This window comes from Etheostoma cragini, chromosome 1 (genome assembly GCF_013103735.1).
Source record: "Etheostoma cragini isolate CJK2018 chromosome 1, CSU_Ecrag_1.0, whole genome shotgun sequence".
Lineage (NCBI taxonomy): Eukaryota > Metazoa > Chordata > Actinopteri > Perciformes > Percidae > Etheostoma > Etheostoma cragini.
In genome coordinates, this window is record NC_048407.1 from 29,657,559 (window position 1) to 29,723,893 (window position 66,335).

At 40.1% G+C, this 66,335-nt stretch overlaps 1 protein-coding gene and 2 long non-coding RNA genes across 3 annotated transcripts; 2 read left to right on the forward strand and 1 right to left on the reverse strand.

Moving 5' to 3' along the window:
• Positions 1 to 8,423: 8,423 nt before the first annotated feature.
• On the forward strand, positions 8,424 to 16,653 carry LOC117947023. The gene is made up of 3 exons (XR_004657139.1): positions 8,424 to 8,538; positions 14,270 to 14,299; positions 16,551 to 16,653. It is a non-coding gene; the product is annotated as an uncharacterized LOC117947023 (long non-coding RNA).
• Positions 14,497 to 50,779, reverse strand: LOC117947016 (collagen and calcium-binding EGF domain-containing protein 1-like). Its single transcript, XM_034875564.1, has 11 exons — positions 50,403 to 50,779; positions 49,201 to 49,281; positions 25,031 to 25,083; positions 21,450 to 21,584; positions 21,078 to 21,215; positions 20,671 to 20,804; positions 20,410 to 20,524; positions 18,946 to 19,085; positions 17,792 to 17,827; positions 17,331 to 17,366; positions 14,497 to 16,707 (listed from the first exon to the last, which is right to left on the reverse strand). Exons 1-11 carry the CDS (start codon positions 50,513 to 50,515, stop codon positions 16,519 to 16,521), a joined length of 1,170 nt encoding a protein of 389 aa, XP_034731455.1. The 5' UTR covers positions 50,516 to 50,779; the 3' UTR covers positions 14,497 to 16,518.
• On the forward strand, positions 18,263 to 22,103 carry LOC117947028. Its single transcript, XR_004657140.1, has 2 exons — positions 18,263 to 18,578; positions 22,053 to 22,103. It is a non-coding gene; the product is annotated as an uncharacterized LOC117947028 (long non-coding RNA).
• Positions 50,780 to 66,335: the final 15,556 nt, after the last annotated feature.

Here is a 66,335-nt window from a genome sequence, read left to right on the forward strand (position 1 = left end):
CTACAAAGAGTGCGCGGCCACATCCTTTTTTTGCATCTACACAAGGCAGCTGGGTTTTTTCCCCTTTGAATCAACAAAATACATTTCTATTGGTGCTCCCTGATTAGGTCCATAATACTCACATGAATATTATGTATGATGCAGTGTTATTATTGCTTTAACTACTTTTTTGGCATATCATGTAACATAACTGCACCTCTCCTTGATTTTTCATACCGTCATTGAATTCGAAGGTATCAAACAATCACACAGAAACACTCAAACACGTAAATTCCTAACAGATCGTTGCACCTTGTGTGACAGAGCGCATGGGGAACATTTGAGGGAGTAGGGCGTAAGTCTGTTGGATGTCCTCAGTAATGACTTGTCCATAGGTCAATAGGAAACAGTGTATGGTTTTTTATAATGTGATCTTTTTGACTCTCACGTCAATTTCTTTTATTTTATGAAAGTGTTTTGTTTTGTTTGCCTCGATTCAGTTCATTTCTGGATTACTATTTTGCCTCATCGGCCTTCCTTGGGGTTAACAATAAATTTCCCATCTTATCAATGTCATCTCGGACTCATCTTGAGTTTTATTCCACTTGCTCACGACTACTAGCTACATCTTCCCACAACAACGTATCAAGAATATTGGAGTGGAGGGTGTTAGAATCCAAACAGAATGATTGGCAGACATGAATAATTCCCTTGCGTGAGGAAGCTCCAGTTATGCATGTACACGTGTAGCACGGAGGCTATTGTGTGCCAAGCTTTATCTCCTTAATCAGTTCTCTTTGCCACCGGTTAATCATTTGTGCATGCCAGAGCTCAGACACATTGGATTCATTACACGCAGTGGGAGAACAGGGGCAGGATGACGACACCCTGGCTGATAGTGCTGACTGGCTGATAGTGCCATTGGACAGCAGTGTAAATTACACAGCCACCGGCCCTCCTTTTGTACCAGCGACAATAGATTTAATCCTGTACAATGTGTAGCACTACAAATCTGATCCCTCTGTGTCTCAACATGTTCTTTTATGCAACACAGTGAGTGACAAGGAGGCAGATAAGAAGTGTAGGGCTGCCACATCTGGCCACTGGTGTTGTGCATGTACGTGGGTGTGTATGTTGTATGCATATGCATGTGGGTAATTGTAGATGACAGGGCCGATATTGATGTGGATTTGTGCAGTTTCACATCTTCTTTTAATATGTATGCATAAATGCATGTATTTATTATGCAAGCCAAGCAGATAAAAAGTGGGATAAGAGATGAGTCAGCAGCGCAGGCTGCTGTGTGCCGTGCTGGCAAGTGTGATAAGTAAAGGCAGTAATCCAACAGCTTGTTGGCTCGCAGGCGCTCACACAGCAGGAGATTAAAGATGGTGATCATGATACGGAAATATTAAAGCGACACAACAGAAAAGCTAAAGGAACCGCCACACCTGGCATGCTATATGTCGCAATACCTGTGTGCGTGTTCGCTGCTGTAGGTATGTGTAACAGCTGTAGACAACAGTGTGTGGGAATGACAGAGGAATCGAGTTGTTTGTTGCCAATGGGTGTAACCTGGCTTAAATAAATGTTGATCGCTACAGGGCAGCACTGCTTGTCATCCACCCATCCCTGGGATGTTAGCATCTCGTAAACACTACAACCAATATGTGGCTCTCCTTCCATTCCCATCTCATTTTCCACGCTTTCTCCTTCACAAAACTCTGTTCCTCTGTTCTGTCCACACTCCCGGGCCTTCTGCATCCAAACAAGCACGTTTAATAAAAACTGACGAGTGATATCAAATCCCTTTTGATTATGTAGTTTGGATTGTGAAAAAATAAGACTATCTCACTAGGGAATGCTACTGATGTTATGTCACATGGTGGTGACAGGACACAATGTTCACACACTCTGCCCTCCATTGCCACAAGTTAAGTTACAAGTTACAAATAGATCCAACAGCCCATTGCCCTGCCTGTCAAGTGAGACCTTTTTTCTAATTTGATCCCAAGCAAGTTCTCACCTTCTAAATTTTATTTGTGAACAATCTTTATTGTAGCAAATCAACAACAAAAAACAGCCTAAAGCATTACTGCTTGGCCTTGAGTGGCTCTATTGTAGCTTTTTATTGTCAAACTGAGTATCTTTGATGTTTATGAGTTATGCACAGTGATCCTTTAAGATCATTCTTGATACGTGTAGCATGTTAAGTGGCCTTAACACAATAATAATTAATAATTTATTCAATAAAATTTCTTAAAGTTTTTTATTGTCTGGACCTGACAGAAATATGCTTAATTGCTTTCTTGCCAAGGGTTAGAGGTGAAGATCGATACCGCTTTCATGTCCTAAGCTGAAAGAAGACATAAAGTGTTAATCAGTGAGCTTTAGAGGTGCTTTTAGGAGGATTTACAAAGCCAACTGTTTCCAGTTTGTATGCTAATGTTGAGCTAAGCTAACCAGCTGCTGGTGGCAACTTCATATTTCTCATACAGGCATAAGAGTAGTATCAATCTCAAGAAAGCAAATAAGTGTATTTCCTAAAATGTCAAGCTATTCCTTCAAAGAATAATTGGGGTTCTCCCATTTTCTATTTTGGTGAAAACATTGTTATAACTGATGGCCAAATGACAGCCATAACTAGAAAAATAGGACCCAAATTTTAATAAACTGGAATGTTTGTATCTTGATTACAAATGACAATATCATATTATGCTTGAGAGATATCTATACTAGGGTGAAACATCTGTAAAAAAGAACTTTAGATAAAATATACGTAATTACAATACAAACAATAAATGTTGTATGCAAGAGTGTACTAAGCGGGCAGTAAATGAAAAGACTAAAGAGGTTGATGCATGGGTGGGGCCCCAAACAATGTCCTCGCTAAGTATACTCCTCCGTTTTTTTGTTTGTGCACAAAGGCAAGTAAATGTGCAGGTAGCCACTTTGCATTACAGTTCCCACAGTGTGACTCATACGCTATGCTTTCCAGGAATCAGCATAAATGCAGACTTGAAAATAATGCTGCAATGTAACAGATATTCTTTTTTTTGTGAAGGGATGTGGAAGTGGCTGCAACAATTAAGACAAAATCCGTTGAATACAGTATTCATCGGCTGATCTGCTTGCTACTCCCTCACTCATCTCTGTGTGTCATCTTATAGGTGTCACCATGCATTCTCTGCTCTATGTTATTAGTCAGTGTGTTTGTTTTCATGTTTGCACCATAGCAGTAGCATTTTTTATTTAGTACGTATGTACTTACAATGATGATGAAGTCAATTTTGATTCAAGTATGATGAATAATAAAGAACACACTGAACAGAAGGATCCACATGTTAACCAAGCTTTGCCAATATCCTTGTTCTGCTTTTGGCAAATCAGTCATTAAAGGAACACACCGACTTATTGGGACTTTAACTTATTCACCATGACCCCCCAGAGTTAGACAAGTCAATACATACCCTTCTCATCTCCGTGAGGGCTGGTACTCTGTCTTAGACTAGCAAAGATCCTGCAGGTATCTGGTTCCAACTAGCTACTGCTCCCAAGTGACAAAATAAAGCCAACATGTTACTATTTACATGTTGTGATTTGTATAGTCGCAGTGTGTACAAATAACAATGTCACATGAGACACAGCCATATTCTAACTGCATACTAACTGGGAACTATATTCTCAGAAAGGCGAAGCACTGATACTTCCGTCAACAAAACCAATGTGAATAGCTAGCTAGTAGCGAACAACACTGGTGATCCTGGCTGACTTTGAGGAATTGAGGAATTGGTTCGAAAATGGCTGTGTCTCCTGTGTGTGACCTTGCTATTTGCACAGCCTGTGAATATACAAATCACATGTAAATGGGAACATGTTGCAGTTTTTGACGATTATTTGGAGCAGTAGGCTAGTTGGAACCAGTTAGCTTGCAGGATCTTTGCTAGGCTAAGCTAATGCTGGGGGCATCAGACAGAGCCACAGCGCGTATGGAGATGAGAAGGGTATGTATCGACTTGTCTAACTCTGGGGGATACGATGAAGAAGCTAAAGCCCCAATACGTTGGCGTGTTCCTTTAAGCTCCGGGCTCCACAGTGAGGACATAAACAATCTTGGAGACACTCCCAAGCACAGTTGAATGAAACATTTTTGTGAATGACAACAGCTGCTTGACAAAGTGTTCTCTCCTGTCTGTCATTCAAGGCCTTTCATACCGAGGACAAGCTGTTTTCTTAGCGACTTGCAAATTGTAGGGCAGGTACAGGCCTGGTATCTGTTTACAATTAGTTTATATTTTAGTTTTGTCAAATATGATCACAATGTGTCTTCCCGTAAAAAGTCTTCTGTCACTAAGGACAGAACTATTTAATGTGGTACAACCGTTATCACAACCTGCTATGGCTGTAATTATGGGTGAGCAGCTGAGGTACCAGCCATTTTACATAACCATAACACAATTTTGGTGTGAATATTAGAAGGCAACTCTATAACCTGCAAATTAAAGCTATGTTATGCCAGGTAAATTTTCATTTCAGGGTTCAGATCCAGGAAACACTGATGGAAAGTTGACTGAGCCTGACAGATATGTGTCTGGAAACCCCCGAACACAAAGTATAAAAAATCAGAGGTAAATACCCGTGACAGTTCATAGAATGGTGTAAAGGAGAGAAGTGAATGTTTTGTATAGCCGCATTAAAATCTGTCTGTCCCAAGCAAGCAACGTCCTTGTCAGACCACAGTGAGCAAAGCCAAAATTGTAGATTGGTGTTGCGCTAAAGGACTCCAATGAGCTAAGTTTAATGATAATGGGAGATTTAACACCCTTGTCAACATGCATGACTTCACGCCATAAATTGAAATATAGCTCTCCAACTTCCAGCAAATCTGCATAAACCAGTACATACCAGAAAACAGGTAACCATAAGTGTTTTACCAAATGATAAAATACATGCACACCAAATTAGGATATTCAGATGATTTGACAGTTATCTGGGACAAAGCAGGTCCACTGTTGTGCACTAGGGAAACTTGTTCCTCCTTAATGTAATTTCCAAAAATCAGTAGCCTGGACTTTCTTACATTTTGGCACAAGATATCAGCAATTGAAGCTACCTAGCAGAATTTTTGGAGCAGGGTCCAACCACGCCTTAACCTACCTTCTCCTCTGATTCACCTTCGCATTCTGTTGCCCTCCCTTCCATCCTGTTTCTTTCTTCCTCTCCTTTAGGTCCTAAAAGGGTCGGTTGTGCCCATATGCTACATTTGATTCCCTCCTGAAGCATCCTTACAACGCAGTCTGTCGGATGACCACAAGCGACTTCAAATGTATCTTGTTGATGGTTCGTGTTCGTGAATTGGCTGCTTCTTTCCCAAAAAATAAATAAAATATCAGCATAACTATTACCCTTCAATGAGCTGTAGGACTCAGTGGCGGGGGTATAAGTGTGTATGAGTCACACTTATGCAATAGATGAAAACTCACTGAAAGATAAATGCTCACACAATATTTAATGTAACCTAAATTACAGTTACCGAGGATTGAGTAATCGATTGAGTGTTTTGATTGCCAGGGTTAATTAGATGCTCTTGTTTTATTAACAACCTTTCATGACCCAGCAGGCTGCTGTGCCATTACCTTAACTATTATCAACAGGGCCATGCTGTCTCAAAGAAAGAAAGACATAAAGAAAAAGAAAATACCAGTCTTGAAACAACCTCTTTAGTGTTGCTGTAGCAAAACCATTAACATCTAACAGACTGGCAGCACGGATGTCCTTACATTTATTCCATTTCATGTCCCAAGTCAAGAATGTTATAGATCTAAGTGGTGGAAATGCCACTGTGCCCTCAGGCTGAATCCATCAAAGAGACACGATGAAACGCCACCACAGCCTGTTGATGTTCCTGATTCTTATGATGAACTGTAAATCAAAATTCTGTTTTGAACTGTCTGTCAAACATTTGTATAACTCCTCTACACACCTGGTGACGCACACACGTAATATTACCCATGTACCCATACCAGCACATATACTGTACACGTTATGCATTAACATGAAGAATATTTTTACCACTACACCTTCATCAGCTGATCATGTTTTTGTTTTTAACATGAAACCACTGAGGCTTTCATGTTGCCTGATTAAGTGGAGATCTCCCAGTTGTGTTGTGTACTAAGTAAGTAAGTGTTGTTAGTCTTTTCTTCAGATCAGAAAGTGTTTTGGTCCTTTAATCAGTGGAACAGTTGTTTTTAACCTGGGGAGGTTTTTCTTACTGTAGATGATACATGTTATGATGTGTGATATGTATTTATTTAAATTGACAGAAGTATAATTATAAAAAAGCTTTACTGTTCCTGTCTTTTAAGTTTCCCCAGCAGAGGTCTAATGGTGTTGAACATTTTTAGGTTTGCTCCTTATGCCTTAAATAACTCAGGCTAGTTTAACTTCAAGTGGCCCCTGTGCACTGATCTTTTTCTTTACACAGGAAATAAAAACATAACACAAAAGATGTACAGGTGCGAATGCTCATCCTGCACCTGTAAATTCCTATCAAAGCCACATATGTTTAGACCACTGCTGAACCAAATCTAAACATCCCGTTTTTTTTCTTCTTTTTTTAAGAAGACGGGGGCATTTGTTGGCCTTTTTTACAGTACAGCTGAAGAAATGGAAGTGGAGAATGAGGGGGGAATGACACACAGCAAAGCTAGTACAGTGGGGTTTGAAAGTTTGGTCACCCAAGGTAAAAATTTGTATTAATGTGCATAAAGTAGCCAAGAAAAGATGGAACAATCTCCAAAAAGCATCAAATGATGGGTTAGACAGTCGTATTATATGTCACTTTAAACCTCTATATGTGGGATACCAACTGAGCTATCCAGGCGCCCACTATACTTTAGAAGCGGGTTATGGGTAAAGCGGAGTCAACTCTGACATTTTGGGTTTCTTCCAGGTCCACAGATTGTGAAATGACAGGAATACAAAACCTCCCAGTGCCTAAAGTTATAAAGAGTAAGTAGTAGTGTGGATAACAATCTATCTACTGTGGACACCATTTGGGATCTGGATAGGTTAGTGGGTGCTTTAAGATTAGGTTGTTGTTTTAAAATTATAACTACTCTTTTCTATTCTGGTAATATTAAAGTGTTTTCATGGTAAAAAGAAAAAATACAGTTTCTGCTCCCACAAGATATTCCTGATTGACCACAGAATGCTGAGAAGACAGAGGAGATGTCCTGCCTGACCAGAGATAACTACTTTATTGTATTATGACTTAATCTTAAAAAAGCTGCTGTTGAAGGCTTTCGGTAGACATTTTCTGTCCTTTGTAGTGAGTGCTGTGAACCGACTCCTTGCTTGCACAAGTAAACATGAACTTTGAGAAGAACTTCCGTGATTCTGTCTATTTTTTGATGAACACTTATCTTAACAATTGTTTATTTGTAATTATTCAAATACAACTGGAGTACAATTACCATTGTTAGCTGTACAGAGTTTTTTTTGGCACGTCTTTCTTTTTAACTGTGTTTTAATAGTTGTGTCAGTGTGAAAATGTAATCAAGAAAAAGGATTGCCTGGATCAAACAGGTGTCAAGTCTCTGCAAGTTGGTTTTCACAGGAAAAACCATTGCTTGGAAGGCAAAAAAAACAATCACGTTAAGTAAACTATCATAACAGTAACCCTTTTTTATTTTATATGAGAACGGTTCAGCAGTATTCAGCACATGTAAAGGCGAGAAATACAATAATAGAAAGAGAAAATGGCAGAAAAATTCAAGCTCCTGGGTCCAAGCCAGCAGTGTAAATCTGTGAATGTCTGTGGCTGAGGATAAATAACATTTGTAAAAAGGGCACTATCTCCACGCCAGTTCCAGGCAGCTGCTGTCTAAGCAAGACCTTTGTTTTGTTTGGAGTAATTTTGTAATGTTGCTGTTGTCTGCACATTGGTTGCCAAGCTCTAACTGAATTATCAGCATGTTTTTTCAAAGCAGGCCACCTTCAAAGATACACCACTATCCTGCCAGAAAACTCAGTCTACCGGGGCCAAAAACAAAAGTTTTAATGCTGAGCTGTGTGTGTCTGGACCCTGTGTATGTTCAAAGGCTGTTTTAGTCGTGCAACAGAAAACTCCAATTGGACAGATGGTCTAGCTAGCTGTCTGGATTTACCCTGCAGAGATCTGAGGAGCAGGTAAAAGTAGTCCTCATAAATCATCCAGAGTCAAAAACTCCAACAGAAAGAAAGCTCTAGGTAACGGCCTCAATGAGGGACGGAATTTCCGGTGGCACCAGAGCATTCCAGGAAGTGGAACGTCATGTGTATATAGACTAGTTTGTGTGTGTCCATTTCTCTGAACCAGTGTCAGCAGGATAAGTAGCTGTGCATGTATCAGTCTTGACACTGATTTGTGAGATGAAATAAACAAGGGTTAAACCTGAAGGCTCTGGGTGTCATGTAAACAGATCTTTTGCCAACATGAGTGCCGTCAGTTGATTTAGTGGTTCGTTGGCATACCATCAGTTACCCAGCTGTGGTTTGGCCCCAGAATATCAACAGGTAAGTGGGAAGCAAACGTAGGAGATCAACTGCCATTGCAAAACCAAACACTGTTGGCATATGTTACAACTTGCGTTTGTATTGTAGAATGTGAATTCTTTTGAAGTAACGTGAATGCACGTCATTATAGCAATATTATTTTCCTGTTTCATTAAACAAGCCCGTGTAAGGTGCTGTTATTATGTTGCTCTCAGGGAAATGATTTACAGGGTGACATTGTGCAAAGAGTTGCTGCAGTTAGAACAAATTAGACTTTGAAATTTGAGTGGACATCAACTGCATATAAACACTGGTGACGTGAAATTGGTCAATAGATGGTATGTTCCCTTGAAGTGGAAGTGGTGGGAGTGTTCTTGTTATTACCAATGTATCAGTCCAGGGTATTTGTATACACAGGTGGGGGTGGGTGCTTGAGCCCATGACTGTTTGCATATTACACACAGCAAAGGGGAATTGTATTTTTTTTCTTCAAAGTTTAGAGGGCTATTGTGTAACAGGTTAAGTACTTATACACTGGGCGACTTTCTGTTTCTGTACCAATCTATCATCCAAGAGGTCACCATTTAGTCTCAATAGCTAAAGTACTACTTACTCAAAGTATGCAATGTTTCAGGCAAAATGTCTGGGCTTGTTGATAAGGCCAAGAAAGAAAGCATACTTATATCAGTTCCTCAAGGGGAAATTTTTCTCTGTTGTTATTTTACACATTACACACACAAGCACAAACAGGGAGACCGTCCTCCCCCAAAAAAACAACCCCATGAGTTGTTTGTTCAATTAGCAATTATAACTCATATTTACAATTACAATGGCGGTGCCCTCTAGTGGCTGTAGTGAGAAGGCAGTACAACATAAACATTAGGGGCTTTCATAGAACCTAATTTATTTAAACAGCCTCTTTCCCAAAACTTAAGTTTAGTTTTTTTTACCAGATTTTCACAAAGTCCAGATACCGGCTACATTCACTAACACTGGAGGTTTTATTTCCTATGTTGCTAATCACTATGCAGAGATGTGTCACTCATGGTAAGATGCTCCAAATAGTCAGTCAGAGGCATACATATATGTACATATGTTTACGCCTGTTTGAGAATTTCTGTTCCTCCAAGCAAAAAATAAAAAAAGTTGTAAAATTACAGCTGCCACAGGCCAGGTCAGGAGGTCGGTAGGGCTAAAAAGATTAAGCTGGTGTCCTCACGCGAGGCAACTCTGCAACCAGAGGCAATGCTCTTTTTTTCTCCTTAAAGACAAGAGTGCTGTGAACTTGCTCATCCAGTTTTTCACACTCTTGGCTCTGCTTTGTGCATGCAAACAGCTTGTAAATGACAGAGGAAGCTAAGGTGTATGGAGACTGAGTGCCTCAGGCTAGGGGAGTTTACACAACGTGTTGCCATTAATCCGCCCTCTCAGATTTTTCTATACAATTCTGCCATAACAATGTCAATCAAGTGCAACGTTCCTGTAAAGCTGAGCAAAAAATGCTTGGCAACTTTCTGATGTGCAGTCTCGACAGATAGGATGTTGTATCTACGTAATTTGACATTAAACTATTTTGTGTTTCAACCATTGATTTGTTGCCTACACTGAGCTTTGCTGTGGTAGCATGTATGCCTTAGATTGATCTGTGCAGACACCAATTCTCAAACCCTGTGTGTACAGTAGACAATATCCTCTGAAAATATGCCAGATTAACCACTGTTATCAGGGATCAGTATCTCTGAAAGAGCATCATGCAGAAGCTTCTTAAACAAACACCTGCAGGACAACATGTATTACATACTGATCATGGGATTGGTGGCATGCTTTTGACACAGCTAATATATTCATTACTCATCAGATAAGCTCCAATTCTCAGGCCTCTTAGCAGTTCCATTATGAACAGAATGACAGAAGTCGGCCTACAATCGGAAGAGGGTGTGCCCAGAGACAAGAAATGGAAGAGGAACAGGCTTCAGAGAGTAAACTAGGGTGCTTAGTACTCAGCCTCAGGCACGTAACACAGATTTAAGAATGAGTTAGCGTGTCAAGATAGCGTGTCTTGCAGCAGACCACGCCTGCACCTGTCAGGTGTTTCTGTGGCATACCTGTGTTTCGTTCAGGAGTTCGTGTGTGCGTGCCTAGATAGTAAGACAGGTCTTTTCGCGTGTGTTCTCCCTCTTATTCATGCACACATAGCTGCATACCCTAGTGATGATGGACATCTGCGCTTTACCTAACCTCTGCATTAGCTATTCGGATCCCTGGAAATGTCTAAATGTTGATCAAGGATTGCAGCAGTTCAGCTGTTGGGCCATGCAACTTCCCTGCACCTTTGCTGACAAATTCAATCTGATTACATACACCTGCAACTTTCCCAAATCCCTGTGCTGTTTGATTCACAGACTCTTACAGAAGACTATTGTGATGTGATGACCTGTGTTGTGTTTGAGCAATGTTTAATTTTTCTAATCACTACATGATCCAATTGTAAAGCAAGAATCAACCCTGTAGGTGACATCTATTAGGTACCTGCACCACTCAACTACAAGTGACCCCTGACGTGCAGGTAATGCCTACTGTTGAAAAGCGTCTTCTTGTCAAGCTGAAACGGTAGTAACATTTCATTCTTTCTTTAAAGAAATGCAGAAAATAAGGCCGCAAAAACGTATAAAGTTGTTATAGCTAACATGTTCTCATGCAATCAATTGCTTAAATACACATCCAGCAGACTTGTAGCAGCATTAGCCGTCATTTGGAGTCAAATGTCATTCAATTAGAATATCTGGCTATTACATAGAAGCTGCTTAAGGCCCCGCTGTGCTCACCATCAGCTAGTTGCCATTTGCCAACTGGGGCTGGGACAGTAGGGAACAGTGGGTCTATCAGAGCCGCTGAAAGCGAGGCTGATGAAAGTGTTGAAACTGAATCAAGAGGAGTTAGTGATGCTGGGGGAAATTAGTTGGGTTCTTAGGCAACCTCTTTTGCACTATAGTCATTTGATCATGTGTTAATAGATTTAATTTTGCATCCCTTGCTCATCATGTCATGATCGAAAGAGCGAGATCCAGGGTACAAGCGGCCAAAATAGGTATCCTCAGTAGGGTGGCTGGCGTCTCCCTTAGAGAAAGGGTGAGAAGCTCAGTCATTCGTGAAGAACTTGGAGTAGAGCCACTTAAGTGGTTCGGGCATCTGGTAAGGATGCCTCCTGGGCGCCTCCCTAAGATGGTGTACCAGGCACGTCCAGCTGGAAGAAGGCCTCGGGGAAGACCCAGAACTAGGTGGAGGGATAATATGTCCACCCTGGCCTGGTAACGCCTCAGGATCTCCCGGTCTACCAGTCACCCAGTGCTGTTTGTATTTCACTCTTTGTTTCTTGTGTCCCTCATGGATACGATTTTCTGCATAGTCAATACCTGAATTGTGTCTTTTTAACTGACCTTTTCTTTCTCTCACTAAGTAGGTTACTGCAAAGATGAAATGAATGACAAACTTGCCGCTATGTCAACCTGCTACTGGAAAGGATAACAAAAGCATGCACATCAAGACAAGAATAAGGTGCAGGACAGACAAACATGTATTAGATTTCTCAGTCTTAACCTGTTACTGGAGCCTGCATTTGTTACGTAAACTAGTTTTAGACTTTTTGTGAAACAAGAAGTGCAGAAGGTTTCAGGAATTCCACATACAAATAAAATGTTTCTGATGTCATTGTGAGTAATACAACATTAGGAGAACCAAACTCAATACTAAAAAAAGTGTTTGCGATTTGCATCTGTTATTTTCTGCCAGAGGCTGATGGTCTTGGTTGTAACATGACTTCTGATTTTTACAAAGAACCATATCCAAAACTTGGCCTTTACAAGCTTCTACAAAAATGGCAAAATCCAGATTTTGCTGTTGTTGCACTGTGTAAACTGATCTGCCCTGTGAATTCCTTAATCATTGCCTGTAATGATGTCAGTCAATGAGAAGAAGATTCAGTAGCTTCCTCGGCCGTCAATCCCATCATCGTAAGTGTGTTCCTCTGCTGACAGATAATTTCACATTTAGATTAGACAAACGAGTGAATGCTAGTTGTTAGCCCTTTTACTGCAAATTAGACACAGTTTACATTAGAATTAACATTCAAAAAAGCATCATATTTTAAGATTGTGTTTCTTTTATAAAAACCTGACAGATGACAGTAAGAAGAAGGGCATTGACATGCTACAAAGGTTCCTGGCAGATTGTCAACGGCACCTTGCAGGTCATAATCGGCACCTTATTTTAAAAAAAAGTTCACTGAGACTTTTTTCAGAAACACCCTGATTACATTTACACAATCACTGATTCATACTAGGAAGCTCCCCAGTGCAACCACAGTCTGATCTGCTGGCCACTGAGAAGCTCCACTGGAACAGTTTCTGGTTGAGGGCCTTGCCCAAGGGCACTTCAGTGGTGGTAATGAGGGAGGGACAAGCACTGCTCTATTACTTTCCCCAGCCAGAGTTTACCCTGTCGGTCTGGGGATTGATCCTACGACCTCCCGGTCACAAGTTGCTTCATTGGGCTTGGGACCACCAGCTTACATCAGGTCTCAAAGCTTCAAAGAGTGGAAGGTAGGGAAATCAACTTCCAAAGGCTTGAGACAGGTAAAGATTACGTGCGGCTGATTTGAAATAAAAAAAAATGTAAATACCTTGCCTTAATGGCATAACTTTAAATGACATTCACTATGATGGATTTGGTGGATATGATGGATCTATCAACATTTTCAAAGAAGTTTCCAGTTGTATGCATGTTGATTTTAAACTGCAGAAGTCAATGACTGCCTGGAATGTATAAAATCAATCCCAAAAAGGTATTATTTTTGAAAAACACTTGCAATTTGGGCATATTGAGTTAGAGATTGTCTGTGACCCTTTCTGACCTGTTTATTCATCCTTGAGCTAAACACTGAATAATGAACCACTGAGTCTGACCTCTGACCCTCCCCTGAAGGCAACCAAACACAGATCCACACAGGAGAACACAATCACACTCAAATACACACATTTGCAATTCCAAAACCACAGTATGTGTTTGCCTAACACTCAACCCCACTAACAAACATGTACACAGGCCACTCTACTTAACACATGCACGCGCACACACACAAACACAAAGTTTGAAGTGACAGCCCTGTCATTCAAGAGGTGCATATATTAATGGCGATAGTGTGCCAGTGAGGAAATTCCTCACATACTTGGAAATATCTGGCCGCATTTGATGTATTCTATTTTTATATAGCAAATAGTTACACAACTCTTCTCACAGTTCAACATTAATGGAGTTAGGCATCCAAATGGCTAGATAGTCAGAAATAGGATTTTCATAACTAGACACAGTATATCTTAAAAAGTATGTGATAACAAATATATTGCTCAATTTTGTAAGCTGACATTTATGAATTAAGATAAAAGTTGTAAAATTAAGACAACAAAACGTTTCCCTTGCTGAAAGTCAGACGTCTTTTCTCCTTTAGCTGATTTCATTATGATGGAGATGACAGATCGATGGTCTAAGGGGGTAAGTGAACTTTTTCCTTCGACGTGCACTCTGTTGACCTCCTCTCTGCTGTCCCCTACAGCCTCCGAGGAAAGCCTCCAGTTGCATGACAAGTGGTGAAGGAAATGAGATAATCTCTTTCACTCTCTCACTGACATGTTCTTAAATTGTCTCATGTTGTTTTTCCTGATCCTGGTTACCCAGGCAACGATTCTACTGTGAGCAGTGCCTGCACGGCAGGGGCCGGAGCTGTTAGGTGAGAAGTCTGTCAAGAAACACCACGCGCACACAGACACACACACACACACACACACACACACACACACACACACAACAAACACACACGCACACACACAGGCACAGCTGATACACTGTATCTAGATAAATGTATCTATACAAAGACACACACACACGAACCCACACGTTTACGCTTGATACACACACACACACACACACACACACACACACATTACTGAGATCTGTTCCTCAGGATAAAACCATCAAACACAGCAAAAGGCCAGACAGGGTGAGCTCTAACACAGCATGATCAAACAGACACTGAGTTATTTTTCAAACTTTTCTTGGTGGTGGTTACGAGCCCAAACAGGCCCCGTGTGACAGCCTGTGGTCTATAATCATCCCCCCAGATGTTTATACCCAGGCATTAACCTCTAACCTCTGATACCTACAACTGTTATAATGATACTCAGCCACGCTACAGTTCATTGGCATGTGAACAGGAGGATGGCATGCGCCTAAAACATGCATTCAAGGAGGATTTCTTTGTTTTACATAACTTGCGAGTTTGGGAAACTATTAATATTTTTGGATCGTAATCATACATGAAATGCCATGAAAAACTTTTGTTGTCTCACCTGGTTGGTATTCAGAGTGATTCAGAGTGGTCAGGCCCAACTATCAGTGGTATAACCTGGGACTTAGCAGCCTCTGCTGGTGGAGACGCTTTACTTCAAGTAGCAGCAGTGCAATTCCAAATGTCATTTTGTAGCAGGACAATAGTATGGTAATAAAATTAGTTTTTTTTTAACTCTTTGTCCGAGGTTTTCTGAGCTCCAGTAGTGCTTCTGGTGCAAATTGTGTTAAAAGACGAAGAAGATTGAGGAGAGGAGTATTATGTATCCATTTTCCAGACAGACGTCTTCCTTGCTCACTGTTGGCTTTGATTATTTTGACCCTCTGGGAATCTGTTGCCTGCTAAAGCCACTTATGGTTTAAAATTATCTGGACAGGAAAAGGTACATGCACGTCTCGCTCTTTGGTCGACATTAAAATTCCTTTGATCCAGATATTAGAGCCCCAGCGGATGTAGCCCTATTTGAGCTGCCCATTGTAATAACACTAAGCCCTTGTTGGCAACTACTTGAAATTGAAAAAACAAAAAACAAACCTTCAAGCAGACGTCCTTCTTTATGTCTCTTCTTTCTGGTCAACCACCAAGTGAAAGTACGAGAAAATGTGGAACCCTCATTCTCTGGAAACCATTCCTGTCGGGTCATTTCTCTTATTACTGTAAGAATATGCTCACAGTCAGATTGACTGGCAATATAAGGGTTACAAGCCCCTTAAAAAAGGATTGTTTGCCTCCCTGCACTTTTCTAAATGCATAAACCCATTGTATCCTTTCAATTTGATTGTCTACAACCTTTCATGGTAATATTTACATAATACTGCACGTTATTTTTTATTTCTAAATAGATAGCAGCTAACAAGCATTTTTACTTATTTAAAATGCATTGTCAAAATATTGAATGTCTTAATGTTTATGCGTCTCTCTGAGATTATCCATGAACATATTTTGCTGTAAATATTTTTTTGGTTTATCATACTTGACGTTGTTTAATTGTACATTTTCAAAAATACATTAGACTGTTTTTATAGGCTACATGATTGTAATACCCATGAATCTCACGAAATATTTTTTGAAGATGCCTCAAGTAGAGAATAGCCACAGAGCTCAGACGGGCAGGTGCAGGGGAGGCTCACAGTGCGCGTCCTGGGTCGTTGTACCGACGCCCTGCAGGAAAACTATCAGTGGCAGCAGAACTTCCATGGGCAGACTCAAGAACCGGAAGAGATGTAGACGATTAAGTTCATCGTTTGAAGTGGTTCAGCTCATACGTAAAGGCACTGCATCGTTCTCCCTCTATGTATTGCACAAACACCCCTCACTCACACCACAGCATACAAAAAGCAGTCAGACAGTGCTTGCAGTGGTTAAGAGAGTCTGTGGTCCAATTTCTGTTTGTTATAATCCATATATCTCTCTGTTTTACTGTCTGTGGCAGTGTCAAAAATGCAGTCAAGGCTCCTTGCCCAGTCCATCCCAGCTGTGTGGTTTGGTATTATTTACATGTAGGCACTTTGACTCCCAGCAAACTTTATCAACAAGGAAATAAAGAGTTAAGTTTGGTGTTTGTTTTGCTGGGTTCGAGTGAATGTGTGGGATGTCAAAGGTCAGGTACTGAGCAGGAGATCTCCTTGTCCAGAACCCCACTCTACAAAATCCATTTCTCCGCTGGAATGAGGAGGACTGTCCATAGAGATTCCCCGCCGCTCCCCAAACACCTTCTCCTGCAGTTCAATTATGTCATTGCGGATGTCAGCCATCATTAGCAGAAGGAAGTCAAAGGAGCCTGGTGGTCCCTGGGGACAGAAGGCAAAGTGAGGAATTGATTAAGAAGCTCGGTATGTCATCTTTCACTGGGTTTGACAATCTGTAAAACAGTTTCCTTTTGGGAGATGTAATGCCCAATATCCCCTTTTCACAGAGGACATGTCGCCACATGATAACAGGGAAACTGTTAAACATTAAAAATGACTTTATTCCAGTTTGGTGAGCTAGTTCAGCGTCCTTGTATTGTGCTCATTGTCATGGCTTACTAGGACATCTGATGGAACTGATTCATTGTTAACTCAATTGGTTTCACCTTTGCGTTGCCTGCTATGACAACTAAAGAAGTCTGCCTTGAAAAAAAAAAATCTATTACACTGAAACAAAATAACACAAAATACATATCATGCACCACCCTCTTATATGAATCAGGCTGGCCTATGAAGTTTACAGTCCCTCACTAATTACACTTATTACTACATCCACTTCAAATATGAAAATAAAACAATTTCAATACAATTAGAATACTTCATTTAATTTTGGGCAACATGTAGATAAAGGAGGCAGGTTCACGATCCAAAAGGTATTAGTTATTATTAGCGTAGATTTTAACAGGAGCTTTAAAAAATGATGCTTTAGTTCTAAATTAACTTACTGGAGGACCACTGGGACCTGGAGCTCCTCTGTCACCCTGTAGAGGAGAAACAGCACCAATTAACCCCATTTCAACTGACAGATTTTTAAGAACTGTACAAAAAGCAGAGCGGCAAAACGATTCACTCGCGAAAGTGCCCTGAAAAAACACTCAACTGAATGTCAAGCAGACAAAAAAATGTAATGGTTATTGCTGAAATAACAGTGTGTGTAGTGTATAATATTTTAGAAACCAGACACAAATAATAGCTAGCTGTTCAGAACTGCATGGCCATTTCATTTTATCACTGTATGTAACCCAGTTACAGCAGCCAACGTGACAGCAACAGGTGTCTACAGACAATGTACACACTAGCTGGCAACAGTGAAGCTCCACACATGCACATGCAGTACACACACAGACACACATAGAGATGGGAATGTAAAGAAAACATGAGGAAAATGAAGATATGTAATAATGACCTTTAGTCCATCTCTTCCCGTTGCCCCAGATGGTCCCTGTATGAAAGATAGGACACAATAATTAGCACTTGTCAAGCTATTTCTATGAGGAGAAACATTCATTTACTGTATGTTGTCACAATTGTAGAGAAGCGAGTTTCCTTTCATCAGAGCAACGGTGTCTTGCTGAAGACATTATCATACATCAGGTGGTCAACAACTTGGTAACTTTTTGACATATGGCAGCAGGTATTTAATAACACTCTGTATGTATGCTGCCTCACTGTCAAAACATGTCAGTGTGACAGAGCCTTCATACACCTGTGCTTATTTCTGTTTAAAGCAGTAATTTACCATAGTATTGTCACTGTGGTTTGGCCATTTTTCCTCAGAGATTAGATGAAGAAAGTTCCACCACAGAAATTGCTTGTATTCTGTTATTTGGCATTTTCCCTTATTTTTACTCTGTTATACATCTTTTTTATATTTTCTGCATGCAATAGGCTTTCCAATTGAAAAAGCCCAATGTCTACCCCAAATGGACTCACCATCTCCAACAGATAACACTGTTCACAAACTGCTCCAAACAAATCTATCGTAGTCCAGCCTTTACTTCCGTGACAAATGTTCATCACTTTGCAACACGTTATAATGCTCGCCCAGCTGCTAGCGTAGCACAACCTCTTACTCTGCTTCTGATTAGCTAGCCATGCTTACCTAGCTACTGCACATGTGCGACTACCAACAAAGATGGAACAGAAGTGTGATGGCTCACTCGGTAGCTAAAACTGAGAGCTCAACACACAGGGTGAAAAGAGGAGCTGCAGCAATGTGCAGTAAAAATATGTTTTTTTTTCAAAATTAAACCATGTAAACCTATTCTGATATAACTTTAAATACAGTTATGAACCTGAAAATGAGCATAATAGGGGCACTTTAAATGACAAGTGCCATCTCATGTGGTCTCTCACTGCACAGTGGATTTATGTATTTGCTTGTTCACGTAACACCAGTGGCACCAAACTTGTATTCATATGATTTGCTGACACTTTGGAAGGTGTGAGCTCCAGGTTTTGAGACACTGCTTTGATATTCTGAGGTTGAGGCTCTAGAAGGAAATAAACTGAAAAACAGATGTGGTAACGCCTACATTATGAAACAGATTTTTTTCTTACCACTGGCCCCCTGCGGCCTCTTTTCATGTGCTTCAGGTCTGGCTCTGGACCCATGGGTCCCATGTCTCCCCGTGGCCCCCGAGGGCCAGGCGGGCCTCCTTCCCCTGGGTCCCCTCTCTTTCCTGGTTCTCCTGGGTGTCCTGAGGAAAGATGGAAACAGCGATAAACAAAGCTATTTTAAATTGGATAGTCATTAGCATCAGAGTGACAAACTGCGATATTAATAAAGGAAACAGAGTGTTTCTTTCTACTACTGCATCTCCTTAGACAGGTCATCTAAAACCCTAATTGCTTGCTCTTTACCCTTTTCCATTTTTTTATTATAACAAATTATAACAAATTCATTTTGTTGCAGTTGCTTATTGTATTAACCCCAAACCTTTCTAATCTTACAACTCCTGTTCAAAAGTTTGGAATCACATCCAGTATATTTATGTACACTACCGGTCAAAAGTGTGGGTTTACTTAGAAACTTCCGTTGAACTCCATTATAGACAGACTCCCAGCTGAGATCAGTTACATCGTTTTTTTTAAACAGGAAAGCAGTTTTCAGATTACGTTATGTGCTTATGCAATTGCAAAAGGGTTCTCCAATGTTTTCTCAGTTAGTTTTTTAAATGATATCAGATTCATAAACAGAATGGGCCTTTAGAACATTGGATGAGTGGTTGCTGATAATGGGAAATGTAAATATTCCTTAAAGATCAGCCACCCAGTCAGATCAGCTGGTATTCTGTCTATAATAGAATGGAATGGAAATTTGAAAGTGACCCCATACTTTTGACCGGTAATGTATATTAATGCATTTCTTCTTTGTGACATTAATGCCTATTTTAACAAAAACAGTGTAATGTAGACACCAACTGTGTTTTTTATATTTGAAAAGGGTTTGGCCTGAATAAAGAAATTAATCTAGCTTCCAGTTAGTCGATGTCGTCACAGTGTTGCACGGCAGGGGAGAACACTGTTGGAACTTTGATTTGTTTTCAGGTCCAGAAAAGCATAAGTAACCCTTGAATGGAGAAATTGGGCTCTTAATATAGATTTTTTTCTTTGGGCCCTCTACTCAATGGTTAGATTAAATATGTTGATGTTGTATGTAGTATGTATCAGCTGATATTCCAATAGTATTGCTAACTCTGGACTAACTTCTATTTCTACTGTGAAGTTTGAAGAATAGCTTTGCTAAAGTAACACGTAACATTATTGTGCACTTTTGCACTTTTCACACTGAAACAGGGACGTCTTCCTATTTAAATTTGCACATATTTTGATCCTTAGCTTACAGTTTATTTGACCAATGCCTGCTGATTTCTTCTATGAAACATTACTTTTTTTTGCAAACCCTTCACACAAAACAACATCTATTTGTAAACAGGACGTTCTAGTCCTCTCAGCCTCACTGCACCCATTAGTGTGGCAGGCGATTCCAAACCTTTAAGTGTTAGTTTGTGCCTAGATTACCTGGGACCCCAGGAGCTCCTGGAGGGCCGGGTAAACCAGGAAGACAAGGACGATCAGGACTTTTTCCTGCCCTCCCCAGAGACGGCTTGTCACTGCTGTTGGCCAGGCCAGGAACCTACAAACACAAAGAGAAAAGACTCAGTAGGATAAATAGAGGAAAGGTGAGGGGGGTAGATGACAACATTTTAGATGAGTAATTTTAGAAATCTTTTAGTTTTAGGTGGCCTCTCTGAAGTACTGTAGACATTAGTTACCAGTTACCTGGTTGGGTGACTGTGTGTTGCCCAGCCTCAGTTTTAGCTGCAGCAGACTGCTTTTCATGTTCATAAAATCTTGACAGGTGAACGAGCAGGTACCAGAACTCATCAGGGTGTCGGACTTCCCCGAAGAACTCACTGCAACACAAACATACATTTAAAAAATGTCCTATACACATTTTTGGAATGGATGTTTTGCTGCAGTGGGAATGAATTCTGAACATTCACAATTAAAGTTCACTTTAAAGCACAATCATTAAAACAACCACCATCCATACCATCAGTTACATACACTATTGTTAAAATGGACACAACAAAAAAAGATCAATGAACCCTGCATTAATGGACAATGATTTTGAGTTTGCTACTGAATTTTCATTCAATCGCAGATCAGTTGTGACACAAACTCACAGTTGTGCACAGGGATGCAGGAGCGTTGGTCTGGTGTGAGTATGTAGCCACTGCGACAGCGACACAGGAAGCTGCCCACTGTGTTCACACACTCATGGTCACACATGCTGCTGTCTGGATGCTCACACTCATCAATGTCTTTATGTTAAGGTGGGGGGTAAAAGAGAAAAAAAGTACATCATCACAACAGAAAAACAAAGTACATTATGAGTGTGCTATTCAATGTAACTTTCAGGAAGTTATATGAGGAACTGCTTTTAAAGTGCATGTGGTTCACTGTGTGTTGAAATATTTGAGAAAAACTCCATGACAGTAATAGACATGGTCAAAAGTATTTCCCATCACGAGCAGATGAGAGGGGAGTGTACTGACCCAGACAGTAAGGAGATTTGTGGTTGCGGTGTCGCTCTCGGTCGAAGCGATAGCCGGGGTAACATGTGCAGACAACTCGTCCAAAGTTATCAGTACACTGCTGTTCGCAGGGCGACGCTGCACACACGTCCACGCCTACGCAGAGAGGGAGGAAGCAGGGAGCACGCAGACTGAGTTATTCTGGATCGCTGATGCCAACATAACTGTGATCACTAGTGAAGCTTCGTGCTGCATTTCTTTAAAATGCTCACGTTATGCTTTTTGGCATTTTGCCTTTCTTTTATTGTGTTATGTATCTTTTTGTGCATGTAATAGGCTTAGAAAGTTAAAAATCCCAAAGTTCACCCCAAAAGGATTCACAATCTCCAACAGAAAACACTGTTCACAAACTGATACAAACAACTCTATTGTAGTCCAGCATTTACTTACGTGACAAACGTGTGTCACTTTGTATAATGCTCTCCTTGCAGCACAACCTCATACTCTCCTTCTGACTGGCTAGTAGTCCTAACCCAGGTACTGCCCATGTGCGACTCCCAAAAAAGATGGAACAGAAGTGAGATGCCTCACTCTGTCGCTAAAACAGAGAGCTCAATACACAAGGTGAAAAAAGGAGCTGCGGCAATGTGCAGTACAACAAAAATATGGTGTTTTTTGAAAAAGAAACCATGTAAACCTATTAACACTTTACTTTGTTTAAACCCATAGATGGCGCTCTATGTTCAACAAAGGATTGAAAGCAGACTAAATTGCCATTCCTTGAGTGTTTTTCTCTAAACCAAAAGTGCCATCTAGTTAGGTCACCAAATACAACTAATGGTTCACAAAGCTTCATTTGGGCATCACTATCAGTCTTTATCACCACCTTCTTACATTGAAAAAGTTCCAAATCCACAACTGGAAACTAACCAACACAGGGTCTACTGTCAGCCCACAGACAGCCCCTTAGGCTCCAATAATAACATGAATGAATGTGGAATTCAATAGAGCTGGTTCATTTTCAGGGTCCTGGCTCACTGTCACAGATTACTGGGACACTTGAGTAGAAAGGAGCCACCAGCAATGTTACACTACTACTCTGCGCTGCATGGCTGCTCCATAATCAGCGGCAAATTGAGATTTTGGGCACTTATGAATCTGCATTTTTATCTGCATCGTTACTGATGGAAGTAACGTTGCATATCTGGATTGTTAGCAGAAAGTAGTCTTCACCCATGGACATCACTTTTTTCTTTCCACTGTGGGAATTTTTTAGGGTAACTATAGTCTGTTAGTTACACACAGAATCCGGCCATCCAAATACAATTGGACATTGGCATCATACAATAATATATAATCAAAGTGTCTGCTGTGAAAAAGGCGCATTATGATAACTGAACCCAATACAACTTTCTTTATCTGATACCAATCTTAAGTAAAGCCTCTGGCTGGGGCTATGAAAAGTGCCAAAACACTTAATCTTTTTTAATTACATGAGAAACACAGATGATTGTTGATACCATGTCCTTTGTGTTTGCATTATACCTTGTGGCATGACATGTACTTTAGATAAAAGTTTGACATAATTATGGATAGATCACAGCAAGCAACACTGCTGTAAATACCAAGTCTGTAAAAAAAAATATATATATATGTATGTACATGCATTGGTCTGAAGATATACTGAAACATCAGATTGTGTAGTAATCTGGTGTAGTCCCCATTTGAGTAACTCTAAGTTAAGCTTAAAATGTTAGCAGATCCATACGCCTAACATATATTGATAAGGTACAGTGAGTACGGGAAGTATTCAGACCCCTTTACATGTTACACTCTGTTTCACTAATGTTCACTCAGCACCCTAGCTTGACAGAAAAAAACTGAAATGCGGACATTTTTGCAAATAAAAAAAACTAAAAAAAACTAAACACTAAAATCAGACCCTTTGCTCCGTATTGAGTAGAAGCACCCTTTTGAGCTAGTACAGCCATGAGTCTTCTTGGTAATGATGCAACAAGTTGTTCACACCTGGATTTGGGGATCCTCTGCCATTCTTCATGCAGATCCTCTCAAGTTCCGTCAGGTTGGATGGTGAATATTGGTGGACAGCCATTTTCAGGTCTCTCCAGACATGCTCAATTAGGTTTAGGTCTGGCTGAGCCAGTCAAGAATGGTCACAGAGTTGTTCCGAAGCCACTCCTTGTTATTTTAGCTGTGTGCTTAGGGTCATTGTCTTGTTGGAAAGTGAACCTTGGGACAGTCTGAGGCTCAGAGCACTCTGGATCAGGTTTTCTTCCAGGATATCGCTGTACTTGGCCGCATTCATCTTCCCTTCAATTGCAACCGGTCGTCCTGTCCCTAGCATGATGCTGCCACCACATGATGATGCTGTTTTACTGTTGGGATTGTGTTGAGCAGGTGATGAGCAGTGCCTGGTTTTCTCCACATACTGCTTAGAATGAACCCCAAAAGGTTCACTCTTGGTCTCATCAGACCAGAGAATCTTGTTTCTCATAGCCAGGGAGTCCTTCATGTGTTTTTTGCAAACTCTATGCAGGCTTTCGTATGTCTTGCACTGAGGAGAGGCTTCTGTCGGGCCTCTTTGCCATGAAGCCCAGACTGGTGGGGGGCTGCAGTGATAGTTGACTTTGTGGAACTTTCTCCCATCTCCCTACTGCATCTCTGGAGCTCAGCCACAGTGACCTCTCTCACCAAGGCTCTTCTCCAACAATTGCTCAGTTTGGCTGGACGGCCAGGTCTAGGAAGAGTTCTGGTCGTCCCTATCTTCTTCCATTTAAGGATAATGGAGGCCACTGTGCTCTGAGAAACCTTGAGTGCGGCAGAAATTGTTTTGTAACCTTGGCTAGATCTGTGCCCTGCCACAGTTCTGTCTCTAAACTCCTTGGGCAGTTCCTTTGACCTCATGATTTGCTCTGACATGCACTGTGAGCTGTGAGGTCTTATTGAGATGAGATCTAATTTGCTAAAATTTCTCCATTTCTGTTTTTTTTTCTGTCAAGATGGAGTGCTAAGTTTACATTAATGAGAAATAAAATGAACTTTTTAGATTTTTGGAAAATGGAAAGCAGTTTTTTCTTCATGAAAGAGTGAAAGAGTGAAAAATCTAAAGGGGTCTGAATACTTTCCCTACCCACTATATACAAACATTATGTGTAGTATATTTTCCTTGAAAGGCTGTTGTGTTCATGGAGAAACAGTGTTCTCTGGTGGCCGTAGTGACTCACTGTTATTCTATGGAGGCATATCTCAGCATATATATCAATAGTTTTGATGCTATAGACATTAAACCTGTTTTTTTTATATGGATGACCGCTGCACAATAGGGCAGTTCTTAATGCCCAACCTGTGGGCAGTTTCTTGCAAGTCATCTGATACGACTCCTTACACATAATTACTCCAAAATGACAACATTTGACTATAGTCTGTTGATTATCTGGACTGCTGTTGAGGTCCATATAGACAAATGTGGTTTAAATCTAGAAACTGCTGTAGTGGAGAAGTGATATCAGACTTGGAGCATGTGAATCAGATGTCAGAGTTCTCGAGCCATTTTTAGAGGATAGTGTGAATGGTTTACCTACTTTCAGGTATGCACTGGCCCATCACAAACCTGAATCCGTCACAGCATTTCCTCCTGAAAAACAAAACAAAAAGTAATCAGATGTTTGTATTTCTATCACCATTTTCCCATCAGCAGGTCCAGTCTTTCACTTTATCATCGTTAAAGGAATAGCGACATTCCTGTGACATTTTTTGCAGTTTTGCACTCTGTGTGAGGTACAACCAGCCACTGGTTTTAGCTCAGCATAAGTTAAACTTTTACTTTCCAATCCATAGTGCGACTTAAACATTGAAGCTCATAATAGAAAATGTTGCTGACCTATACAAAAGCACAGACAATCTAAATATATCTAAGTAAATATCCTTATAAGAAGATGGTCATTCCAAAGGTTGGAGGGCATCTTGTCTGTTCCGTTGTTTTTATCACACAGTAAAAAAAAAAAAGTCTACATGTAAATATAAGTGGATTAGCTGCAGTTTTGGCACTACTTTTTCTGGTTTGGCTTATCTGTCTTTTTGTCCCCTGACCAGTACTTGAACCCTGACCAAGTAAAACTAAACAAAAAATTATTACTGAAACTAAAGCGTTTAACTCCTTTAAAGTTTCGGCTTTTATGATGTAACCTCGTAACAGTTCGGTGAGTGCAGTATTTTTAAAATAAAGAATTTTGCAATGAATATTGGGAAACAATTCCTTCCATAATTGATTAATGGTGTTTGGCAATGACACTCGCCCAGCAATCCACCATGTGTTACAGACATTACACTTGAAAAAACAGAGAGGAAATGGCTCCGAAACTGGAGCGGCACAGCCACGCAACAAATCACACACACACACACACACACACACACACACACACACACACACACACACACACACACACACACACACACACACACACACACAAATCGGGGAAGAATACATGACTCCTGTCCTAAAAACTGCATGCTGTTACTGGAGGGGAGTTAGTGTGCTGCCTCATTCACAGCCCCCTCATGACAACACGTTACTTTTATGCTCCTCCAGCCTCCATGCAATGTGACCCTAAATCACTCTGAGATCCCCCCTCCTTCTCCTGAATGAAAAACAACTTATAAAACGACGAGGCCGGCCTAACGTAATGAGATCCAGATGAGAGCAGCTTTAATCTTCAAGCTTGTACGTGGAAGTGTTGAGAGGGATGGATAAGTCCGGCATTGAGCTTAGGTGGAAACAGGAGAGTGAACGCTAAGATGTCATTCAGTCAGTCAATCAGTCAATAAATCCATCAATCCATCAATCCATCAACTAGATCAGTCAGTCAGTCATCTCAGTTGTGATAATGCATTGCAGATGCAAGTCTGTTGTGAAAGTCACTAAAAAGACTATTTCAAGTCAACTCACGTGACACATAAAGTTCAATATCACAATTTCAAATATACTGACATGGTCAACATGTTTATTCAAGATGACAACCCTGATTGTATTACTACACTAACACTGAATTCATCCTGATAATCCTCCACAATGGGATTGCTAATATGATTATAACACAATTCTAACTTTTTTAGAGTACAGACTGACCTTATTGGTTATCAGCCGTGACAGATCCACATTACATTTCTTTTATTTTTGGTTATTTTAGTGCCAAAGCAATCTTTAGCCTCATGTTACTTTACATAAAAATCACATTACACTTTAGCTGGGTAACATGTTTTCAAGCAACATAAATCCCTTCCTATTCAGTACCAATTTACATTTAGTAGAGATGAGTATTTGCAGTACAACTGATAAATGTTGCTAATTTTCAGTAATTTCTCTGTTTAGCAATACTAAAATGTTAGACTTTTATTAATTTATTTTACTGAGAAAGATTGCTGGGGTGCATGGAAGTAATACAATTACCAATGAGTGGACTTCTTATATTGCTGATAAGTTTAAAAGAGGAGATCCATTCATTAATGTGTACAGGAAAGTCAACAACATTTCAGTTCGATCGGATAGCTAACGGTCTTTCACTGCAAGTTTCCTAGTACAAAGTGTGTTTTCACAGTGCGCGACTGGGAGTTGATGTCAGCTTGGGCAAAATTGGAAGAAAACAAGATTTACTCAAGGGCGGAGGAAGAAATGTCTAACTAGAGAGTCAAAGAGATTCAGAAATTTCTCTCTGTAAAGGCCGCCGCCTGAATCGTCGGACAAATTCAGGGAACAGCAAGAGACTCCAAGTGAGAACACATTGGAGGATGGACCCAACCCGACCACAGCGTATGGTACCCGACGGGCCGGACCGGGTTCGGACAGATATTTAGAAATGATGTTCGGGTTTGTGTCAGAATCAGTCACATCAGTTTGTTCTGTTAGCTTGGGGCATTTTTGGTAGGCCTATGTTAATTTCATTTCAATTAACAATATGATTGGGCCTCTCGTCGACGTGGGCCGGACCTCGGCCGTGACCGCACTCTGGAACACATCTAAATCGGGACAAAGACAATCTCTTGGTGTTTGCTACATGTGTGAAAGGGAAACTTCAGACTGTGTCAAGATCTGAGTCGATGGACACTGTTCAGAGTTCAATTTATGTGAAAACAGACTCAGAGTCTTCAGCCATGCCAGCTGCTCTGTGAGGCTGTCGCCCACTCAGGCAGAGCAGTTCTTTGAGCTAAATGTTAACGTCAGCATGCTAAAACAATCCAAGCGTGTAATTGCGTTATGTGTAGATTTATGTGATACATGCCTGTTTGTGTGTGTGTGTGTGTGTGTGTGTGTGAACTTTTATCCTCGACACCACCATTGCAGGACTACAGATAAAGTAGTGTTATCGCAGAGTCTTTTGCTCCCTCTCATCGCCTTCGTTTCCCTCTGGATTTATGGCATCAGGCTAACCTCTAATGCGGTAATTTTCATCTCCTACCTCAACTCTGGAACCTTCATGGTCTCTGCACATACTCTTATAGCTGCTAACCTTCCTCCCACACACATATCCGTACATACTGGCATTCTAATGTTAGTGGTAAAGCATCCCACAATTGCACATTGGTCAAATGTGAAACAAGCCGTAGCAGACCAACTGAAAGCTCCACAAGAAATTTACAGAGTAAACGGTGAACATAAAGACATGAAAACCAGAGACCAGAACCAAGATGGTGGCAAATTACATTTTTTTAATGAATGAACGACAAAGCCAGCTGATCTGACTACAACACAATATAAGTGCATATGGATCGACAGACTGTCTGTCACTCAGAAATGCAGCAGCCTCAGCAGGTGTCCCCTGGGTGTTTGTGATGGACAGGACAGGAAGGCCGGGGCCTCTGGACAAGCAGAAGAGGGCGGAGAAAGAGGTGACCCGTGTGTTTTTGTTTTGGAATGTGAAAGCATGTTGGTCAGACGGGCAACAGGCATGACATGGCCTTTAAAACACAGACCATTACACTCACTGGGATCAGACTTACTGTATGTGTGTGTAGATGTTTGTCTGGTAGCAATAAAAGTATGTTTCTTTTCTTTTATATTCAGTATATATACATTGTAGTAGTATTATTTTGGCATGCAAATGGTCAAAAAATGATTATACAACGTATTGGATATCAGCAGTCTTTCGTAAAAAAAAATCTGTCTGAGAAAAATCAACCTACCTTCCAAAACCCAGAATAATCCAACAATGTGTGTGTTCACATCTGCACTCACAACGTGTCTGTGTGTGTGTGTGTGTGTGTGTGTGTGTGTGTGTGTGTGTATGTGTATGTGTGTGTGAGACCCTGTGTAAGGGCTCGGATGCCATCAAGTAATTGGGTACAGCCTTTTATTGTCAGTCAGTATTTATCAGTGCGAGCGATTCATGACACTAGCAAGCTCCCTCTCATTCTCTCTTCTTTTCCATGTCCCCTTTCTGCACTTTACATCCCTCGCGCCACATTGAGTCTGAGATTTGAAACATGCCAATTTATATTCCAGCCACGCTTGTTTCACAATGAACGCCGCTGTTTCACCTGCTGTTTACATAATCTCTTTCTCTCTCTCTTCTCTCCAGACTGACACGTTGTTGGCCTCATGTTGCCCTCTGTCTGTTAAAACCTGATGAGGTGTCTGCCTTTTCTATCTTTATTTCCTTCTGAAGAATATTTTTCTTTCCTCACTTTCCTCACAAGACTTGCTCAGGCCAGGAGCCTTTAACAGACACTTTTAATCTAAAGCACTAAACAAGACAACTTGTCTGTTAATTTATTAATGAAATTGCTTTACTAGTGACATACAGGTGGCAGTACTGTGCCAAGACACACAGCAATGTGCAAAAAAGGTAGGGAAGCAGAAGACTGCTTCATGAACATGGAGGTAAACAATGCAGTTTAAAAAAAATGTTTTATGGTGACCAAGGATACACGCAATGTTTTTTTTTGGGAGAAACACTGAATGTAAATATTTTTTACAAGAAAACTTCACAGGGCCCCTTTAAGCTTTAGTTTATTATCAACTTTCTTCTGCAATAATTTGACTCTATCTAATGGATTTATCGGTGAGGTTTGAGTAGAGGGTAAGCCATCCTGCACACCTCTCCATACAGCACTTTGGCCAGATTGTCAAGCACACAGAAAATGGACCCACAAACTCAAGAAATCTAAAATACAATAGTTAAGTTAAAGTGCCCATATTATGCTAATTTTCAGGTTCATAATCGTATTTTGAGGTTGTACCAGAATAGGTTTACATGGTTTAATTTTCGAAAAACACCATATTTTGTTGTACTGGACATTGCTGTAGATCCTGTTTCACTCTGTGCGTTTAGGTCTTTGTTTTAGCTACAGAGTGAGACATCTCATTTCTATTCTATTTGTGTTGGGAGTCACACATGCACAGTAGCTAGGTAAGGTCCCATCAGCTAGATAACTCTTTCGCCACCTTTGGTCAGTACAAGCCAGGATTAGTGTCCAGAAACAGCAGGCAAAGGGAAATCCAGAAAACAGGCAAGGGTCAAAATCCAGAATCCAAGGGAATCAAAAAACGCCCAAAAGCTGTACACATGAGAAAGAGACTATCCTGCACTGGGGAAAGGGGAAGATAGAACTTAAAAACACAAGACGGAAGACAATGAGCCACAGGTGCAACACATTACTGACAGGTAATCACATTTGCGGGAAAAATATACAACAGGAAGTAAAACAAGGGAGAACAGAAAATCTTCAAATCCACAAACAAATTGTGAATCTAACTCAAAACAATAAACTTGACAGAGGGAAGGGATATGACACACAGAAGAATACTAGGACTGCTTACTAACTAGCAGTGTATGTGATGATCCAAAGAATTCCCAATTAAATTTGATATGTTATGGCGGGGTCAATATTGAGGAATTCAGGAAAATTAGCCTGTGTACTATTTCTCATAACGTTAAACTCTAAATGTATACTGGACAACCTGACTGTCTATGGGACCAATAGTGAAGCAATACAATTATGAGAGTTGTGTTGAGAGTTTTGATACTGCATCCAGATCTGTACCATTCAGATTTGTGAATGTGTACTTGAATTTCTGTGGATTTAGATTGTCATACTTAATGAGCAATTAAGTACCTACAAATCTAAATGTGCACAAGATTGGTACACATGTAACACAAAATCCAGCCATTTGATGTTGATTTCAAGATTTTTCTGTTTCATGCTTGATGCCTTTTACCTTATGGCATTCAGTTTTTTAGGACATTTCAGTCTTGTACACATGTTCGCATCTTATGCACATTTAGAGATTTGTGTACCCGAGGACAAACATGCATAATGAGATAAAGTGTCAGAACTCTCCACACACATTTGTAAGTAATAATGCTATTGTTATTGTTGCTATTGAGTAATTGGCCCTGTGCTGATCCATTTCAAGTCTTTTCTCAACAGTGTATATTGTGTAATGAAGAAAAAACAGCCAGACATGACATGAACAAGAAATCAACTAAACTTACAACCACAGCACTGTAGTGTTCTGTGGATTATGACCCAAAGAAATTAGTGGTGAATTGTTCAATTTGTTGCAATTATTGTAATTAATTGTAGCCTTAGACAGACTATATAGACATAAAGCAGGGTATTTTATGCGTTTTTTGTAGTTTATCTGTTGTTGAATTTGTACTTATGTCAGATTGTTGCTTAGCCTGTAGCAGGTAGTATCTTCTACCTTCTATAGGCTGACCTGCAGTATTGACTATTTTGGCTGTGTAAGTCTGCTTTAAAATGTGTATGTGTTGTAATTAGTAGCAATTTGCATATGTTTCACAGCGAATATGCTCTGTGTTAAGAAAAACATGGATGATAGAAATGTTCGGAGAGGATTTGGACAGCCTCTTGGCTTTTGCTAAAACACTGTCAGTGCGGATGTCATTAACTGTGACTTATTGGCTGCTGTTTTTGACAGCGTGTGTACCTAGAGATACATTACAATAAACAAAGAATTAGCCAAAATTAGTGAGTGCTCTAATACAGATCCAGCCCAGGAAAAGATCTGTAGCAAGTAGTGAAATGAGTCGTGCTGTTTCTTGTGAGCAAGATAAAAAAAATATTAGTCACCCTTGACAGGCCTCTGACACGGCCTGGTGGTGTGTCTTAAGGATGTCTAATGGTGTGTACATGCAACCTCATGCGTGTGATTACTATTCCACACTGAGTCTGCATGCCACATTTACCTGATCCCATTTAAAGCATCCTAAACTCCATCCCTGTCCATCCTCCTATCTAATCTTTGGGTACCAACTTTCACTAGTCCCTTGCAGCTACCTGCCCAGCGATGGGTGCAGTCGGGCCCATGGACGACCCCTGTCTGCTAAGGCAGCTGCTGCCAAAATCAACATAACAGCACTGGAAGAAACATTGAGACAGGATCCAGAGGCAGGCCTGGGCCTGGATCACTTTACACTGAAGATTATGTATTTTAGCGAGGGGTCTCCTTCCAGGGTGGGTGGGTGTGGGGGGGGGGGTTCCCATCCAGAGTAAGTGTGATTTATTTGCGCATTTGCAGGCAGGAATGTGCTATAAAGACAGTGATATTCATTATAGCACCCCAAGAAAACCCCACTAACTCCCCAAGTCCTCAGCCTAGACAGTCCTAAGAGTAAGGCACAGTATGGATGATGCTTTCCATTGACGATGCTGTCACTGCTTATTATGAGTCCCACTCACATTACAGAATGTGGTTCTGCTAGTCTGTAGGTAGAGTTTCTACATGTGAGGGAGATTATGAGAGGCTTCAATATCCCTCTCTTCTGATATCCTTTGAAATAAATCACATCTCCTGTGTATCGCCTGGGATTGCAGAAATGTGGGATTAACTCGGGGGGTCGTCAAAATGAGATGAGGGGGATGAAATGGAAAGAAAGGAGGGAGGAGGAGGATGGTTAAAAGACAGGGATGAAGGTTGTTGTCAGTTTGGAGTTTCTCTCTTGGGACTGGTGGGAGAAACAGAGGAAGTGAAGCTCAGTGGAGGTCAATGGCCTCTTGACACGCCAGGACAGGAGACCGGCCATGTGTGTGTATATGTGTGTGTCAGTGTGTATGACTTGTCAGTTTGATGGATGCTTCTTACTGATGTGGCGTATACGTGTTACAATTACAGCATGTTGTATTCATCAACTGTGCTGTAAATGATTTATTTGCTCAGCAACACACGTAGTCACAAACAGTTCAAAAACCTGGCTGGTCTGGTTGTGTATGATGGTGTGATGATGGATTATGTTAAAATCCATTAGCATGATGACACTAACAATAAAACACATTTTTGGAGGGCTGCCATGTCCTTTCTTGATATATAGTCTTTCGGGAGTCAGTATCGTTTATTTCTGCAGTGGAGCTTTTTGTTTTTTTGTCTTTTCAATGTGCTCTAACTACAATGAGCTTTTTCTTAATAAGGTGTTTTGTACATAAACCTTTTGTGTTTTTAAATCCCCAGTGAACGCATATTAATTCTACTTCATAAGAAGGCAAAACTTTAGGTGTATTTTTTCGCTCATTTGTTTCAAAACTGTATATTTAATGGGTCCTATTATTTATTGATGATATCTCCTTAATCATCCAAGCGCATGGCGTGAAGCACATGGTGCAGGTGCCTTTAGGGCGTGTCCAAATCCCCTATGGTTAGTTTGACGGTGGAAAAAAGGGTCTGTGCACCAGGCGCATGGTTCAAAAGGGATGTACTTAGTGTCTTCATTAATTCATAGGTTTTTTTTATGCGTAACATGCAGATGACCAATCAGAGTATCATCTCCCATTCTCTTTAAAAGCCAGGCTTGTACCATGACGCATTCCTAATTGATGGCGGATTTGCACAGTACCATTTTTATTTGAAATCTTTCAAATGTTTGTGTTCTGCTGCTCTTCACTGTGTGTGTGTGTAACAAGCATAGTGGGCCTAGGCGCATTTTACTAATGTGCTGTTAAAATAACAGACGAAATGCTGACTTTAGACCAGTTTTTTTTGTTGGTCAACGGCGCAATCACTTCCCTCTGCCACAAGATATTAATACGTCAAGAATTTACCTGAACACATCTCCCCGTAAGACCAGCACGCTCATGGGTGCAAAATGGCCACAGGTGCATTTGCTATTTAAATGATGTGGGCTCTGGACAGGATATTGACAACTGTGTTAGTCTTAAACTAACAAAGACACTTGCGTAAGGCTTTGCGCTGCGCTACGCCGGGTGCAAGATAAGGCCCCAAAGGTCTTAAACTCCCCAAAAAATCCTCTCTTGATCTTAGAGGTTTGGCATCCACAAATGAAATATAAAACAAGCCTCTACATCACCTTCCTCTTAGAGGTGTGAAGGTGTTACGCACAGCCACATGCACAGCTCTTTTACTGTTAGTGTATAATTGTGTATGTGTGTGTGTGTGTGTATTCTTTTGAAACTCTTTGGAGTATACATATGTGAAGGTGTTAGTGTGGCGAGTGTGAGCACCTCCTCTCTGTTTATTTGCTCTGCCAGCCCACTTCCAGGACCCAGGCCTCAGGGGAAACATCAGAGCTTGGTCCTAACAGAGAAAGCTTTGAGTAGGAGCACAGGAGGTCTGAACCACTTCCACCAGAATACAGGCCGACCTGCACTTCTCCTCCCTTCTGTTATGCCTCACCTCTCCCCACTCGCCTCATCTTTCCGTCATTTCTCCTGCCTTTCTCACATCCCGCCCCCTCTTCAAAAACACCCTTTAACCTTTCGGGGATTACTCTAATTTCCCACTATCATCGTTTCAGCACCCTAGGGATATTGTCTACTAACGACTGTTGTAAATTAACTATGGGCAAGAAAGTGAGTATTTGTATTTCCTGAAATGTCACCTTCAAGAAAGTAATTTTTATGAAAATCGGTAGGTTTGTCAAAGAAAAAACCTTTAGCCTCATGATCCCGTGTCAAAATTGTATTGTAATTGTAAAACTTTAAATGTGCCCTGCCGCACAAAACCGTTTTTATATACCGGTATGTTATGTCCATTTGTGTTTGTGTTATGTTGTGAAAGTGAAAATGAACTGCTGCCTCCTCTGTCAGCTCTAGCCACTGGGAAGAAATAAGAGGAGAAATCAGGCCAATTACAACAGCTGGTCAGTCTGATGTCATGTTGCCTGAGCTCATATTATACTCATTCATATTATATACTATTCATGAGCTCGCCCAGCTGCGCTGGATAAAGGATGCTGATAGCTAGGCTCTTACTGGCTAGCTGTTAGCCAATCAAAGTCAAGCAGCTTAGCTTGTTGAATATTAATGAGAACTGGAACAAATAGAGCTGAGTTGTCCTGCAGGCTTTCTATACCACACTAGAATGGTTTGAAACAAGGTAGCCAAAGTATTTTTGCCACATGGTACAACTTCAGACATCCACAGAGTAATGAAACATGTTTGGCAGGGCCCATTTAAGAATTTGCATTTGAGTGTAGGTTCCCCCATTTTCCAATTACCCCAACATAATGGACCATGTCTTTAAAAGCCTGTCAAATCCTTAAGCTATGATGAATAGCAAGGAAAACAAGTGGAATCACATAACTGTTACGGTTGTTTAAAGTGTTTGTGTGAGACCAGAACCCTTTCTTCCTATCTGTTCGTTGTTCCATTAAACACAAAACCTCAGGACCACAGACCTGATGTCCATGATTGAGAATGATGCAGAATCTTTCACCTCATTGTGACATTTTGTAAATTACCCTGCATTCTTCATGAAGAGTTTTCCACAAACCACTGACCAGATTTTAATGAAACGTAGCTAAATGATTCATTATTCACACTTGATGCCAGATTTTCCAATTGGCTCATTAGTACTTTGGTTTGTTTTCTAAGTGTTCTGTCATCAAAAGACTGAAACATTTATGGGAAACATGTTTATTGTTCCCTGACTTTAACTTGTTTAAAGGAAGGATTCCATGATTGTGATGATGATGTCTTAAACTCTTCCAGTCCTCTCTGGCCTCTGAGACCTTGTCCAGGCTCAGTATCACTGTAGGAATGTGACTTTTCAGACCCTCTCAGCTGTGACAGACACACACACAGTAGCCTCCTGTACCTGACAGCAAAGAGTGTCTAGAACATGTGATGGAGGACATGATGGGGACTCACAGACAAGCTATGTTTCCAACCACATGTCTACAAATGAAAGTAAATGTTTAAAATGTTGGCAGAAATAAAGAAGGTAAATTAGGCAAGTTTCCACAAGCATGACTGAAGTGAGTCATGGCCCTTAGTCCTAACTAATCAGAAAACACACGCGCACACACAGACACAAACACACAGTAATGCAAGTTTTTGTATTAATTAGTATTGATCTTACGTCAGCTTTACACTTTTGGATTGGCAAAATTTTAACAGATGGCACATTAATGAATGTAACAGCTGCAACATTTAGGCCAAAAGTACTTTGATTTACTCACTGACCCAGTGATACCAGATGTTAATGCTTCCTCAATATCGCTATTTAGCAGAATAAAGCGTTTCCATCAGTATTCACTGCATAATGTTTGGCATAAAAATAAGTGAAAAGCCAGCTATGTACTGGTAGAAAGAATCACGTCAGGCTTCAGATTTGTGAGCAAAAAAAGAGAGAAGCTCTAAAAAAATATTTTTTCTTGGATGCTGCTTGAATAATGCATTTTTTTTCTCCAATGAAACACACTTTAACTGAATGAGGGAAACAGTGACCAAAGTTGGATGGGTAAGCACAAGATAAGTGTGAGTGAGATCAGCGGGGAGGACAAGCTAACGACAGGCCGCTCATAATGAAGTGTCTGGCTGAGTTTTCGTGCCATGACAGTAAAGCGGTTTTAAAGGAGGACCTTTTACCAAAAGTCCCACTAGAGACTGTAACTGAGGCTCAAATGAATGGCCTGATAAGACCAAGAAGGCCCTCTAAGTCTTCTAAATGGCCTTGTGGCTGCCTTGATGTTGAAAAAACATTGAGGTATTGAGAGAGTTATAACCGCTTTCACTTGTAACTCCCCTGGTGTTCCACTCACCTCCTCTATTTTCCGTTTTCAGATTTGTTACATGAGACAAAGCTACGTGCATTAAAAACATGCAAACCCGCTGGGCTTTTACCAGTCCATGAAGAGTGCAATCAAAGCTCCCTTATTTTAAACATCTAAAAAACAAAAGAAAATGATGATGAATAATTTTAAGAAAAAGGCTCCCTCCATTCCTCCATTGCGACCTGTTATTATTCAAGAGACAGTTATTGTGACTGTGGAGGAGTATTAGTATCTGGGCACTATTATTGATACAAGAAACTCCAAAGTACAGCAATGCTTTAGTTTTTAAGGAATTCATAGTTTTGATGCAGACACTCTGACATTGTTTTATTTAACTTTCATTTAGAGTGTGGTGAATGTTGCCATCCAATGTCGGGGGGGCTTTCTGTCCAGAATAGGAATATGCTACGTGCTTTTTTGACAAAAACGGGCAGGAAAGTTAGTGGATCCAATGTTAAAAGCATGGCCAACCTCACATAACAGTATACCCTCAATCTGTCCCTGTGGAGACTGGATGATCCATCCCACCCACTTTGCTCAGTTTTCACCCCTCTCCTCTGGACGTAGATTTCAAATGCCCCTGACAAAAAGACACACATGCCAATAAATTATTTGTGCCGAGGAGCATTCAGTTACTGAACCGTTCAGACACAGGTACATAGACATTTTATAATATGCACTTATTATTTATTTATTTAGTTATTGATTGATTCATCTTAGCTATTGGCCTGATGATTGTATGTCACCACCATTGCTGCATTGTTATTGTTGTTTATTTTCTGTTTTCTGTATTCAATGTTGTTGGATGCTTGGTGTGTTTTTTACTGTTATTGTTATTTACTGTTGTCCGTGCTTAATATTCCTCTGGCTCCCTTGAGTGCAAAACAAATAAAGGTTTGATTCATTCATTCAACCTGTTATCAATTGGCCGGTTATTTGTTGTGTTGCGGTATTGATAGTGACAGTGCAGCAATAAAGGGAGTGAAAAGAGCTAATGTAGAGCAGATTGTAAGCAAAACAGAAAACAAAAAAACTCTATTGTGCTTGTCCAGAGGGACGTTCAGGTGCACACTAATCAGGAAAAGATGTAAAATGATGACAGGAGTTTTTTGGGAGGTCCGACTCTGGTCTGCAGCTCTACGAAGACAATTATACCTCCATTAAACACAGGAAGCGTAACTCAAAGGCCTTGTAAAAGTTTTTTTCTGAAAAAAATGAAAAGACAGGACGTGAATTGCTTCTCAGTGTAATGAAACAGCAAAACTCAAGGCGGTACAGCTTTGCAGAAAAACTCTTATGTGAGAGAAAAAATGACCATGTTGCTGTTCCCACAGCTTGGGGATTTGTTGATCACCGTCCAAAGTATACAGAGAGAAAACGCCAAAGGGAGAAAAGAGAGCGATAGTTTGAATAGGATGCCCCTGTGGACTTCTGGATGCAGTGCAAACAATCCGTAAGCGGATCGTGTTCAGTCCGAATGTGTTACCATCATATGCGAGTCGACTATTTGTTTCCACTTGACGAGAGAAGAGATTTTGACAAAGTATTTTAATGTTTAGCTGAAGGCAAAAAAGCGTCACATTATCCATTGTGTTAATGGTGAGGACTGAGCTGAAGACAGAGCTGTCAGTACCTTACTGAAATCCTCAGGATAATAAACTGACTGTTGCTAGTGGGAATTTAATCACCAGAACAAACACACAGACACACACACATTTGCAGTTTATCAATGCCACCAGACTTCTACAAAATAAAACTGCATCCCCTATTGTGTGCACATTTACAAGCCTAAAGGATGATCTCATTTATGTGCACCTGTGCACACACATAAACACGTAAACACATCACATGCATTGATATTCAATCCAGACATCTCCAAAGTACAACAACTTGCACATAATCCATGCACAAACATATTCACATGTTTCACATTAACATATGTTAGACAGACACAAGAAACACACACTGATACAGGCATCTGGTCCTTTTTACCTGTTTAAAATCTAAATCAAATCACCTCCTCAGGGTGTCATGCTGTTTGACGTAACAGGTTCCTAAACCTAATTTCACTGTTTAATGTTTGTCCATTTTGGTGTTGACCCTATCAATGTGGGACAAGCCACTGGGGCTGCTGGTGAAATGTAAATCGTATGACTTTTATTGAGCGATAACATGTACAAACAGAACTTCTCTTAGAAAGGAAGAGGAAAATACGGATGCATGAGTTCAAATGAGAAAAATTACAACATCTTGCAGTTGGATGTTTTTTTCAGTGACAGCAGCAACGTAACAGCTTGTATCATTAATTGTAAGAGGGGACCTCTGACTGCAGATCCCGGCAGGGCCTAAACTTACAGCGTACCGTTGGAGACACACACCAACATGCAGCACGTAGAGGAGAGACCATGCACACACACACACATCAAAAAACACGCACCACACACTCACACACACACACATGTCTGCTTCTCATCATCTGCTCTAGTGTCTTTACAACCAGATACAGATGAATAGCAGTTCAATGATGTGATACATTTTTTGGTATTTCTCATTTCTCTCTTCATCTGTCTCTCAGACACAGTGGGAGAAAGAGGTACCTTTAGTTTGCAGTCCACATAATTGATATAAATATTAGCTTTGTATGATAAAGCACTTACTGTAAATACAACTAAACAGAAATGACACCTAGGTTTTTGGCTTTGACAATGAGCCCATTGTTCTGTGAGCAAAAATAAACATTTGTACTCATTTGACTAATGTTACATGCTAAGGTTAGCCTGCACAGGTTGCAATCTGTCTGCACTCAGTACGCATAGGGTAGTGTAACCAGGTTAACAGTGTATTACGTGCTGTAGGTTCCTACTCATTGCCTACAGAAAAACGAAGGCAGAGCAAAACTGACAGGCCTTATTTTAAATTGATATTTTGACATGACACAGTAGAAAAAGCCCAGATGTAAAAAGGAAAATAAATGATGGCTACACTTAATTTATTTGCTTCAGTATGATAAAGTGACCAGATTTTTTAGACAGAATCCGGGGAAATTTTCAGCTCAGAGGCGTATATACCTCCAAAACACGTCATGTTTTCATTTTTGTAAAACTTAAAATGGGGACAGATCCAGCCGGGGACAGGTCACCAACACTTCAAAACCAAAACCGTGGACAAAACCGGGGGACAGTCCCCGGAAGCCGGGGACATCTGGTCACCCTACAGTATGAGGAACCTGTTATTGTACATACTTTCTTATTATCACACTTTGATGGCTGACTGGACACTTGAATGCTCGGCAGTCTACCATGGTGAGTTCAGGAGCTGTGGGAGAGGAGAAAACCCTGTCCCTGTGCACTGTGTACATGTACAGTTATATCAGCCTACACACAAGGCAGCTAGACTAAACAACATTGTTACATATGCAGAAAGTGTGTGTGCATTTGAAACAAGTGCTCTACATGCCATGCTTTCTGGGACCAATTGACCAGGAAACATTCCAGACCTACTTCTGTACTTTAATTACTGATGTTTCTGATACAAAGAGGAAAAAAAAGAGGAGGAGGATGCAAAAGTAATAGAAGACAGAGGAAGAGGGAATGTGAGTCACAGAGCAACAGAGAGACAAACTGGTAAAAGCAGAATAAAAGAAAAAACACAGCAGAGAGAAAGAGATACGGAGAAAAAAAATACAGAAATGGATACAAAATGACAAGAATGGTAAAAAAGAAGTTGAGAGGGAATCCAAGAGCGGGCGTAAAATGAATATTATGTCAATGTCTACTGAGCGGAGCTGCTGTTCTCCTGCTGAGCATCTGAACCACTGACTCACAGTCAGCATGCCTAAACATGTCCTCATCAAGGTGGGAAGCTCAGCAGCTTCCCTCTCCGCTCTGTTTCCCCTTCTTCCTTTTTTTTTAAAGACTTTAACATGGTTTACCAGGCAAATCCCCCACTGAGCAGTGCGCTCAGCCTGCCAGCGTGCAGCTATATTTCGTTTGGATCAAACAAATACCTCTGCTTCCAAAGCTACCCCCTCTTTTTTACTTTCCTTTTTTCCCTTTGCTACATCTGCCACCTTTCTGCACTATAGTTTTCCCAGCTGCATATTTTTGCATTTCTTTGATTATGTTTCTGTATTACTTTCGTCCCTACACTGTGTATTAGTGGCCTAGGAGCTGCCAACAAACTTTTGAATTATAATTTAATAATGTTTTTTAAGCCGAGGACCCCTTAACTGAAAGAGAGATGGAGCAGGGACCCTCTACTACATATACTGTATGAAATAATAAAAGTGGCATAATAAACTGGGCCTACAATAACATGAAGGGTGGATTAAAGCCTTTAAACATAATCTTAATGTTAAAACATACATGGGGCATAGTGAATCCTAAGGATTAAATGTATCTGTTGATGGCCTTAGTGACCACCTACGCCAGTAAGCAGTTGGGATTTATTTTTGCTTATATGTTGGATTCATGTTAACCCTCAAATTGTCCTCGGGTCAAATTTGACCCGTTTTGAGTTGTTGTTTTTTGGCACAAAACAATGTTTACAACTTTTAAAAAAACACTCACAACATTGAAAACGTGATAAAAATGTCAGAAAAAGCGATAATAATTGTAAAAAATGTGACCAAACGTTGTTTTTTTCATGGTTGATGGGAAAACAACTCAAGGGTTAGGACTTATTTTCTTAAAAAACTTTCCAAAATTAACAATAATTTATAGGCCCCCTGCATTGACTCTGAGGAGTCATCAGTCAGGAGTCATAGGACCCCCTGTTGAAGATCCCTGATTTATAAGACTGTTGACTGCACGAAAGTCACCATGATGTTAGAGAGTGTCATACTCCCTAAAGCAGCATAATAAATGATGCTTCCCCTCATTCACTGGGACGCTGTGTCTGTAATGTGGCCTTCATGTCTTTATCTGCCCTGTTTACGCTGCGTGTGTCTCGTTAGTCGCAATAGTTGTCATGTCAGTGTCTGGTTAACTGGATGACTCATTACCTCTGTTTATTTTATGACTAATCTGCTGTGCTGTTGCTCTGTGCTGTTGCAATTTAGTGATGCCGTAAATTGAGAAAGGAAACAAAGGAGATGAGAGGGATCTCAGAACTCTGAGATAACGCTTAATCTTAAATCCTGCGATGAAGTTGTCAAGGAGCAAAGGTCGCACACACTCACACACATATGCGTCACATACAAAATACAGCATACAAGCTTGAATCTCAGCCAACAGCTGTCAATACGTTAATCAATCATCCCAGCAAGTCAATCAGTCAGTCAGCAAACTGGTCACTTAGACGTTCAATCAGGATATCATTCACCCTGCAAGCAGACTCTGTGTCTGCCTTCTCAGCTTATTTTAACAGCTGAAACTCACATCCCCATCTCTCTGAGGGACAATGACACCAGAGATGCTCCCCTGTGGCCTCATCCAACCGCTTATCCAAAAGCACCACTGTTCTAAAGTGGTGGAATGGAAGTAACAGGACACAAGTAAAGGATGCTGGTGCTCAGATGAAATAGCAAATGAAGCCAGACTATAGCGTTTCCTATCATATTTTTAGACATGATCAGTTTTGACAAGGACAATGACAGGATCAGTGTCTCAACACCGACCTCACTGACCTTATCTGGTTAGCAGCAAAGCTCTTGTACCCGTCAGTAGGTTAAATATCTGTAATTATACACACCTCAATACAACAATGTACAAAATGTGTTGTTTATTTCAGTTGACCTGACCTCAACCCCGGCGTTAATACTCAGGCTAATAGACGGAGGCCTGGCTTCTGTCTCTCCGGAGCTAAACAGAGAATCTGAGTCCAACAAGAAAGAGAGAAGCTGTAGAGAGGAGATGGAGTCCAGGCCTGGACCTGAGTCAGGCTCAGTCGGGTCTCATTATAGACACTTTAAATGTTTCTGGGTGACACACAGGGCAACTCTGAGTGGGGGGTTTTGGACTTGGACTTGGTGCTTGGAAAGGAAAAGAATTCCTCTTGTAGACCACTTTCAGAGTTTCCAAACAAGTTAACAAGGTCTTTAACATTTCCACCCTGTCCTTTCTGATACAAAAATTAAAACAAAACAAAAGTAACATGCTGAACTTTTGTTTGGCAGGATGTTCAAATTATGTTATAAACACACACTGTGGCATGACCTTCAAAACCACTGCTATCCATTTTCTACGCATCGTGTGACTGTCCTTCATGTCAGAGAACAACAATGATTACATGAGCTGCCATGGCCTGTGTGATGAGCAAAGACTTTTAGCTCTCTCTTAGTAGAGAGAGGGAATGACGGATGTGTAGAAATCAACAAACAAATACTTAACCTTCAACAACCCCCTTTAAGAAGTCAAAAGGACTGCACAAAACAAAAAGCAAAATCTGAAGCTCCAACCCACTATCTCAGCCCAGCAAAGACACACACTCACTTCACACACAGCCAAACAAGCAAACCGTGCAGTTCAACAACTAAAACCAGCAAAGATTTGAACTCACTGAGTCAAGCCAACAACAATGTTCACTGATTAAAAGCAACCAAGTACAAACTTAAAGCTCATGTGGGGCCCAGTGATAGGGAGTAACGGAATACCGGCAGTACGTATTCAGAAAACAAATTATGAGTAACTATATTCCGATACAGTTACAATTTAAATAGGTGGTATTAAGAATACAGTTACTTTGTTGAAATCAATGGATTACATGACAATATGTGCATGCATTTTCCAGGAGCCTCGACATGAAAACAAAACTTTTTACTTTTTGATAGAGGTAAGACCATTAGTTGGCCAATAGTCATGAAAAAACTTCAATAAAAACTACAACTTTCTACCTAATGGTGGTGCAAGAGGAAAAGTCAGGGGGTCTCTTAAGTTAGTAGGTTTCCTCTATAGGGGCCATGAATGTCCTTACAAAATGTCATAACAATCCACCCAACAAGTTGGCTAAAAGTTAGGATGTAAATTGCAGCACTGTCATTTTGTTTTCACAGTTTTTGAATAAAATTAGATACATGTTAAAATTTGGAAGGCTGACACAAAATAACTTTTTAGGGGTGATACACAGTCTGGGAGTGAAGGTTTGCCTGAGAAGACCTCTGAAATTGTACAGAAAGTTGGATTATTCTTGTTAAATTGTGGTTTGTTCTGCCTTGGCCTGTAACAAGGGTTCTGAACTGGAGGCTTTATGTGGAAAAAACATTGGAACATTTTTCCAATTAGATTGTTTGTTGCACAAATATTAAAAGGATTGAGTCTGACATTACAGATCTCAAAAATTAAGCAGGTGTTAATAATTTTAGATAATTTTTTGTTGATTCCTGCTAGGATTAAACAAGTTTTGAAAATGCACAGCTACACAGTAAACCTTCTTCCACATTCCACTAGGAAACACAGGGAAAAACAGCTTGGATAGAACAATACTTTCATGAAAGTGTTTTTTCGGGATCCATGTGTATTGTTTTAAAGGCTGGAAATCACAAGATTACACTCACTCAAACTGCATCTTGGCAACAGAAAGAGGAAAGGGACTGCAGCTACAGTATATCTTATGTAGAAGCAGTCCACATATGAGACGCATGTGAATGCCAGTTGTAAAGAGGCCTTCCTGCCTCCAACAGTCAGCACGCAATCACATAGGCAGGCAAACCCTGCATGAATGGTATCATGAGTCAAGACAGGATGTAAAATCTTATTATATCTGGCATTATGTTTTGGACAAGTGAAGCTTTTTCGTACAGAAAGTATACATAGGCTCAAAAGATCAGAAGCACGTAAACCATGTCAGCAACAAAGAGCCCTAATGTCTAGTGATGTCGATAAACATGTAGTCAGGTCACGCACGGCTGCATGTGTGCACTGTATGTGTGTAAAAATGAGTGAACACCTCATCCTTAAAAGATAAATGGTGAATCTGAAAGCCAAAATGTGTGTAAGGGGCCAACAATGTAATGATATCAGAAACCCCGCAAAGATGCTTCAGAGGAGAACACTCCGCCAAAATGACCAAGGCCTGTGTGACTCAGCTTTAAGATATTTCTGGAGGCAAAGCATTCCTGTTTTATTCTAACCCTGATTTCTTTCTCTTTTTTTCATCCAACTACATTGCTCTGGGTTGTAGTGTGGATAAGTGTTTGTGAAGAAAGGTGGGACAGAGAAGGTAAAATAGGATAAGTCGGAAGAATATGGAAGCATGATCCTCATTCAGTTGCACCTGGATAAGCATCTTTTCTTTTCGCACAGTATTTGCACAAATCATGTACCGTATTGCAAACAGTCCAAACATTGCCCGATCCACTTGCAACTGCAGTTATGTTCATCATCAATTCATTTGCATAATCATATTTGATTAATCTGGTCTGTCTGACCATCAGTCTCAAACCCGAAGATAGTCAGTTTACTCATCTAAGACAAAAAAAAGCAATAGACCCTCAGAACTTCCTCCAATTGTGTTGGACAGTTCAGGACTACTACAGGTCTGCATTTGGATTTTTTTTAACATTACTCTTTAGCATAAAACTCATATGAAACACTCAAACTTGAATTTGTTTGGCAGTGGTACAGTATTGAAAATGAATACTTGTGATACTGCTGATCTCAGTTGGTGCTGATCCGTTCAGGTGCTGGAAACAGCCCGCTTGTTGTGATGCACAAAATACGGTTCAGCTCCAGCTAGCCATTTCTAATTTCTGTTTCTTCACCACATAAAAATGGAATCAGACAAAGGTGACTTTTCTCAAAATACTAGCAGAAATAATTACAATGAGAAACCCTTTGCTCTGTGAGATGATGCTGCAGAAACAGATGATCTCTTCTTATGAACTCATAAGCTACTATAGAATACAAAACTTCAATATTGTCACTGGGGGAGCTTGATCATTGTAACAACGAGAGAAGCGTAGAGTATGGAAACACTAAAAATCAATCATGCATCCCTGACGTTTATCATCATCCCTTACCTAATTTGAGTAAGAGCCTTAGCTCTTATAATGTAGCGTGATATTATGGGTGTTATCTGCTGCAGTAATGAGCCATTTAGGGTATTTAAATCAAAACAACATGCCAATCAACTAAAAGGATGGTTTACAGTTTTGTGGAGCTCATCAGTGCTGTTAAAGTTGAACTCCACAGCTGATTGTGTTTAGAGAGCAAGGTTTCAGAAAGCAGCAGAAACCTGCAGTAGCTTCCAGCACAGACAATACAGAGACATGAATAAACATGCATGCTCACACACATTCAGATTTCTCAGAAACCGGGTTCGAACCATGTATATTTGGATTGGCATGGCTGAAATCTGACCTCCATCGAAGTCACAATGAGGACATGAAACAGCAAGAACAATAGAAATGTAGAAATCGAGCTGATTCACCCTCGTTGCTGTGAAAGCCACAGCAGAGGACGAGACCTGCGGCTGGCAAGGTCTTTGTTTAGATGGTCGGAGCAGTGAGGGTTTACTTCTGCATAACACCACAAAACCCCTGAGACAGAGACATTACATTCACATTTTAGGCATCTAGCCTAACAGTCTTATCCGCAGAAAAAGAGGACATCAAGGCCGGGAAGGTCAACATTTCCAGCAACCAAGTGCAAGAAGTAGAAAGAGTCAAAGTGCAAGACAGCAGGTTGGATAAATGTAATACAGGCAATTTCTATTGAGACAAATAAATAATCATAAGAAATTTTTCTATATTTCATAAATATCCCTGTTAGACCTTTTTAGTAAAATCTCACACATCATGTTAAGTGCTGCCAATATTAAAGTACCATAAGTACCATAATTTGCTTCATTGTTTTTATAGCAACTTAGCTCACTTTCTTTAGAAAGGTGTGAATTTTTTCCAAATGGTTAACATGTCATCTTCCATCAACTCTTGAAATATAACCGTTTCCCAGATTGTTTGAATGTGAGAGAGTAGTGCCAGGTGAAGAAATAAGAGAAGAAAACCAGAAATGATTGGAGAATAGCCAGCCTGTCTGAACACGGCAGAGCTGTTGGTAAAGATTAGTCTGTTAGACTGACCAGGTCTGGGTCAAATACAGTTTAAAAACGTCAATTGTCCAATCATAGCTTAGCGACCGTAACTAAGCACGGCAGGCCTGTCAAGCTTAGGTTTTCTCCGCATGCGTTGCAGTTGCTGTAGTAGTATCGCCTCTCCAAAACGAAAAACAAAGAGCAAAAGTAGGCTATAAGAAATTGATTGAACACTGTGCTTATCTGCTCTAAACTAAGATGCATGGGCCTACAGCTAACTACCTTAATACCAACAGTGCAAACCAAGTGTTACTTCCAAGGCCAAAAAGCACATAACTATACTGAACAAAATTATAAACTCAACACATTTGTTTTTGCCCCTGTTTTTCTATGTAACCAAAAAGCTTATTTGTCTTAAATATTGTTCACAAATCTGTCCAAATCTACTTTAGTGAGCACTTCTCCTTTGCTGAGATAATTCATCCACCTCACAGGTATAACATATCAAGATGCTGATTAGGCAGCATGTTTATTGCATGCTGGGGGGGGGGGGGGGGGGGGGGGGGGGGGCAGTATCTTGTATTAGGGTTGGGTCTAGGTTAAAACGCTTTAGGGTTAGGGTTCATCCGGGAGGAGAACACCTCTCCAAAGTTCCAGACTCCATCAAATGTGATGATTTGCGAAAAACTGCAGATTTTAGAGTGGCCTTTTATTATGGCCAGCCTATGGCACACCTGTGCAAAAATCATGCTGTCTAATCACCATCTTGATATGTCACACCTGTGAGGTGGATGGATTATCTCTGTGTAGGAGAAGTGCTCACTAACACAGATTAAGACAGATTTGTGAACAATATTTGAAAGAAAAAAAGCCTTTTGTGTTATTAGAAAATGTCTTAGATCTTTGAGTTGGGGGCATAAAAAAAGTGTTTTTATTATTTTGTTCAGTGTACATTTGTAAGAGGAGTTAAGTTACATTACAAAAACCATAAACTTACATTGTAAGAGATCGGTAAGGGCTACTGTATAGATAGTAATAGAGACGCTCCCCTGGCTAACTACACCAGCTTAAATCTTCTATCAAGATTTGGCACATTTAGTTAAAATAACAAGACAATCCTGTTTTTATTTGACTAAGTTATTTAGATAGAACATCCCCTTTGTGAAACTGGCTTACAGTACATTAAGAAGTAAACATCCAACCAGACAAACTACAACTTAAACGTTCATTCTGTCCAAACAGATGGAAATATGTGATGGCCTCTTTATCAGCCCTGTCTGTTCAACATACTGCTCTCATTGAAACAACATTGAAAGTAATATTCATGGACAGACACAATGGATCAATCTGGGCGTTCCTGAAGTTATTTGCAAAAATCAATTTGATCCATGTCTTCGCTGGACTGCCTTGAGAAACATGGCAAGGAAAATACAATCTAATCTAATCCGCCTTCTGCTGCAGTACACATCTCTCGTAGAGCCAGAAATTAAACAAGACACAGAGCCTTTAACAGTCTAACCTTGACAGTTAACAGATCAGATGGTCTGGCCTCACACCAGACCTGGAGCCTCATTTATTAAAGGATCCTCTTACAACCAAATCCAAGACAAAGTTTGGCTTCACAAGAAAGTTATCTATATGTCAAAATGAAGGATTTACTTTGATTTTCTCTTGTTGTGTACAATGTTTCGTGAGCTAAAAGTCTTACAACCTGACACAGCATCTTTGCATTGAATTTATTTATTTCCTTCAACCTTTGTTTCAAGATACTCATAAAATATGATATCAAAGGAATTTTGAAAAGATAGAAGAGCAAGAAAGGAAGCAATTTCATCAAGATATTTTTCATAAACTTTCAAAACTGCCCTATATTCCTCTAATCTATCATCTTTGTTGCATTTGCCTATTACAAAAACACTGATGATTCAACAGTTAAACCAAATGTGGTATTGGTAATCACTATGAGCAGTCTGTAGTCCATTTCTCCAGCACAAACAAAATAATAACAATAACTTATCATATTCTCTTCTGCCAGACTACTTGTACTTTTTAGGTTATAATGCAGGCCTAACTCCCTGAGGGAGATGCCTTCCCTAAATGGTTTAGCTCTGAAACCAAGCTGAAGACATTCAAGTACAAATTATGTTTAACTGTCACAGAGCAAGGTTGGTGCAACAAGGAAATAAATAAAAACGTTCAAAACTGACTGAGTCCCTTCTATTTTCCAAAATGTAACACTAACAAACTACAACATGAAGTTGGAATAAAGTATGGTAAGACATTTTAGATTGTGGTTTAGTTTAGTTTGTTACCAAAGGCAGTGAGGAAGACAAGCTATGTACCAAAAAAGAAGAGGAAAAAAAAGCTTCCTAACTTTTAAAGGGTCGCTGCTGATGGATGATAAATTTCAACACTGCATCTTCAGTGAAGATCATCATTCAGTCTCTGAGTGATGATCTTCATGAAATTATTATTTTTCTCTCCCACGTGGATATATAGTTTCCAAAAGGGGGATGCACAGAGTGGAGTTCTAGTAATGACACAGCTGGGTGGTTTAGTGGTTACAGAAACCATAGCCCAAGAAAGTATCTGAATCAATCCTTCTAACAGGCACCAGCAGCCACTTGTCCTGTCAAAGTGTCCCAGAGCAAATCACTGTTCTGGGAAAAGCAGTCAGCTGAATACCAAAATATAAATGTAGAGTGTAATTTCCTTTTGTTTCACTCAGCTATGAACCAAGGAACAGTTGGGAATCTTACCTGAAACAAGTGCTGTTCTTCCCCCCAGCTCTGACACAGGGATACTCCACGGTCAAGATCTTACTAGCTGGACACTCGGCTCTGAGAACAGAAAGATGCATTGGAAACAAATGTGATCGACTGGCAGTACAATACTGCCCTCTGAAATGTAGTGGAGTAGAAGTAGTAAGTGGCACGGAAAGAAAAAACTCAAGTAAAGTAAAAGTATCTCACATATGTACTTAAATACAATACTTGAGTTAATGTACTTAGTAACATTCCACCACCGGTAATAGTAAGATTTACTCAGGTACATTTTACAGCCAGACACACAATATCTACAGTCTATAGTCTACTTGGTTTCAGCTAAAGACTCCATTGAACTAGGCCTACAATGTAACTACAGTATGAGGTCCATCAATCTCAGGATAAATGTGAGTTTACACTGAGCCTTGAAAGCATAAATCTTAAGACTCTGCATGCGGTCCCTTATCATTGTAAACAAGATGGAGAGAATGTATATAGGCTATATAAAAAAAAGCTAATACAGTTGTCTTACTTTGGGATTTAACCTGCTGCTTCTCAGTGCTTTCCTCTTCTCTTCGCATTATTGGGCACATGTGCTCCACTCAAATCCTCTCCTCACCTCCTGACCTGCTGTCCGGGCACCTTAATAGCATCTGTCATGTTATGTCTGAGCACAAGTAACATTTGGCTCTTTGCACCGCGACCGATTGCAACCATTTGGAGATTCCTCTTTGCCTTTCGCATTTCCTTGAAAATTACATTAGATCGGACGCGCTGCAGCGGTTCATCCAGGGGTCTCCTCTTTGACAGCCCGCTCTCACAGTATGTCGTAAAGAGCATTAACCAATAAAACACAGACTAAACTCTATTATGGCTGTGTGCTAATCTGACAGGGGAATACTGGTTTTGAGTTTGAAACAAATTAAAAGATGTTCCCAATGCGTTTACAGATATTTAATCTCACATTCATCTTTAAAAAGACACATCAGTAAACTCTTATTTAGATGGTGTGGTTCAAGTTGAACAAATAACATGCAAATGAATGTATTGTCCCGACACACAAATCCCGACATTTGTAAATTACATGCCTGATTAAATGTAATATGGATGAGTCCGCCATGGCTTGATCACACTGGCGTTCTTTCACAAAAGACAGAGGTATTTTTGGATCCTCTAATCAGGTCCGTGAGACTTACCTCGAGGTGTCCACTTCAAGCGTCGTCCTGATAGAGCTGGCCCCAGATCGCCACAGGAAAACAACACAGATAGCGCCAAATGGTAAAAGAGTCGCACCATAAAGTTGACCCATGTCCCCTCTGCGCTCCGGGACAGATGATGTGTTCAAGGGTAAAACGCCTTCACATCAGCAAAACGCTAATGTTTTCATCCGTCAGCGACCCGCGCGGGTAGTAGTATCAAAATATCAGAAATCCTTGTCAAGTCTCACGCAGAGGTGACGCACATGGAGCCTGAGGGATAACGTTGCGCGGTGCGTCCGGAGCACCGTCCTTAACTTTACGCACTGAGGCAGAGACCCCTTGGAGAGCTACTGAAGGGTTTACAGCCCAGTGTGTTCTAACTAATCCCTCTGAATTTACATTCCTGCCTTTAAAGAAGAGACCCCGCACTGCTCATTGGTTCTGATGACGTATACAAGTAAACATCCTTAAATAAATTAAACAGCGCCCTTAATCCCAAAATGTGAATGTATAGTTCTGACATTTTAAAAATTGAACATTTCGTAATTGAGTTTCACAACATCAAAGGGAGCTGGGAGGAAATTCAGGCATTGATCACTGTGGTATGTGAAAAAGAATTTAATGACATTAAAATGTATCACGAGGAGCACAAAAATCTATCATTGATACAAAATGCTTTTGGAAAGATACTCAAGATACATGGTAGAATCAGGGCTAGGAAGAACTGATCGATCTGGTCTTCCCTGGCTCACCAGCTAGGAGGTTTTTTTAAACATCAAATTGCATTGGATTTATTGTCTGTTGATGTCTCATGATCTGCTGATATGATATAATAGATACAAAATACTCTTTTATACAAAAAAATACACATATTTTCTGTAATTGGACTGCATTTTCCATTGAAGTTACGGGTGATGAGTGTATTCAGTTTGTGTAATGTTTACACAATTGTGGTTTCATAATACAAATTTAAAAAATAAACAAGATAAATACATATCGCAACACACTTATCTACTAAGTTTGGTTTGGTAAATAGGCTATGGTTGATGGGAGGAAGACTCAAAAATAAAAAGAAAGGTTTTAAAAATAGTCCCCATCCTGCTGATTATTTCAGTTTTTTTAATCATACTTGCAATCACAGCCTGATTCCTTCAGCTGTACTTTTAAAGTTGGCCTGCCTGTACACTCCTATTTGACTAACCCAGCACACTATGTACATAATATGTATTTTTTTACATGACTATGATGTATTGCAATATCCACATTAACATCTCAACACTAATGAACTCATGCGAGCCCTGTTGCTTGTACATGATTGTTTCTTTGTAGTAGTGCTGAAAAGAATATTCTCCATTACTTTCACAGGTCTTTCATATTACTGTGAAAGAAATAATGTCTGTACTGGCCAGCTAAGAAGGTGCTGTGTCTTTATTTGTCTGCTAGACATATGGTTAATATAAAATAACATTAATTCAAATTAGAGCCTACCCTGAATAATTAATTGAATGAAATCAGAGCCAAACTGTACAGTATTCCTTAATATTTTCTGCCTACAGAACATGTTCAGATAAAAAAACCTGTAGCAATACTGTAACACAGTTTTGTGGCATATAACACATACATCCCTACAAAACAGTTGTGGGAATTCAGTAAAATACAAATGCTATAATATGATTGAATAAATGGCATAAATTAGAATAAGGTATGTATCACACACATCACAAGTCCCTTTCTGAATAAAAACACAATATTGTCCCTGAATATAATGTTATAATCAGGGTGGTTTGGTTGCCAGCTGCTTTACTTGAGTTCCTGATGATTCCTCAGAAGAAATAAAGGGTTGTTCCATTGTTGTGAGATCAGATCTGACCAATAGTCACCTCAGTGGAAAGCACGGTGCAGTGGTCAGTGGATGATCAGGCACTGTTAGGTAACGCTGTACTCTAACGCCTCCTATTCCCTGTGGTGCATGGGGGTCTTGGCCACCGTTCAATAAAAACAGCTGGTTTTATTCACCACAAATGAATTATGTTAGAAATACACATGCACTCACTTACACACATACTGTATACATGCATGCACAAGGTAACTTGGTCTTCTAGCACATCAAATTAAACTGCACGGTCCCCTTTGGCTCCATTCCCTCTAGAATCAAATGAATTCATAAAATATATAAAGCAACATTATAAAAGACCCACAGCAAAAGGCAGCTGTTGAAATGGCAGTCTCTGCTTCATTATTAGGACCACACAGGTCACGGTTTCTCTTGTTCCCACGAAGGAGAGTCTCATTTCTTGGTTTACTTTGGTTGTGGTTTTTCTTTTGGTGTTTTTCTACCTGTTCATACGCTGACTGAGATAAATGTGTTTTTCATTCAGGGCTGGGCCACTTTCTGCTTAGCAACCAACTTGATATCATTCATGGATACAACTGCTAAATTGTGAAAAATATGAAAGCCAAAACCTTCCGAGGGGATTCTGAACTTTTGGCATAAAATGGGCACAGCTTTGTTGCTCATCACCTTAAGCCACTGTGAATATGGTGTATTCACCACTTAGTACCACTTACTACTAATCAACTAACATAACAACTAAAGTTCCCTGTAGTCTGCTTAAAGGCATGCACTGTGCGTAGTGATCTGATGAAGACGCTGAGCAAATTGCGTTTTGATCCAACCCGCATACATCCCTTTAGCTTCCCAATACATGTTTGCCCTCCTAGTTGAGCACAAAACCAAAAAATGGAAAACCATTTTTAAAACTGTACTCACGCGACACTCAAAGTAGAATTTGTCATATTTGTTAACTTTGATAAATCTGACAAAAATTGTCAAATATTTCCCACATAAGCAGAGAGTTTGCATATTCAGGCGGTGAAACAGGTTGCTGTTACGCCACTGTGCGAGAGCCTACCTCTAAAAATGTAATCAGAATTATTGTTTTGTTTGATTTTTGCTGACTTTTTAACGGCTTTATGTTGACCAAACTATAAGTGAAAATATATGGAACATGCCATCATACAGTCGAAAATATTTTACTTTTTTGATTAAATAAAAGCATGTCAATAAACTATACATTTTTGCCCCTAGATGTGATTCTCCTAGGGTGGACCTTAGTGAAATTGAGTTTTACACCTCGGTACACCATTCAGTTCAGACCAGCTTCTCCTACTTCCTGGGACTTCTTGGAAAAGTGTGCATTATATGAAAATAATAATAATCTTTTTAGCCATTCAACACCAACTTGTCTACTAAGAGACACACTAAACCTCAACTGTCTTGTTGCATTTCTTTCTGATACAATCTAGAACTTTCAAGTACTTTCATTGCAGGACCCAGTGAGTTTTTAGCAACAACACACCATCAACAAAACTCAAATGACACCAGGAGTACTTCAAGGATGTGTGTTGTTTCCATTCTTATTTTTTTCCTACATTAGCTGCAGGAGCATAGGCCTTGATGATAATATCTCTGTTGAGTATGTGAAAGACATTAGCCTCTCTTGAAGACTTATCTATTCAAGTCTCTTCTTTCAGACAAGTCTACGCAAGTGGAAGTTCAGAATCTGCACATGTCAAATGGTATGACCCTGAATGGCTGAAGGAGATAAGAGTTACAAATTCCTTGCATGTAATACATGTTGTTGCTGTTGTATCTGGGAGAAGAGGTTATGCCTCCAAGGCTCACATGGTGAAGAGGCATCAACCCTCCTTCATCATTTCAAAGTACTGACCCACGCGAGTATGTCAGTTGATGACCTACTGTTGCTTTTGGTGCAAGTTAAGATTATCAAACTTGACTGACCCAAATTACTGCAATCTCCCAGCTCAAGGATGTGATGAATCCATCCCTCCCACTACATGGCCTTCACTCGTGCAAAACTTGGAAAGTATTCCTTCCACCGGGACATAACATGTCCAGCCGTCTTTAACTTCAACTTTGACTCTGATAAGCTTAACGCCTTTATACTCTTTTTCAAAGAAATTGTAGGGTTTAATTCTTTCTTTACCTTTGAATAGACTCCATTTCTCAAACCATTTCTCAAATGCTTTCAAACTTCTTTCAAGGTTGTGCTGTTAGTCTTTTTTTAAGAACTGGGGTCCCCTTTCATAAAGAAAGAAGAAAATTCTTATACACTGCCAACATTACACAATGAAAGAGATGATGCTGCACGCACTTTTGTAGTTTTTGGCATTCATTGATATTTACTCCAGTCAAATGCCTGCACATCAGAGACATAATTGTAATCCTACAAAAACAGATCAAAATTTGGAAGGGACTGTGACTAATTCTATTTTCTTTATTCTATTTTCTCATTATGCTTTTTGACCCTCCAGTCCATCATTAAATGCATTGGACAAGTAACATTTCCCAGTCAAATATATCTCCCTTGCTTGTTAAACTCATGTCACAGAGCTACAGAGAGATGACTTATTTTAACAAGTGTACTCAAAGGTACTCTTTTTAACTGTGTGATGCATTCATAATTACTGCCATTAGCAACACCCCCATCGAACATTGCTTGTCAATAAAATACTGACAGGGAGAGCATACCTGGCCAAAGTTTTCATGTCTTCCAAGTTGATATGTTGCCACAATTCTGTTTCTGTTTCTGTTTTTGTTGTAATGTGGTTCTGTTGCTTGGAAACTGAGGGAGATTCAGAAATAATAGTGCAGCGTGCCTTTCTCATCAAATAGTAAACACCTGAATGTTCAAGCTAAATAACACAAAAGTGATCCATCAGTGTCAGAACTGATCACGTGGAAGTAAAACCTCTTTTGTAATATGACATACATTGCACAACTCAAACGTTTTGGTGTCGGTTTATGTTTAGCAGACACAAAAGTTAATAAATTGACATTTGGCTGACCTTCGGACACAAACTTTGACTTGCTTTTTTGTTTCTTTGTGTCATTATTTTTTGACAATTTGTTGGTTTTATTACAACATAGAGCAACGGATTTAGCAGACATTTTCGGCAGGAGGTGAGGTCAAGGTGTCATGTAGTAGAGTATTTATTCTCACACTAATGCGGCCTTTGCTCCACCGGGACCATATGAACTTGAACGCAGCGGCATCAATTCTTATTTTTTCATGAAATTTAAACTGTAAAAAGTACTTTTCTATCCTGGTTAAAAAGTCATTTTTAATACATATTTGCCGTCTTGACTAAAGGTAAAATTCATCTACAGTCAAATCCTTTTATACAAATTTCCTAGAACTGTCAAACTACTCAAATCTCTCAGTTTCCCATTTGTCTGCAGAATATCACTGTAAACCATAAAAATCGTGTCTCCTGCATTTTGTCTACAGAGACAGGTTTCCGTGCAACATTATTGCGAGATGTGCACACACGCAAGGGGTAGTAAACAAATCAGAATGACTGACAGCTCATAGTGAACATGAAACGTTGTATTTATTACTTTAAGGTCCCACATGATGCTTATTTTCAGGTCCCTACTTGTGTTTTGTGTTTCTACTTGAACATGTTTCTATTATTTTATGTAAAAACAAAAATTAAAAAGCTAAATATATATACATATATATGTATATATATGTATTTATATATATATATAAACATTCATAAAGAACTCACATCATTTATCTCATACTGGCTGTCTGAACATACCTGTAGAAGCCGAAGAAGCCCACTCTGCTCTGATTGGACAGCGTTTCTGGGTCTTTTGCATCTGTGTACTCTGCGTCTCTGTACCATCATTGCATCCTGGGAATGACTGTAACGGCACTGTAGTGGCACTCTATACCTACCTACACATATGTGTAATTGTGACAAGTACTGATGGCTTGTTTGAAGACACAGTTTCTGAATATGGGCTGTGGCATTTCTTTGTGGATTGAGCTTTTTTTTCAACTTTCACAGTATTTATGTAGTACCTAGACCTTCGTTGTAATGAAAAAAGACATTGAACCTTTAAAAGTGTATTAATAGACATGACACAATGGCAACCTGTTTTCTACCCTTCTGATTAGCATGCTTTCTCAGTTAAGTAAATTCAAGGTGAAATACAATCCTAGCCAAAGCAATTAATGAAATGTTTGTGCATGACGTAATGGTGAAGAAAATTTGCAGCATGGCGGCCCAATGATTAGCACTTTGGAACCACAGCAAGAAGGTTCAGAGTTTGGCTTTTCTGTGTAGAGTTTGTATGTTCTCCCCATGTTTCCGGGTATTCCAGTTTCCTCCCACTATTAAAAAAAAACTTGTACTAGGTTCCCCAGCAACTGGCTCAGATCTGGAGTTGGTCCCCAGGTGCTTTGATTGGCTGACCACTGCTCCCTTGAGGGATGGGTTAAATGCTGAGAATAAATATTGCTACATGTGTGTGCATGTAACAATTAAGCACCTTTACCTTATAATCAAGATTTCAAGCTGAAAGTTTTCTCAGCAGCTCACACCATTACTCCCATGTGAATTCACGCCATTGTGCCCCCTTTAAATCCTATCCCACACCTACTGTAACTGCACAAGCTCCCATGATTTATAATTTGTAGAACACTTTCAAGGAAGAGTTTCTTTTATTCTCACAGGTGCACCCAGCGGTCAGCAGCTGAAAACACAACTACGTTAAAAGCAAGTCTGGCTTTGACATAACTCAGACCTCAACACATGTCGCACCGTGCAGCACTTTAGCCATGTGCTGAACCTCTGTCAACTGTGATGGATTTGGCTCAGCTTGGCGGATGATGACGTGATAAAGTAGAAAAAAGAACAACAGTAAAGGAAGATTTCGGGGACAAATAATGAAACATCTGTTTCAAAGCCTGAGCATTGTGTAATCACAGGTGAGACGCTGCCAGACATCAGGCTGCGATGTAATGGGGAACAAAAATGTTGCAGTGTTGGAACCGGTATATTCAAAGTATAATTTGATAATTTACTGCTTTTATTGTGTCTTTTAATGTGTCAGTCCCATTCCCTGTGGCACCAAAATACTTTTTCAATGAGGGATTGGACAGTTATTTTCAGACAGGCTAGAGTCTTAGATTCAAGGGCCATAGCGGAGAGCCAACAATCTTCACATCCCAAAACAAAAACAAAAAAATTAAATGTGCTGATTTAACCAAAATGTAGAAATATTCCGTTTAAGGCAAGACAAGGCCAATTTATTACTATAGCACATTTCAGCAACCGGGCAATTCAAAGCGCTTTCCATAAAACATTAAAGAAGAGTTAAAAACTCTTTAAAAAAATAAAATAAAAGGCACAGTGCAGTATAGGAAATGAACAATGATTTAAAGGTCCCATGGCATGAACATTTCAATTTGTGAGTTTTTTTAACATTAATATGTGTTGCCCCAGCCTGCCTATGGTCCCCCAGTGGCTAGAAATACCAATAGGTGTGAACCGAGCCCTGGGTATCCTGCTCTGCCTTTGAGAAAATGAAAGCTCAGATGGGCCGATCTGGAATTTGCGCCTAATGAGGTCATAAAGGGCAAGGTTACCTCCTGTTTCTCTGCTTTTGGCTGCCGAGAGAATTTGGCAAACCCATTTGAGAGATACATCATTGCTTTCAAATGAGCAAAGTGGCAGTTGGTCAAGGCCACAACCCCCCTCTCCACCTGTCTGTCATGGCAGGTGTGCGCAGGGAAACGAACGTAAACGGGGGCAAAGGATTAAAAAAATAAAAGCTATGAGACATACAGAGATGAAAGAACTAAGTGTTGCAGCGGACCTGCAATTTTCTGGGAGTTTGTACCACATATGTGGTGCATAAAAACTGAACGCTGCTTCCCCCTGTTTAGTTCTGATTCTGCAGACGCAAAGTAGACCTGTCCCAGATGACCTGAGAGGTATATGTGGGTCATAATGTAGCAGAAGGTTAGAAATGTATTTTACCCCCAATAGACTAACTTTGTAATTGTCTTTATGTGGCTATTGAAATTCAGGTCTGACTACAGCACGATTTCTGGCTTTGTCCGTTGTTTTTAACATTGTCGATAAAAGCCAATTGTTCCTCTTTGCTCCAAAAGTATACAGTCATCATGACCAATAGCAATATCCAGCTTGTCTGATTGAATAAACAAATAAAAAGAGCACTACCTGTAGAAACTCACTCGTTATCAATGCAATAGTTTTGGTAAAACTTGTCACAATGTTTGTTTGTTCTTATAAGAGGTGCGGTGTAGATTAGAAATACCATCGCAATGAGATATAGTCAGACAGCAAAGGACCTAAAAGATGACAACTTTAATCTGAGAGAAGCGCAAAAGACTTTACCAAGGAAGTTCAAGTTGTAGATACAACTTTGAGTTATTGGGCTGAACCACCTGCAGCAACTGTTGCATTAGTATAAATACTCCCTAATGGTTTACTGACAGTAGGTTATTAGTATTATCTTTTGAACTTGGGAGGGATTTATCTTTCACACACAAAAGAATTCCTGTCCCACGTGTCACCATCAGTCACGGCAGTGGCACTTTCACTAAGTGTAAGGGTTTATACTGGCTTAGTGGGAGGGTGTATTGTGATGAATGAAAAGCGGGTTGAGAATCGGTTGGGTAACCCTCAACTAAATGCCAATCAGTCAGGTCAGAGGGGGATCCCCCTGCAGTAGCACCATGACCCGGGTGAAGAAAGCTCACACTTTGTGTGTGTTCAGTGATGGGTTTAATGAGGTAGAAACGGTGGCTATGTCTGGAATGCCTCCCAACACGGCCGTGACCTCCTTGGACGGGATTACAAGCTGTGGGAGAGGACGGCCCTTCTTTTTTTCACACATATCCTGCGGTCAGACCTGCAGATCAGCAACATCACAAGGCCACAAAGCAAGTCTGTGACTTTAAGGGGCTGCCCACAACAATTTTTCTGCACATGCAGGTTTACAAGGTTTAAAAAGACCCCCTGACAGGCTGTAGTCGGAAAGTTCCGCAATACTTAGGGGGGGGGAAGAATAACACTGTAGTGTTTTTTTTTTTTTTTTAATCTCTACAATTATGTATATAATATAGTAGATTAGGGTTGCGGCCATTTTGGGGGTATTTCTGAACAGGAAACGAGTATATGTCTGAGAATTTCTCCAATGCAGATGGGACATAGATGGTGGATGGGATGGTAAAGACATATGGTTCTGCTGGTATAGAGTGCCTAACTTATTAGTCAACAAAGTTTGGGTTTCCACAAAATGGTTATTGCGCTCCAATAACGTGTGTGAGGCAGCGGCTTATACACTGTCTCATACTAGCAGCCTAAAATCTGCCATTTTATCTGCTTTTATATGTTAAACTGTTTTTAACTCTTCTTTAATGTTTAATTTCTTATATTGCACTGGAACATTTAATATTTTAATAGTTTTTATGTAAAGCACTTTGAATTGCCCTGTTGCTGAAATGTGCTATGCAAATAAAGCTACCTGACCTTGCCTGGACTATAATGTACACCTCCTTCACACAAAAAAGATTAAATACTTGATCCTATTGCACTACATGATATTCAAAATCTATGTCACAGGAATCAGAGCCCTACGTCTGGCAGTAATCTACCACTTTAGCTAAACGGGACCACATGCAGGCAAAAGTCAGATATACGACATTCAAAAAGTGTGCATAGTTGGAACGCTTTTCTCCCAGCCGAGTTTTAATTTACACCCTGACAGTACGAAGTGGGGAACTGAATGGGGAAAATGTATAAATCTGCTGGACGAAACTACGAATTAAACAGCTCTGAAAAGATAATGGGAAACCCTTGTTGTGAACTAGGCTGTGCAGTCAGGCTGCACCATACCTAGCACAGCTGTGTGGCCTGGTACAAACATTCCTGCATGCAGTAAGTCCCATACAGAGATGGTGGTAGAACACAAACAGTGGTAAGCACAGGATTATGCATCATTCCCTTCACGGTCAAAGGAAATATTTTATGTCTTAACTGACTTTTGGAGGTGACATTCCAGATGGAACAGAGACAGAACGACTAATGGGGACACTTTTTCTCCCAGTAATGGTACACTGAGCCAAAGCGAAGGTCTGCTCACTGTCCACTCAGCCCCATGCTTCCCAGGGTAATCGCCATACAATGTGCTTCCTAGGAGCCCAGAGCTAAAGTAATTAGATCAACTGGATGAATAACGATGACAAGCAATTCTAATTAGAGCTGCGTAATAAATCTCATTTCCTGCATGTGAGGTCTTGCTACCACACAGTGTCAGCATGCGTTCGGTATGCGTGTGTGGCTGTGTTTGACAAACAAGGTGAAGTATAGCAAGGGCTCATAAACTGTGAAAAAAAAAACAAGTGGCACTCACATATCAATCATAGACAGCTGCACAATGTGTGTACCATTTATGGTTTACCCACCCACCGTCTCTGCAAAGAATGCTTAATTCTGAGGTATTATGTATATATGTGTACATATATGGTTACTTGTAATAACTGTCAGCATAGCAGAGGCTACACACAATCAAAGAAATAAGAAAAGGATGACACAGGGTAAGACATGGAACGGGTACACAAAGAGTGTACAAAAGATGAAAAGTGGAACAACAGAAATACAGAAGAAAGTTGGGAGGTTATCTAGAATGAGTGCTGGAATGTAAAGTGTCACCTACACAACAAAGAAGGAAAATAAAAGACTTTAAATGATAGTGCTGCTCAACAGTAGGTATTATGCTTAAAGGTATAGTGCGTAGTTTCTGTTGCCCCGATGAGAAATTCTAAGTAATGACAACAAAACTGTCATCATGCCCATATGATTGAATGGAAAAGTTGCCGGACGACACCATTTTCTAAACATGGCCATACTAAGAAATACAGAGAGAGTTGTGTGGAGCTAATAGTCTTAAAGGTGCTCTAAGCGATGTTGGGTGATGCCACTTCTTGTGGACGTTTGAAGACTAGCTTGCCCCTCCCTCCTCCTCCAGCCCCGTCCCTAGGCTGTCCACAGAGACTGCGTTTTCTTCCCGCTGCCTCAAGATAGCAATACACCAAGAATTCACCTGAACACACCTCCCTGTGAGACTAACATGCCGAAATTAATAACAGCCTCAAACTCTTGGGTAGGGCTTTGCGCCCGGTGCAAGATAGGGCCATGAAGCTTTTAATTTGCTTATTACAAGGAGTATAAAATAGAGTTATAAAAAGTACAACTTTTGTACAACTTATACAGGGAGGTTTAAGCCTCAATTCAAAGGTCCAGGGCTTGGATCAAACCCGTAACTATTTCCTGCATGTTTTCCCCCTCTCTCTCCCCTTTCTCACTTGGCTGTCAATTCAAAACAATTGATCCTTATTTTACATAACAATAGGTAATCATTTTATAAAATTGTTAAATTATTGTTGTATGTTGTTGTTCCCAACTGTTTTTGCTTGTGACGCCTTCCCAAAAAGCTCAGTGTCTACGTACAAGGTTACAAGGTCCGTTTATTGACATTCTACAACACGGGATTATGCAACGAAATACAAGCTGTAGTCCCTTTATGCTAAACAAGAAAAGAAAAAACACTAGGAAGCCCGAGAAAGCCTGAAAGAAGCTGCTCGGTAGTCTGGTGGTACAGCAGCAGACATGTCTGTATTGCTTGCCAGAAGGCAGCGGGATAAACAGGTTGACGCTGGGCTGGGTATTGTTCTTTGGGCTCTGTGCAGGCACCTTACCGAGCTCACTGATACTTGGTAGACGAGGGTCAGGGATTCTCTGGGCGGTTTTGATCTCCTGCTGCATGGCCGTCCTGTCCTGGCTGGGCCGTGCACCCACCATCCCAGTTTGTAATATTTTCGATTAGGAGTAGTCAGTAATAGTTAATAATAACTTAGCATGGGAATTTCACCTTTTGAAGTTTCCCTACAGTTAGCAGTCCCACCAAATAGAAATTTGCCCTTTAAATATTTTATGTCTGTAACGCGCCTGGCCAGCTAACTTGGTCCTCGATACAGCGACTGCAGGTTCAATTCTGGCCTTGTTGCATGTCATTCACCCTCTCGCTCACTTTTCATGCATAATCCTAATGCTTAAAAGTCCACAAAAAATCTTTAAGAAAAAAAAGAGTTAACTTGTTTTGGAAAATTTGAACAAATGTACGCTGTCTTTTTGCAGGTGAGGACAGTCTCCATCCAAGCATACAGGCGAGGAAAAAGTAAAACTAAGTTCCCATCAGCAGAAACCTGAAGTCCTAACTAACTACTGTAGTGTAGCCCCATGTAGCTGTATTACAACCTTCATACAGTTGGTAAATGACGGTTCAAGTTAAACATTTTGCATCCCTATACATGAAGGCATCAGTTGAAACCTCTCTAATCACAACAGGGTGGCTGCTCCAAATAGGGATTTACAAACCACATTAACATCAACACGGGTTTGCTGGCTACCACAAGACTACGCACAACAACCACTTTCTTGTTTATAAAGAAAGTCTAGCTCAGTTTATGAGGAATTATAAGTATGACTGGAACACGTCTTTGGCCAATCAAAGTGTTTGGTTAAAACTACCTGTTGTTTTACAATTTCCTGTTACCCGCCTTGCTAAAAGAATATGTATGCCGAAAATACAAGACAGACCTGCAGTGTTCCCATGGTCACTGACCTTAATAAAAACTGTGTTCCATAGTTTGCTTTACGAGGACCGCTAGGCACTTGTCCCTGCATACAGACTTACAGGTCAAACCTCGGAGACCCGACAGAGTCACTGAGGGCCAATCTAAGATACTTGAGATGCATTGTAAACAAATACCGAACAAATTGGACTTCAGGCAACAAATAAATTCTGCAATCTTTAACAAGGCGGGCTTTATGCTAAAGAACAGGCAGTTTGAAAATGGGTGGGAAGTGGGGCTTTTAACACCGTAAAGGTTCCAGTAAGCAGGAGCAGATGGGTTCAGTGTGCAAACTTCATGTGGTAAAGCCTTCTAATTGCTCTCTGTGAATGTTTGCTTTTATTATTTGGCTGTCTTTAGTGTTCCCTGTGCATGTGTCGTCAGCGTGGTAAAATGCAGAATGCAAGTACCAAGGAAGTTGTGTCATTAACAAACAATGATTTGAGCAAGCAGCATTTAAACACATTGATTAGAACCATCTGATGATGAGCGACAGTCCATCTACTGCAGAGAGACTGACTGCAGAGAGTGCTAACTGTCCGTAACACAATATAATTGTCTTTCCAAATCAATTCAATTCAATTCAAGTTCAATTATAGTATCAAATCATGACAGTTATCTCAAGACACTTTACAGATAGAGTAGGTCTAGACCATGTTCTACAATTTACAAAGACCCAACAGTTCCAGTAATTCCCCCAGGAGCAAGCATTTAGTGTAACAGTGGCGAGGAAATACTTCCTTTTAGGAAGAACCCTCAGACAGACCCAGGCTCTTGGTAGGCGGTGTCCAACACTGCCGGTTGGGGGGGTTTTGAATAGTGGCAACAATAGTCATAACAAAGATAACGGAACTATGACTAGAAATAGTAGGTGTAGTGGTTGATGGCGTGGCAGGGCACTGCAGAGCGTTACTCTCTACCTTTGAAGTGAGAAAGCCTTTCTTACCTTTCTCAGAAAGAACAACATGTGTATTTCATGAATGCTTTTAAAACTCCATTGAGTCATGATCTTCAGTATTTTTTTTAGAAAGATTTTGAAAATTTGAAAAAAATGTTTCACAGTCACCAGTTCAGAGAGCAGAGGTACAAACCTTTTGCACACAGTTAGGAGTTGGACATGTCTGTGAATGGCCGTTTCCATTCAAACTGAGGAAAAACATCCTTGCAGAAGGAATTTTACATACTCTAGTGTATTGAGGCAGTGGACAATGAAATACTAACAGTACACTAAAGGTTTCCTTCTCAAGTGATTCTCAATTATCAGTTAATTGACACACTTAACACACTGCATTGCGGAAACACAGTACTTGTGTTACGTGTGCTAACTGTTATATCATTCAACCATTGTCAAATTTGGGGACATTCTCATTTTATTTTGTCCAATGCACGCTGTGTCCTGCACAATGTAAATAACAGAACATTCACCGTGCCATGACTGTAATCTGAGACTTCTAATTAAGAATGTATTGTGATCAAACTGGCTTAATCAAAATGAGCTGTGATCTTCATTTAATTAAATGAACGATAATAATATGGCAATAAATAAATAATTATTAATTAGGTCCATACAGACAGGATGTTGCAATGTTCCCAGATATCAAATAATATGTAATGATTTGTTTTCTCTTGTTTTTACAAAGTAATATAACACGTCTGTGCATCACATGTTGAGCCTGAAATGTTTCCCGTAACATCATTGTCACATAGTCGTCTGACTTTCATTATTGGTTTACTCCTATTTATTTATTTCCCCTGGCAGGCGAACAGAGCCGAGGCAGCGCAGAGTGGCCAGAGTTTGCTGGCTGGGAGTGGTGCGTACTGCTGTACACGGAGTGAGCTGTTAGACAACAGCTTGGCTCATACTCCAGTGATTAAAGTCGATAACACAGAAAATGTGTTCCAGTGTATCATTCTCAGACCAACTGATCAATCCTTTGTTCAATGTTGTCATTCACCTAGGTCTTTTCTTTTCTTTCACAGTTTCTTTCTAACAGAGCAGTCTTATTAATCTATGCCAGGATCTGATGCTGCCTGGAGAGTTTATATTTAATAATTGCTGGAAAACATGTTTTTAGAGTAGAATTTAGATCCTATGGGAAGGAACGTTATTGTGTTTAATATAAAGGATAAAAAAGTACGACAGTTAGTAACTTACATTTTCACTGTCCTCCACATAATAAACTGCTAGCTCTGCTATTTGCTATCTCTAACTTTTTGTTTTTAACAGGGAAGGCCACCAAGTGTGTAAGAGCCAATTATATAGTAACCAATCTTTGGTTCTTCAAGTGCAACCTAGAAGCACATAAAGTTTTTGACCAAACACACACACAAGGACACAGACAACACACAAGCATACATACAAGCAGTAATTTGTCTGGACAACCAACTTACAGTATATCTTGTTGACTTAGACTTTTATTGATCAAAAAGGTAAACAGCGCGTTAATTACTCTACCTATGGAACGGCACCCCAGGGGCAGCTTGGGCTTAGACTCTACAAACTGAGGAAAGTAAACATATTTATCTTCCTAGGTCCCATTTTGTAAAAGGGGAGATTTTAACATAGTTTGTTCTTATGAAGCACGTGCTTCAAAGTGCTCACAGAGAAGCACAGAGCCAGAAACTCTCCCTGTTAATGAGACGCCAGGACTTTTATACGGTTGCGATGTCACAACTGTATTTAATACTGTATGTAAAAAGTGCCGTTATAGTCTTTCCCTGACTGCAATGATGGTGCAAAGAATCCGAGACGCAGAAGACCTGGACACACCGACAAATGAGAGCATTTCAGACAGAGGGTGAATGCACGTATATTTTACATTATACATGTATTACAAAGAGTTTTTTGAATATTAAAGCATCTAAACATGTGCTAATAGAAACCCAAAATAAAAGTATGAACCTTAAAATGAGCATGACATGGGAATGTTACTCAATTACTCCAATACTACCTTAGAGCAAGGCATTCAACCCCATTGTGGGTGTTTTGAAATTGCATTTGTGTCCATATGTCCATAAAAGCAATACCACTTTGCCACAATGTTCCATTAAAAGGTCTGCCTTTACATGTATTTACTTGCCAAAAAGGAAAAAAATGGAAAAATTGAGAAATAATTTTAAATGCTGTGCAGTGAGAGTGCTTTGTACTCGACACATGCATGTGTTAAATGTCTCATGCCATCAAATTGCTCTATAATGTTCAAAAAAGAATTCTAATCTGGATTGAATGTGGTCACAGTATCTAGAAAATAGGGCTCCAACCCATGAAATGTGGTCCTGGAATGGTCTGAAATGTTCCAGGGTTGAAACACCACTAACAGCACCCTCATACCCATTATGAGTTCAAACGTATTTCGTGCAGAAGGGCCCGTCAGCAAACACAACAACTGAG

Excerpts from the sequence above, each read along its gene's own strand:
- LOC117947016 (XM_034875564.1), bottom strand. The coding sequence starts at position 50,515 with ATGGGTCAACTTTATGGTGCGACTCTTTTACCATTTGGCGCTATCTGT. Across the intron at positions 21,216-21,449 it reads CAAATCTCCTTACTGTCTGG|ACATTGATGAGTGTGAGCAT; the intron begins GTCAGTACACTC and ends CTTAACATAAAG. Across the intron at positions 16,708-17,330 it reads CAGGTCCCAGTGGTCCTCCA|GGACCACCAGGCTCCTTTGA; the intron begins GTAAGTTAATTT and ends TTCTGTCCCCAG.